Source organism: Bufo bufo, chromosome 1 (genome assembly GCF_905171765.1).
Source record: "Bufo bufo chromosome 1, aBufBuf1.1, whole genome shotgun sequence".
Taxonomy (NCBI): domain Eukaryota; kingdom Metazoa; phylum Chordata; class Amphibia; order Anura; family Bufonidae; genus Bufo; species Bufo bufo.
In genome coordinates, this window is record NC_053389.1 from 723,379,796 (window position 1) to 723,448,650 (window position 68,855).

A 68,855-nucleotide genomic window follows, 5' to 3' on the forward strand; every position below is an offset into this window, starting at 1 on the left:
AAATTGGTAAACTGGTACTCCACTGGGGTTTTTACTAAGACTGGTGTGTGAAACGCTGGTCTTTAGTAAATGACCCCCATCAAGTCAAATGATTTTTGTGTGACTGTTCAGAGCCACAGCTGTTTTGTATGAGAAAGCTGTTACATAGTGACATAAAGTTTCCCCATGGGTATGAGTGGGCTTAAATTTAGTAATACTATTTAGGTTGAGTTAAATTTTAAAACTATTTTGTAAATTTGTTAACTGCAAGATAATGTAAATTTTTTATAATGTTATTGTGTTACCCTTTGTAGGAACATAGACATTTGTCACCATGAGTGATGCCCAGGACCCTTCCTATCTTCTTGTGAAGATTCTAGAAGATTTAGACTCAAAGCAAAATTCTGCTTCTTACCAAGACCTCTGTAAATCTTTATGTTCCCGATATGAACTACCCGAACTTGCAAAGCTGCGCAGTCTCCTTTACTACACTGCCTGTCAAGATCCCAGCTTTCCAGCAAGTCTCTTCCGAGACAAGATGAGAAATGCCGCAGAGAATCAACAATCCAAAAAAATTATAGCAGCTGCTGATATAGTCACAATATTTAATTTGATACAAATGAATGATGGGACTGCCAAAGAAAAGTTGCCCATCCAACAGCAGTCTCAGCAGAAAGAAGGAATGGAGTCCGACACAGATGTTTACAGTGGAAAAGATATAGCCCCACATAAAGAAGCACAGAAACGAGATACCAACCGGAGCTATTCCATCACCAGGTCCTCCAACTGCCACAAAGAAGAGTGTGAGGGACTTCATACATTTCTCCCTGAGCCAAATTTCCTCTTAGGAGTTAAGCAAGACGGAAATGAACGGGCAGCTTCCTTGGAAAGATTGCAAGCTTTGGACTCATACCCTATGGTAACACCGCAATCCTGTGAAATGCAAAGCACCTACTTCCCCAGTCAGCCATTATCTGAGACAGAATCACTGCCACCTACACCCAGTGAAGAGCCGTTCAGACTTCCAGCTTCCAGTGGACAGAGAAGAAATGTTTTTAAGGATGATTTCCATAATGTAGTTAGAATGTCACCTAATGTATCATTGAAAAAGAATGAAGGGAAAATAAGTCCTAAGACAGTTTTTTTCAATCACAGTTTTGAGATGCCATACAGCTCTCACTATCTAAATACAGCATACTCCTCTTCAGAGGACTTTCGAAGGTCAAAGCACGAAAGCCTGGATGATCTTCAGGCTTCCACATATTTTGGTCCAACAACTGGTTCGGGATTGCAAGATCAAAAAAGGTTTATTAATAAGCCCAGACACCTTATAGGAAAACCTGTAAAAAGCTGGAGCTTAAACACTGAAGAGGTACCAGATTTTGAACGGTCATTTTTTAATAGAAAGGAAGAAGCTATGTGCTACCCAAGCACTGGCTTAGCAACAGCAAATTTTGTTTCTGTACCAGAGCGACATCATTCTTATTTACCAGATCTAGCATTGAAAAATAATGGAAAGAAATTTTGTGAGCCTCAAGATGTTGAAAAACAAGAGGCCTTAAGGAGATTCAGAGACAAGGGCACAAAAACTCCATCCTGTCAATTTAGTGTAGAGAAGACCGAAAGTGTTGGTACACAGACAGAACAAACCGATGCAAAAAAAGGAAAGGAATCAAACATCCCATCCAACTGCAGCCGCTATATAGAAGGCAGGGCTCGTAACCAGTCTGAAGCAGACTCTGAAATCATTAGTGATGACATTAGTGACATATTCAGATTCCTAGATGATATGAGTCTTTGTGGATCATCTGGCATCCCTCAATCCTCTTGCTACAATAGTAGTGGTTCCTTATCTCAAATTCCTCGAGCAGACAACGATAGTTCTCCAGAGCATGCATCAAGCAGGGCAAACAGTAAACCAACCAAGGGCCCTCGGGGTGAAACTTTGGAAGAAGAAGAACTAAAAAGTAGTGTCAGAAAGTTAGTCAGAAGAATTGGAGAGATTGAGAAAAAGTTAGAGTCACTTTCTGGTGTACGTGATGAAGTATCTCAAGTCTTGGCCAAGCTGAATAAGCTAGATGAGCGAATACAGCCCCCAGAGAAAGCAAAGTTAGAAGTTGAAAGTCAACCTCATAGTGATGCCATTTCCAGTGCAAGAACTTCACCAAGTCCATTCCAAGATCAAAATACATCCCACAATGGGAATGTGGACAAACCTGACTGCTGTTGTCCAGACATTACAAATGCTACCACTGAAAGTCTCAGAGTTAAAGCCATGAAAAAAAACCTTTTCTCACAAAGGTCTGTCCGATCATTAACTGAAGATATTAATACCAGTGAGTCTAAACCCGGAAACTCCCAGCATGAATCTAGACCTTGGGGATTCCCTAAACAGCCTAGTGTATCTGAGGAAGAAAAGAAGGATAAAGGGGGATCAAGTCGAGACTGGCATCGCAAATCAAAAGAGGTAAAAGAACTAATACATAAGGCTTCTTTTGCATTTGCGGTACAGCCTTTCCGGAAGATTGTTCTAGCACAGAATGCCAGGATTCGGTCAGACAAAAAACGTTGCGTGCCGAATTCCAGCATATTTGCCTGGAGAGGCCAGATCTCCACCCTACCTGGAACAGCCTGCTAGAATGCTGTGCCACAAATGTGAAAGTAGCCTAAGTAATCTTACATTTCTTTAACACAAAGCAGGTGAAATATGTTTATAATGTATCTTTATCTCGTCATTTGTTTCTGGTGGATCTCAAGCATGAAATACCTCATTTGCATAGGATGCCAAAACCAGCTAGAGATTCGTATATGGTAGAACAAGTGTTCAGTCCTCATCCTTATCCGGCATCTTTGAAGTCCCACATGAAAAGCAATCCCATTTACACAGACATGCGCCTAACAGACATGGCAGAGCTTAAACGAACCCAACCGTCATGGACTATAGAAGAATATGCACACAATTCAGGAGAAAAAGGGCGTCTGACAGCACTGGATCTCCAGGTAAATTGTAATATATACATATATATTAAAGGGAACTTGTCACCGAGATTTTGTGTATAGAGCTGAGGACATGGGTTGCTAGATGGCCGCTAGCACATCCGCAATACCCAGTCCCCATAGCTCTGTGTGCTTTTATTGTGTAAAAAAAACGATTTGATCCATATGCAAATTAACCTGAAATGAGTTTTAACGAATGTGAACAGAGCCATAAATGTATCAGTCTGGATTGCCTAGACTGGACACATTGTAGCAAACTCTCAGCTGTGAGAAGTATTACTATTAGGTCAGACCCTTTCACCTTTTTTTATGTTGCAGCCTTGTGATAAAATAAAAAAAGGGGAAGTGAAAACAGAATGTTCAAAATCTCTTATTGAAAAGGAATAACTAAAATCTTGCGTTGACATAAGTATACAGACCCTTTATTCAGTGCTTAGTTAAAGCACCTTTGGCAGTGATTATAGTCTCCAGTCTTCTTGGGTATGATGCCACAAGGTTTGGTGATTTGGAGATTTTCTGCCATTCTTCTCTGCAGATCCTCTCAAGCTCTGTCAGGTTGGATGGGGACCGTTAGTGGTCTCTCCAGAGATGTTCGATTGGATCAGGTCAAGTGGGCAGTGCGTGACTTCCTCCAAACTTGATGCTCTGAATTGAGAAAAATAGAATTTTGGTTTCACCACACCAGAGAATCTTGTTTCTCACAGTCTGAGAGTCCTTTTTTGCCAACTTTCATGCATCTTTTACTGAGCAGAGACTTCTTTCTTGCAGCTCTGCTATAAAGCCCAGATTAGTGGACTGCTGCACTGATAGTTGACCTTCTAGGAGCTTCTCCCATTTGCACGCAGGTTATTTGATGTTCAGCCAGATTGACCATTGGATTCCTGGTCACCTGTATTCTCAAGGTCTTTTACCCCCAGATTAGGGTCCATTCACACTTCCGTAAAATGGGTCCGCATCCGTCACGCAATTTTGGAGAACGGGTGCGGACCAATTCATTTTCAATAGGGCCGCAAAAGATGCGGACAGCACACAGCCGTTCCGCTGCCCCGCAAAAAAAATAGAACATGTCCTATTCTTGTCCGCAGACATGGACAAGAAAAGGCATTTCTATTATAGTGCCAGCCATGAGAGGTCCGCAAAATGTGGAACGCATATGGCCGGTGTCCGTGTTTTGTGGATATGCAATTTGCGGACGTGTGAATGGACCCTTACTTAGTTTAGTGGGCCGGCCAGCTCTAGGAAGAGTCCTGGTTGTTACAGTCATCTTCCATTTAACAATTATGAAGGCCACTGTGCTTTTGGAAACTTTCAGTACAGCAAAAAAAAAAATATATAAAATTTGTACCCTTTTCCCAGATCTGTGCCTCCACAAAATCCTGTATCTGAGCTGTGCAGGTAGTTCTTTCCTCCTCATGGCTTGGGGTTTTGCTCTGATATGCATTGTCAGCTGTGAGACCTTATATAGACAGGGATGTGCCTTCCAAAATCTTGTCCAGTAAACTGAATTCACCACAGATAACTCCAATCAGTGTGCAGAAACATCTCAAAGAAGAGAAAAGGGAGCCCCCAGAGCGAAATTTCAAGTGTCATAGCAAACGGTCTGAATACTTATGTCCATGACAATTTTTAGTTTTTTCTTTTTAAATAAATTTGCAAACATTTCTAAAATTCTCTTACTTTCTTATTAAGGGGGGTTGAATGCAGATTGATGTGGAAAAACAAAAAAAAATTGACTTTATCACAAGGCTGCAACACATCAAAATGTGAAAAAAATTTAAAGAGTCTACAGAGTTTCTAAATGCACTGTATTCACATTCACTCACACATCCAGCAATGCCGGATCCATACAGGTCAGTCAGGCTTTTCTCTGCCGGAAAATCCTTCTGGGACTAATAACATTAGTGGGAAAGAAGCCTAAGTTATGTTATACAGAGACAACATTATAAATGATATGAGGTAATTTAAAAACAGCAAGCTATGATTGTGCCACTGATGTATTATCACACGTAAAAACCTTTGCATTAAAGCTCAAGGATCAACCACACAAATGGAAATGGAAAAACTGCAGTCCCAGAGGTAAGCATGCTGGAAAGGGACACCAAACACAGGGTGTAAGAATGGTAGCAAAGTTTACAGAATGTTCTGTTTAAAGGGTTTGTCCAGGAATAAATACAGTATTTTTGCCTTCTAACACGCACTGGTCCATAAGACGCACCTATGTTTTAGAGGAGGACAATAAGGAAAAAATATTTTTCATTAGACTTCAGGTCAGACCACCAAACAGACCCCAAATGTTCATAAGACCCTAAATGAGACCTCAGATCAGACCCCCAATCAGACCTCAGCTCAGACCCCAATGTGAATGACCCCTAAATCAGACCTCAGATAAGAGTCCCATGTCTCTCATCAGCCCCTATACCTCTCATCAGACCCCATATGCCTCTCATCAGACCCCCATGCCTCTTACCAGCCCCCATTACCTCATATCAGCCACCATGCCTCTTATCAGCCCCCATTGCCTCATATCAGCCCCCATGTCACAGAGCACATAAAATAAAACACTTACCTCTCCTGCTCTGGACACTCCTCAACTTCAGCACTCCTCCTGCCGTCGGCTGTACTGTGACCTGACGTGCGCCCTCACACTGTGCGCAGCCACAGCACAGCTGACAGCCGAGGACCAGGAAGTGGTGAGTACAGAGCCTTCACTGCTTCCTGGTCCTCCGGTACTAATGAGCACTTCTATAATGGGATGCCTGCTGCCTCCGCAATGGAAAGAATCATACTTACCTGCTCCCCATCACTGTGGTCATCAAGGCTGGTTCCCACGTGTCCGCCGTCTCCCTTCTCTCTTCCTGCTCGCTGCTGCTATGTCTATGGAGAGAAGGGAGATGGCACGCGCACACTGCATGTGCCTTCCCTTCATACAGCTGATTGGCGTGGGTGCTGGGTGTCAGACCCCCGCCGATCTGATATTGAAGACCTATCCTGAGGATAGGTCATCAGTATTAAAAGCCCGGAGAACCCCTTTAATACGTTTTTGCTGTATAGAAAAGAGCAGTCAGAGTCTGAAGATTGTTCTTCTATAATTTCTATAGTGTAATGTTTTTTATGTCCTTACAGGCTCAGGAGTCTCTTAACCCAAATAACTTGGAGTTTTGGATGGAAGATATCTACACTCCGGGTTATGACTCTCTGCTGAAGAGAAAGGAAGCAGAGTTCCGGCGAGCCAAGGTCTGCAAGATGGCGGCACTCATCACCGCAGCTGCCTGTACAGTAATCCTAGTGATTGTGGTACCTATTTGCACCATGAAGTCCTAATCTCCAGAAACAGACAGACTGCTCAACTTGCACTCCCCATGTATCCTGTATAGTAACCAGGAGCAGGCAATGAAAGCTACTGATACGCATAAATCCCTGTGACTGTGAAATGAATGAGTAGAAATGGAAAGATACAGAACAATATATATAGGACACTGACATATCTGCACATGACAAGTATGATGCTAGCATTTTCTTTGAACTCAGATTACCGGAGTTGGAATTACACTACGGCATGTACCTCTTGCAGCATATGTAAATGGATTAGAGAGAGTCTAATTCCTCCTCCCTCCAGAGAGATCCTCTTGGATGGTCATCACATATTATAAAACAATCACAAAGTAGACCCATCAAACTGACCCACATGCACAGACCTCAATGATGCGAATTCAGCATTCTTCATCTCCATAAGGGAGAAAAAGAACGAGACATTTAGAGGACACACAGTGAACCACCAAAGAGATGATGCAGCATCGTTTCGACAGCAATACACAATCATTTCATCTTTCGTGCCTTTCTTCGATACATTGACAGCAATTTTTGCTTTTAGCATTACATGTATTTTTTTATTTGAATATTAGGATAATTTGGTTCTTAAAGAGTACTGCCAGAACCGCAAAGAGCCACATTTGGCACCCTCAACAACTGCATATGGATTTATGGATTCAATGTCAAAGGTTGAAAGTAAGTTATGATAAGCATGATTGTTCTTCATTGATGACAGTGGAAGAATGTTTCTTCAAAACTGTAATGACATTTTACAGGGAGAAAATGCTGATTTTCTTCTTCATTAATATAGACTATCTTTAAGTTAGTGACAGGTTCTTAAAGGGGTTGTCCAGGATTAGGGGGGAAAAAAAGGACTGCTCTTTTTCTTCACAGTACCACCCCTGTAAATTGGCAGTATCTGGTATTGCAGTTCAGCATCATTAACTTGAATAGGGATGAAGTGCAATACCAAAATCAGCCAATGGACAGGAATAGCGCAGTTTCTAAAATAAAAAGGAAAAAGGAACCGTTTTTTTCCCTAAAATTTGGTTTTCCAGTTGGTTCTTGTTATGCATATGGTGGGAGAACCCTTTCCCCATAATACACAAATAGCAGCGTAGACTCTTACCTGTATTCAAAGGGCAAGCTATTTTCTTACTCCTAAATGTCTGCAACTAAAAATGTCAGATTATTTACAAGAGCAAAGACACAGAGAAATGTTGACTATATTATATAGCTATATATATTGTATAATGTGAATGTATAAGGAAATGCATCGTACTGAATATTACTATTAGCATGAATTCTTTATTATATATACTGAAGCATAAATATCACTATTAAAGGGCCATGTCCTCTGGTCCAGGCATCTCTGGTGGTCTACATACTGAGTTGGTCTATACAAAAAGAAATTGAAAGACCAATTAAGCGATATTTGTAATCATCAGCAAATTTTAAAAGGACTCTTTATCTTTATTAAGATTAAAATGTATACTCTCGATGGACAGGAAGAATGTATGAAGAGCGGCGTTATTTCATTAAAATATCTGAAATGAACTATTTGTGTCTTGTGTATCTTCATACAAATGCAAAAATCCCTTCCTAGCCTATGTGAAGCACAGACAACAACAAAAAAAACGACAAAGTCCCTATTCTACCCTACCTAAGAGTGGAACTGCCACCCTGACAAGGGCGAGCCCCACAGTCTTCTTTGTTGTCCCTAGAAAACCCTGTGCACACGGGTATCCAGGTAAAGAAGGGGGATTTCTGTACACTACTATACCTATGTACTCATGAAACGGGAAGGCAGGATTTTTATTGTTCTGATGCCTCAGGATATTAGCTATTGACTCAACACATTTCTCCCCAGGGGGTCTTATCCTGGGGTTCATCAGGGGCTCTTACTATAGAGAAACAAATGGGGGATAGTTGGTAAATTGAGACAACCTTAGATTATCACCCCCCACCCTAAGATAAATATCTCAAGGACTAGATGGAGCGAGACACATGCGTGTATGGTTTATACAAACAAAAAACAAGTGCAATATGGAGACCCTAGAAAGGTATATCAGATTGCGTGTGTGATGTGCACATAGATAAAGTAATAATCAATGTTAGATATACATAGCAGTTACAGTACTTATTTGAGTACTTCTCCCAGATCTTTGGACCTACAGAGGGTAGACTTTTCAGGTCTGTGATGCTAGCCTATGTGAAGCAACTTAGAATTTTCATGCCATAGAGGCAGCGGATGCCCCGATAGAGGCTCCCCAGCTCAGTTTCTTTGAAAACCCCATTTTAAGGGAAATGTGTCAGCAAAAATGTTATCTGCCAGTTAAAACCAGATAGCAACACATATCCGGTTATTTTCTGATTGCAGATTTATTTATTCTATTTCTGTAACATGATTATGGCCATTTTTAGAAAGCATTAAGAAAACTGCTTTACAAAAGCCACATAGGCCAATGGCACAAAAGTCTGGACGGGACTGACTTCTATGGGAGAGTTTTCTAGGCATGCTCTATGACCTGTGCAGAGGTAATTTTACAAGTAAGGCTGTGTTCAGACTTCAGTTATTTGTTCAGTGGTTTAGATCAGTTATTGTGAGCCAAAACCAGGTGTGGGTCAAAAACACAGAATACTGTAGGTGCAAATCAAATCATTACGCTTAATCTATGAGTAGGCTTCACTACTGGTATTGGCTCACAATAACTGATGGAAATAACTGGAGCTTTTATTTGTTGTTCCTCTTTCTTCAGAACTGCTAGGGTTAATCTTCTCTCTGACGGCTGCTCCATGGCTGTGTCCAGTTGTTCATTGGTTCCTCCTGTGTATGCCTGGCTGTTTCCTTCAGTCCTTGCCTGTGCAATGATCTTGCTAGGTCTCTCTCTACCTAGCTAGAGCCTGCAAAGGAGCTATTTTCCGTTTGCCTGACCGATTCCTGACCTGTGTCTGCTCACTATTCTGATCCTGTACCACCTTCCCTGACTGCCGATGTCTCTGATCTCCACGGTTCTCCGTAGAAGCCTGGTGGTTCCTTTGCAGCGAAGTCCAGATCCCTATATAGAGATTAAAGGGTGAATACCAGGGGACCATCAGGAGAAGACCTTTTTGTCTAGCAAACTGGTTGGTTGGCATAGTGCTTCCACAATCATGGCCTATACTAGTTCGCACAGGTCATGGATCCTGCTGACTCACCTTAGATTACCTTACCTAAAGTATGCCAGGAGTTGGTTCAACTGCAAGACCAGTATGAGTGACTGCTGGATATTCTACATGACATGTTCACACACCTGAATGCTTTGACCGTTGCCAAAGCGAAAACTTCCCCTCTGCCTGTCCAGTTTACATCTGTCGTTACCCACACATTATGATGGAAATCCCAAACTTTGTTATGGCATCCTCAAACAGTGCGCTATTTATTTTGAACTGCTACCACATTTGTTTTCATCTCACTGGGCCAAGTTGTTTTTTGTGATTTTGCTCCTGTCTGGCGAGGCCCTTGCCTAGGCTAATCTGCTATGGGAGGTTAATAAATTAACCCCTTTGTTTCTACTGTGGTTCCACTGATCACTGGGTCAAGTTGTGTCCCAATCCAGAAGGATTTGTAATAAATTACGTTCAATCTGGTCCGCTGGAAAGGTTATGGTCCTGAGGAGAGGTCATAGGTGTCAGCTAATGAGGTCCATGCTGATCGGATGGGTAAAAACTTTGATGAGCTACACCCTGACAAACCAGCTACTATTGAGGGTCCAGTGGCTCCTCCTGAACGGGAAAGGGGGAGCACTGTCATGCTCCCCCCGGTGGCTGCTGCCTCTGTATGGGGGAACTAGGAATATGGGCCGGTCCTCTCTGACATTTGATCCCCGGGCCAATGAGAAAGTACACTGGGGCTCCTGGACGTCAGCGTGCACGGGTGGCAGCTTCACCCGGTGTGCAGGCATGCCTGTGTGAGCTGCTTTTCTCTCAGTATAAAGGCCGGCACCTGCAGTGTGCAAGTGCCTGTGAATTTCTTGTCCTGTTGCTCCCTCTACCGTTCCCTGTGATTATTGAAGACTCCCCTGGCTTTGGATTTCTGGATTGGATTTTATGACTACATTTTTGATGTCTGGTGTTTGATATCGTATTTGATCTCCTGGTTCTGATTTTTTGGCAGGTTTTAATTATCTTGTTTGCCTCTGGTGTACTTGTACTGAATTGACCACCTGGCTTTTGACCCTTTTTCCATACGACTACTCTCTTTGAGTTTGTTTGTTTGTCTCTGATTGTGTGTCGCCCTTCACATATTGCAGTATAGGGATTGTCAAACAGTTGTTGGACACTTCCCAGAGTGATCGTGCAAGTAGGTAGGGATAGTGGGTCTGGGCAGTTTAGGCCTGCATTATCCCTGTTTTGGTGTGACGGTAGTCGTTATCCTGACACCTGTCTTGTGACTGCTCACTGTACTGATTCTATGACACCTGCCCTGACCTTAGGATTATTTCACTGATTTGCGTGAACTCTGTCAGTTCGGATCTCTGCCTGTTTTCCTCGATGCCATGCACAGGTGTCTCTGATCTCTGTGGGTCAGCAGCCAACCACACTGGTACTATTCCAAGAGGTAGTGGTCTGGTGGTTTCTCTACAGCAAAGTCCAGATCCCTGTATAGGGGTTACAAGGATAATGCCCTTAGGTTTACCCCAAAGTCAAACCGGTTGGCTGGCACAGTGGTTCTACCACCATTGTCGGTAACAGTATGCTCAGCTTTAGATTTTCGAATCTGCAGATGTGAGAAAGCCATTCCAGGACATTTGCCCTTCTATATCAAATCAGATAACTAAGCATCAATTGTCATAAACACTTTAGGCGGAATCCATATTGGACTATTCCCACAATAGAATAATACTCGAGGAAGTACCACTATTTTACATAAAGCAATACGGGATGCAAAAGATAAGAAAGGTGTTTCCAGATCTTAGTTTTTTCCCTCAACCTATAAATTAAAGGAACTACTGTAAATTGAATTCAATATAATCCTTATTTTTGGGAGTCAGAACCTGAATCCAGAGAAGTAATAACTGATTTCTTATAGACCGATTTCTTTGTTAAATGTGAATATCATGTTACTGGGAAAGGTTTTGGTGGGGAGATTGAAGAAAGTGTTAACATGGTTCATAAACAGTGACCAATGCAGCTTTATGTCTAATAAGTCTGTTAGTAAAAATCTTAAAACTCTCTTTCTGAATCTACAAGTGGATCTGCCAATATGAAGCAGCGCTCAGTTATTACCTTAGATACCTCTAAGGTATTTAATTCCATAGAATGGGGTTATTTATGGTAGGTCCTGGAGAAATTTGCAGGTAAGTTTATTGATTAGGTCTGTATAATTCTGTATTTTAACCCCATTGCCAGGATTATTATCAATGTAGTAATATCTAGTCCATTCAATCTCTGTAGAGGAATGTATGAAAGCTGCCCCATCTAATCCTTGTTGCCTGGTTTAGCGATAGAACCATTGGCATTTGTTAATACATGGGACTTTTTAAACATTTTTTTATTCAATTTGTTGGGGAGACAATGTGACCATAACACGACAATTTTGGCCCTGGTGATTATTAAGGTGTCCTTTAATATTTCAAGTTTTTTTTAAATATTTTTAAAACTGTAATGAATTTTTGGTTATGTCCCCTCTTTTGATTGCTTGTATGATCGCTGACCAGAGGCAGGATGTATTAGCAGTTGTGACAGAGCAGGCCTAGTGCCCTTCAGAAGGTTGCTGGCTGCCATACCAAGTACTCAGCGGCCATCTGTCTAACTGCTCAAATGCTGCAGTCACTATTGACTGTGATATGTAAGGAGTTAAATTGCTGGTATCAGAGTTATCTCCAATCCCAACAGTGAGAGCCAGGTGCCTGCTATATAATACAGTCAATGCCTGCAAGAGGTGGCTTGAGCCCAGGGCCTGAGTCCATGCCATCACCATGAAGTACCATTATGGCACTGAGTACCAACGCTCCATGACATAATAATACGTCACTGAGTGTTAGGTTAAATTTCCTTTTTTGTCCTCCTGGGGGAAATGAAGCATGATCTTTTGATCATTTGAATATTTAGTATTCAAAAGCCTTATTGCCTGTCAGAGCCACAGACAGGCAGCTTATGAGGCCACATCTCTGACGAATCGGAGGTCTTTGTGGCGCTGGACTGCCATTGTAACTCACTGGCATCCTGTGATCATGTCATGGGGAGGGCAACAGCCTGACAGAGGAAGCCTTCTCCCCTCGTCAAACACTTTAGATGCCTCGGTCACTGCTGACCATTGCATCTAAGGGGGTTAAATGACAGAGATCTGAGGTTCCTACGGTCTAAAATGAGGCTGCGGATAAAAGTGACACATCAAGAATTACAAAAGATAGATAACCGTACTGCATTATTAGATCCATAACAGGAATAACAAACCAAACAAAAAAGAGAAGCAATGACAAATTCTAGATTTTTATGTATACACTTGGAATAGCCACAAATCAAGACATCATATCCAAACTACATCATAGATAAAAGGGGATGTACAGGATTAGAGTAAGATGGTTGCTTTCTTCCAGAAACAGCACCACACCAGTCACATCTGAACTCCATTGACATAAGACAGTTGCAATATCACAAACAACCGTTGAACAGAGGTGGCACCGTTTTCTGGTTGGACGAAAGCAGCCATGTTTTTTCAATCCTTTTTCTAGTTGGTTCAACAGCCTTGTGTATAGGGACAGGATGACCCAAATCCACAATGAGTAATTCAATGGCCGACTGTACAGTATAACTTATTATGGCTTCAAGGGATTCTGCCTGTGATATTCTAGAGACAAAGCTGCACATGTAGTTACCTCCATGTATATATATATATATTATGCTGCTAGGCATGATACTGCTTCTTAGCAACAAACCACAAGATGTATACAACATAACTTATTAATTTCTTTTCAAGAAATATAGAGTCACTTTAGTAATTAAAAATAATATAGGTTTTCTGTTCAAAAGAAGAATTGTAATTACACCGAAATAATGAATAGGATAATTTATCCCAGCAATGAAACCAGATTGTAGGGAGAGCGGCTATTCTGAAGTTGTTTGGAGCAAATCACAAGGGAATTTAAAATGAGCAATGTTCTAAACTTCAAAGAAAAACATAAAGCGATATGCCCCAGATGCATAAAGAATAGACATGTAGTGCAAAAAATTGGACCAGATTCCTCCTCCACTTAATCCTCTATTAATTTATACATCTGCCTTCCAATTACTGTACTGCGGTGTCTGATGAACCGTGCTGCTCGTTGAGCTGGTAATGATCTAATTCTAATGTAATGGTATGGTGGGGAAGAATTAAAAAACAAATGTGTCATGAATTAACAGCGCCGCTCTTCAAAGCGCTGACTATAGGTGATGACCGCAGAAATCCAAACTCGTAGATGGTAGAATGTCCCAGTTACATGACCAACTGTTATATACCAGAACACTGTGAAAAGCTTTTCAGATTACTTTGAGCTAACAGGAAGCTGTGATATGATCCAGTTTTTGGAGATTTGAAATACAATGATTGCGAAACATGAATCGCTAAACTGTGTGCAACAAATCTAGAATACCTTAGCAGGGGAAGGGGGATTTATCATTGTAGGTTAGGATGAGCGAACCAAGTTCGGTCCGGACTTCGCAATTTTTAAGAAGGCAGATGAACTCAAATTTGTCCAGGTTCGTTTCGGATGAATTCACTAAAATGGCACCATTTTAGTGCACATGTTGGCTATAAAAAAAGCACTAGGGAGGAAGAAGAAGGGTTCTCCCATGACCCTGAGAGGATTTGGGGGAGGGCTTGTCCTGATTGGCTCCAAGACAACTTGGATGAGCCAATCAGTGCTGCGGCAGTCACAGGCTGTGAATGAGGGTGGGTGGGTCTTATAGGAACACGATCTTAGGGAGTCAGGAGGAGTTAGAAATCAATCATTGAAGCTTATTGACAGAGACAGTGAAGGGAAAGGCTAGGATTCCAAAGAAGAATTGTGTGTGTTGGGTACAATAGAGAGAAGCAGGGCAGCTGACAGACAGAGAGGAGACAGGAGCTGTGGCTGAGCCTGCTATCAGAAGGGCAGGTGCACCTCAAAAGCAGCTAGCTGCAAGCAAATACTTTCATTTTGTTTCCCCATTTTCACAGAAATGCTTTTTTGTGGAGTTCAATATAAGGCTGCTTTCACACTCGCGTATTTGGCGGATCTGCAAAAATGGATCCATTACAATAATACAACCGCATGCATCCGTCATGAACGGATCTGTTTGTATTATCTGTAACATAGCCAAGACGGATCCGTCTTGAACACCATTGAAAGTCAATGGGAGACGGATTCGTTTTCTATTGTGCCAGAGAAAACGGATCCGTCCCCATTGACTTACATTGTGTGCCAGGACGGATCCGTTTGGCTCAGTTTCGTCAAGCGGACAGCAAGACGCTGCAGGCAGCATTTTGGTGTCCGCTTCCAGAGCGGAATGGAGACTGATCGGAGGCAAACTGATGCATTCTGAGCGGATCCTTTTCCATTCAGAATGCATTAAGGCAAAACTGATCCATTTTGGACCGCTTGTGAGAGCCCTGAACGGATCTCACAAACGGAAAGCCAAAACGCGAGAAAACGTGAAAGTAGCCTAATTAAACAGTATCTATATATTTGTGGTCCTGGCTACGGCGCGAAGCCTGGTATACGAGACTGAACCTAAACTAACTAGGTGGCTAGTGGTGTGCCCCTAGCCGCGTGACGAGGGTAGGCCAAATAAAGGGGGCATACCCTGAAGGAGATGTATGAAGAAGGGCCGGGAGGGTGGGGCGAGAGAGGACGAGCACCATGTGTGCTTAAGAAGCCCCCTACGCCCCTCCCACAAAAGCAGGCTGAAATTCAGCCTGCTGGATTTGTGGTCCTGGCTACGGCGCGAAGCCTGGTATGCGAGACTGAACCTAAACTAACTAGGTGGCTAGTGGTGTGCCCTTAGCCGCGTGACGAGGGTAGGCCAAATAAAGGGGGCAAAAAAATCGAGTAGGAGATGGTTTATTATACAACCCCTTTTATTGTTGATGGTAGCATTACAGTACCAAGTCGGAGAAAGCTCTGGCGATCTCAGCTTTTGGATGCGGGATGTACTGCGAGAAACAAGATGACTTCCATCGACCCATCTTGCGTATGATGTGAGCCGGGACCCCGTGTTTGGATGCGGCGGAGGCGGCTCCGATCCGGAATGAATGGCCCGAGATGGCCCGGGGGTTGGACCCTAAACCTGATGCGAGGCTGCGCATATGTTTGATGAACTGCGAGGACGAGAGTGGCCGTGAAGGGAAAGGAAGGAGAGGGCTGGCTGGAGCCCGGTCACCCAGGGTAGTTAATAGACTGTTGAGGACGGTCACAGGGCACCAAGGGTTGGTAGTAGGGAAATATTCAATGCATACAGGGGGCCCTATTTGCGAGGTTTTGGAAATGGGTAAGGTGAAGATGAAATGCTTGTGTCGGCGGGTGAGTTGGCTTAGTATGGGGCCTGCATTGTGAGAGGAGGTGCTGGTGAATTCCCTGGGCCGGAGAAAGCCGGAGAAAGCCGTAGAAACTTAAATAGAGGGCAGCTTTGAGAATGCTGCTTCTGAATGGTCCAAAAGGACTGCCGTCTAGGGAGGATGAGATTTTCCTGAACAAGTCCCCTAAGATGGGTTGCCTGGTGGGTTCGGACTTGTTTGAGCTCTTCTGAATGCCCCGCAATGTGGCTTTGATGGCATGGGAGGAAAAAATGGAGTTGCTGTCCGGATGACAGATCATGAGGTGATGCTGGACCCCCGACAAATACAACCTGATGGTACTGTACGAAAGGTGTAGGTCTTTGTGGCAGTATGCCCGGAAAGCCATGATGAACGTGACTTCGCTCGTGTTGCCCCTAGGATGAAGGTGAGAAAAAACCTTAAATGCCTTCCAACCTGACTGGTAGTTCCTGGTGGAGTTCTCAGACAGGGACTTGCGGATGAGAGACTGAGCCACTGATATGTGCGTATCTAGTCCAAGATCAGGGAGCCGAAATCCGGGGGGGTTATCCCGACTCTTTCGGCTTGTGGCATGACCTGGAAGGATACCGGCATGTTGCTCCATTCTTTGTCCCAGACTTGCGTGGCTGCCACGATGGGATATAATTCCAGGAGAGGGGAGGACTGAATGGCCTGAGGGTCCGAGTGGATTTGGGAAGGCCAGGAGTCCGCGAACCATTAGTGGCCGAATAAGGCACCAAACCCGACGGATGCGGCCGCATCGGAATACACGGTCGGACAGGTGGGACTCCAGTGCGGGACGAACAGGGAGATGCCATTCCATTCTGATAGGAAGACCCTCCACATGGCTAGGTCAGCCAGGGCTTCTCGGTCCAACTGAATCAGTGAGTCTTGCGTTGTGGCTGTAGGCAACAATTGGAGGAGTCTTGACGTGAAGGATCGACCCTGTGGCATGATACGGGTGGCGAAAACGAGGGAGCCCAGCAACGACTGTAGGTCGCCCTTTGACATGGTCCTGGATCCTACGTGAGTGGAAATGGACATTTGGAGCCTGACTAATTTGTCCTCTGGGAGTCTGGCCTCCATTCTGCGGGTGTCTAAAGAGATGCCTAAGAAAGTGATGACCGTGGAAGGGCCATCGACCTTCGATGGCGCCACTGGAACCCGTAAAGTGGTGAAAATGCTGAGGAGACTTTCCAACCTGTCGGGCACATGGTTGGAGTTCTCGACCAGTAAGAAGTCGTCCAGGTAATGGATTACTCTGGGACAGTTGCCGTGGTTTACCAGAATCCAATGGAGGGCCTGGTCAAAGAGCCAGGGGCTGCTCTTTGACCCGAACGTGAGGCGGGTGGCGAAATAGTACTGGTCCCTCCATTTGATTCCGTAAAACCTCCAAAGGTGAGGTTGGATTGGCAACAGCTTGAAGGCGTCCGAGATATCCGCCTTTGAAAGCCAAGCGCCCGCCCCCACTTGTAAGATCAGTTGGATGGCTTCATCCAGGGAACAGTAGTGCATCGAATACTCTTCAGACGGGATCAAAGAGTTGAGACTCGGGATACTGGATGCATGAGGCGCTGACAAATCGTAAATCAAACGCTTTTTATTGGTGTTTCTTTTGCTGACCAGACCGATGGGGCTTACCCTATAGACCTGGAAAGGAGGTTGGGAAAAGGGGCCTATGATGAATCCCTTCTGCAACTCGGCCTGCAGAAGAGAATCCACCGAGGCCGGGTCCTCCATGGCTGACCCGAGGTTGGGGGCCTCCCATGAACCCCAGGGCAAAGTGACGAGACCGGTGTGGAAGCCTGCGGAAAACCCGGACTGCAGGAATTTGACGAAGCCGGGGTTGTGGTGGGTTTTGAGGAGGGAAGGGGGACATTGATGTCAGCTAGTCAGCTTTTTGCCGCGCGCTGGGAGCAGGAGGATTGAGGATGGGCCCAAAAGCAGGTGGAACAGATGTGGAGCGCCTTACACTTGTTGTAATTACAGAAGGTAGTGTTGTAATTGTTGCACAATTTATTTTTTCCTAGGAATACAATAGGGCAACCTAATTTATCCAGGAGCGGACCTGGCTTTTGGGGAGCTGAAGTGCTGGGCTGCTGTTTGGGCTGGGAGGTGACGTGCGAGTTTGGGCACCAGTCGGACGCGTGCAGTACTGACTGGCAGTTGGATCAATATGGGGACCTGAGACCAGCAAAATGCCTGCAGAAAAGCTCCATATCTAAGGATGCCCAATTGGTGACATGCTGGAACTGGGCGAGGGCTGCGGCTGCCTTCGCCGAGAATGACCGATGGTAGTCGTAATAGGCGAATCCTCCGTATTTGTACCCGAGCTCCGTGACCCTGTATAGGTATACGTCAAGCTCCTCCCTTCTGGCTGGCTGCGCCGAGCAGATGATGTCCCGATACAGGCTGAACGCAATCACGAACTCTGGGATTGAGAGTTTTCTGTTGAGGCGAGTGTCTTTGGCCTTCAGTACCACAGACACATCGCCGCATGCAATGGTCCGGTTTTCCACGGTGTCATGAGTGGAAATGAGGACCGCCTCCAAATTGACATCCTTGCCTGCAAGTATGTCTCTGCGCAAGTTTTCAGGAACAAAAAAGGAAGGAGCAATCTCGGGGGCCCCGGAAAACCTACCTGGGGAAGAAGGCCGAGAAGTGGAAGGACCTGGGGAGAGACTGGTGGGAGCGGAAGGTGACGCGTCCCTGCTTTCGACTGCCTGGAGTCTGGTATTTATGTCGCAGATGGAACTAGACAGGTTATTGATGGTGGCGTGCAGTTGCGTTAGAGACAACTGGATGGTCGACATGGAGACTTGCTCCATGGACCCCGTGGATGGCTCCGGAAACAAAAGGCGATATAGTTCGGCCTTACGGGCTGTGGCCGAATGGCGGATCCCTCGCTTGTTCACCTGGCGATCATCTTGGTGATTGTCCAAGTCCGGTAGGATGAACGGCTTGCTCGCTCCGATATCGCGGACTCTACGGTTGACAGAGCGTCCTCGAGGTCGGAAACGTGAGACATGTTTTTGAGCTGAAAAACGAAGAGGGACATGACGGAAGCTGGAGGGGGATAATTGTGGAATGGGCGCGGGCGGTGCTGCCGGAGAATGCTCGCAGCGAGGTGGGGGTTTTACATTTGGCCGGCGACAGGCGACGCGTAGTCCCTTTGCTAGGCGTGATTGTCAACTTACCTTAATTCACCGGAGCCGTTTGTGCCGAGATTTAAAGAGACTTCACCTAAAAAGAACGGTATATGTTGCCACGATTGGCTATGCCGGGAGGCCGAAATAACGAATCGTGCCTTCTACTTACCTGGAACAAGACGAAAATAAATTCTAACGGCTACCCACGGGTTAGCTTAGCACCTGAAAGGACAAGACCGTACATAATGACTTCATGAACCGTGACTGGGACTTGACCAGATGTTCATGGGGTATGATAGTACTGGTGCCGGAAACGAAACGTGTGACTGCTGCGGAGGCGGGCACGGCGTGGGCAATGCGCGGAACAGAAAGACTAGCAACAAGGGGTCTGCTGAGTGAAACGTGTACCAGGGCGATCCTGGGGGCCGGAGCCGGAAACATGAGAACAAGGGCAAGAAATGTTCCAGGGCGTACCTGGTGAGGCTGACTGTTTGGAAACGTGGGGCCTGGGCGTACCAGGCCAGGAGGTTGGTGTGAGAATACGTGATCCGGCGCACCAGCGTGAAAAGACATGGGTTGCGTGACCCGAGGAGAAGACAAAGAGGGAGGGATAGGACACAGGAAATGAAACCACAAATGGAAAGAGGGAATGCGGGGCGTACCTGTGGTGAGATGAGGGAAAGACCCCTGACAAATGGGGCGGGGAATGGTACCTGAGCGAGGCAGGCGGGTGGGATTGACGTACGAGAAAGAGAGAGGAAAGTAATGTGAAGAAGGCAGGGCGTTCCTGCGGACAGGAGAGTATGGAAGATGGATGTGTAGAAAATCTAGATTATTTTTTATTTTTTGAGAGGTCTGCTGTGCTAATCGGCAGTGCAGGCCGGACTGGGACCAGAATGTTCATGGCAGGCACCCTGCGCATGAAAATTCCGGAAGGACAGATATGGTGCGGAGCACTTGACAGGACTGCTGCACCAGTTTGGAGACAGGGTGGAACTTATGGCGGCCATGGCGGAACCTTGAGCAGCTAGAGACTACCCCCTGTCACAAAAAGCATGGCGGCCACCACTTGGCCGGAATGAGTGACGGCAGCCATGCGGATGCTTGTCGTGACATCGGATGCCCGGACAAGGATCCAGAGTTGACGGAAGGATGTGAAAACTCTGAACTGGCGCCTGGCAGCGGGGTAAATGGGATGAAATGCAACTGTTTATTAGGGTAGATAGACACGCTGTGTAGCACCCATGACCCTTGCACAACTACCAACCACTGGAACCAATGTCGCACCAAAAGGGGTCCTCACGGACCATGGAAAAACAGGCGCCCCCCTCGAGTAGTGCCCCGCCCGTCCACGGGTCGCATGCGGTGCTGGTGGACCGGCCGCAGGACAGGTGCGAGTTGTGGACCCGCCGGCACCCATGACCCCAGAGAACCCGGCAGATAGGGGACCATGAATGGATGCAGCCGGTGAGTGGAAGACAATGACGGACAGCCCAGGTGAATGGCCTCCTGAAAGGCAACTTTCACGCTGGTGCAGCTAACAGTTTAAGCTGCTGGACATAGCAGAGCTGTGTGTGGAACACCCAGCTCTGCTACATCGGGAAGGGGGGGGGGGGTTCCCACAGCGTCATCACCCCAGGCGCCGAGCCCGCTATGCCTCTGTGTGAGAGTCTCCATCACACAGAAGCCAGAGGAGCATTGTGTGGGGACATGGTTCAGCAAATGTTTATTAAGAAGCTAGATGCGGGGGTCCAGCGTGTGGCGGCTCTGGCGCCGGCGGGAATCACCACAACGATATATCATACGCATCACTATATCATATATACATATCACATCAGATGGGGGATCTATGGGTGACAATGCTGGGGACCCGGGGAAATTGAACTTCCATGGCTCCGAAGTACTGGGAGCACGGCCGGACCGTGCATGCGGCCCCCGCCAACTTCCGTCTCGCCACGCTGCGGTCACGTAATGCGCTCCAAGCTGGAGCGTGTGACGGCAAGGCGGAAGCGGCGGGAGAGGCAATAGACTGGCCGGGTTATGGAGGTAACGGCTGCGGGGTGGACAGTACGGGAGCTGGAGGGGGGTGAAAAGGAAACCGGAAGGGGCAACTTACCTAAGAAGCGGCAGGGACTGGCGCACAGAATCGCCGTACATGCGGGCAGCTTGGCCGGAAGTAAAAAATGACCGGTGCAACTCCTCCTACCAACGAAAGGCGAGAGAGGACGAGCACCACGTGTGCTGGGCGGCGGGGCTTAAGAAGCCCCCTACGCCCCTCCCACAAAAGCAGGCTGAAATTCAGCCTGCTGGATATATTTATATATATATACAGTATATACATGATCACTGCAGCAATACCCACGGAGTGGCAGCAATCTACCTGTGTGTATTAAGTTGAAATTGAGCATCAAGCCTCAGGTTTCCACATGGTCGCAATTTATTTTTATATTTTTTAGGTATACTTTCAATTTAATTAAACAGCATATACACGTGATTACTGCAGCAATACCCCCGGTGTGGCAATACCTACCTGTGTGTACTAAGTTGAAATTGAACATCAAGCCTCAAACGTCCATTTAAGTATTTTCAGTTTCCACACGTTTGGAATTTTTTTTTTTTTGGGATTGTTAAATGTCATTAAACAAGCATATATATGATTACTACAAGATACAAGGTGGAGCAGCAATCTATCTGTGAGTGATAATGAGACATTGTCCATTTCTGTGAATTCTATTTCCTCCATGGTTGGAATTTAAATGTTTTTTGGGACTTGTTCAATTTTATTAAACCAGCATATAGGTGATCAACATCAATACTCAGGCCAGCACAGAAAAGTATCTGTGAGGGATAACGAATTTAGGCCTATATCAGTTTCCCTTAACTTCTGTGTTCACAAACATGTTTCCAATCAATAATTTTTTTTAATGGAGACTTATTGTATATCTCATAACACCGTGAGTGTTTAAACATCATTTGCCCCCGACAATTTTTGGAAGCTTTGGAATATAAAAAAGCATGAGATATGTGTTGGTGCGGTGTCTTTTTAAACACACTGTATGATAACCGTCAAATGTGCGTTTACCCATAGTTACGTATGTCAGGGTCACTCAGAAATCATTTACTATTACTGTGATTGCCCTCCAGAGCTTGGGGAGGGGGGATGTTGGAGGGAAACAAAATTCATAAAAAATAAATGAAAAGAGATAACAAATTTTCCTAAAAATGATGAGTCCCAGGAGGCTAGAGGGTGTTATATACCATCTTTCAGGGCAATTTGAGCAACCTCAGTTTGGCCTGAACCGATTTGGGTCCGAACCAAACTTTTTTAAAAATTCAGCGAACCAGAACCAAAACACATCTCAACTGGTTTGCTCATCTTTAATTGTAGGGAATTTCAAAGTCAGTTTTCTGCAGGAGTCTGTATCATCCGTTGCTCAGTTCTGTGGTCCGCAAAAAAAATATAACCTGTCCTATTCTTGTCCGTTTTGCGGATAAGAATAGGCAGTTATTAGAATGGCTGTACGCACCGTTCCGCAAATTGCGGAACGCACACGGATGCCATCTGTGTTTTGCGGACCGCAAAACACACAACAGTCGTGTGCATGAGGCTTTAGGCTATTTTCACGGATCCGTCATGGGTCTTCAAAAACGCTTCCGTTACAATAATAGAACCACATGCATCCGTCATGAACGGATCCGGTTATATTATGTCTTATGTATTATGTCTTCTATATTATGTCTTCTATTGTGCCAGAGAAAACGGATCCGTCCCCATTGACTTACACTGTGTGCCAGAATGGATTAGTTTGGCTCCGCTTCATCAGGCGGACAGCAAAACGCTGCAGGCAGCGTTTTGGTGTCCGCCTCCAGAGTGGAATGGTGACTGAACGGAGACAAACTGATGCATTCTGAGCGGATCCTTTTCCATTCAGAATGCATTAGGGCAAAAATGATCCGTTTTGGACCGCTTGTGAGAGCCCTGAAGGGATCTCACAAACGGAAAGCCAAAACGCGAGTGTGAAGGTAGCCTTAGATCAGTTTGTCAGGCTAACCACAGTGGTATAAAAAAATGTAAGCAAATAAATCCAAAAAGCTACAAAACCCCTATTGAGATATTCTGAAAGCAGAATTCTGGATTGCAGGGCTCGATCAATTCCCCTTAGTATAATCTTGCACCATACTGTAATAGGTTGCACAGAGCATATGTTTCTAGTCAATGAATGGGAGCTGAGAGCAGAAGCTTTCAATTCTGAGACAATTACTAGTTTCAGTAAAAAGAATGCAGCCCTAAATCAGCAGGGGATCACTGTCTGCTGCAGAAACTCACCTATGTACAGGTAAACAACATGTGGTGTACAGACAACAATATTACATCTCTTTTCTGTACAGAGCCTTAAAACATCAACCCATGATTGATGTAAAAAAAATGAAAATCAGACATCATATAGTACATGACAACCTCTTTCTAACAAAGCTAGAACCAGCCCTGTACCTCACATGGATCCAGAGATTTCCCTATCCATCGCTCCAATTGCTCTGCTACATTCCCCTCAGGCTGGCAGCTCACGGGGGTGTGTCCTTTCTTAGGGTGCATGCAGCGTACTCAAGTTGTGTGTAGAAATGTGTTCCTGGGTGTAGTAGTGCAATAAACACTAACCTGAGACGGCTGACTCTCTGCATAGGCAGGTGATGGTAGGAAAATGTTCGTGACGCCAGTGCCAATTAAACGGTGGCACGCCGTTTGCTGATAGCAGGAATAACTGAGGAACACCGTGATGTTAAAACAGAACTCCAACTTTAGTAGTTTTAAATATAAAGACATTCACGGAAGCGCAGTTCCTTTGCATACAGTTGATTTTTCAATACGGTCGATGCAGGCAATACAGATTAAGCAAGGTGACTTCAGAGTGTGAAACACACAGGACTTGCAGTACAGGAGCTTGCACTCTATCTCTGACTGATCCTGGAACATAGCAAATCTTCTCCAAGGCCCAATACCTTAACTCTGGCGTATATCCTTGGTTTTAGCTTTATAAAGTACCTCCTCTGTTATCTTGAGTACCTCTTGCTTTTCTGCGCTTTTGCCTCTGTCTCTCTCTCTCAGCTTCCTCAGGCTCTAGAAGCTTCTGAGCTCTAGACTAGACTGACTTTTGCTTCCCTGTCTGGGCCTTATATAAACTAGGGTTCTCTAGCTCCCTCTAGTGACTAGAAGCTGGAATGACACCCCTAGCAGGCCTGTACATGCAAGTGTCACAGTAACAGGGAAATACATAACATTACATTACATGACAATTCATAAAGATGACATATACCAACTTCCCCATAATTAAGGGGGGACGACAGCACACCAAGTGACACTTTTGTAGTGACGGGCATTACAGTCCCCGTACACTACATACCCCACTGCTTTAAGCTGAGTACGACCTCGTACTCCATCAGGGCTCGCCCAACTGGAATCTCTACCTGAAACAGAAAAAAGACACATGCAGGCATACACACATGTAATTCATCTGCATTTATATTCACATCAGGTCCAATTGGCAAAGATGAAGGGTGGTGACAAGGGGCGTCGTTCTCTTCTCTCAGGATAGTGAATGGAACTGGGGCGCTGACCTGGCACAGCGTAACATTATAACCAGGATAGTCCATGACAATGAATAAGTCCATAATAGAACAGCAAAATGGATAAAACAGTATAAAAGTTCTTGGAGGCTCAAAGAACAAACATGAGTCCGTACCCAGGTTATTTTCCTATTAAATCACAGAGGCTCTCATGCGGTGGAGTCCATCTCTGGGCACATTTCCTTTAAAAGAGCAAAAATCTCAGAGGCTCAGGTTCTTTTGAGTCTGTCTCCGGGCACGGTTCCTTAGTATCAAGTTGCACAATAAAAGGACAGCAAAGACAAGTGCTGTAATACCCCTGATCAACCTGAAAAGGGGGTGAAGGGTAAAAGGTGCAACTAAGGAACAGGCACAACTTGGCGTGGGGTAGCAAAAGCAGGCAGGAGGTCCTGGACACAACTTGGCTTTGTTAGCTTTATTACTTCAGTGGTCAACACCTACCACTGAGCCGTGGACAAACTGGCAGCCGCAACAAAGGACCAGAAACACGTAGGACTCCTGTCCTGGAAGGGTTAACACCATACTTCTTCGGTGAAATAAATCAAAGGCCTAGCAGGCTGATTCACAGTGGCATATCATAACCACTTGGCTCTGCTGGCAAGTACGGCCTGTAGTAGTCCTCTACAGGAGGATGGGCCCACATAACTGTATTAGAGGGCAGCTGCAAGGTGAAGGGGCCCCTAATAGGTATTGGCCCCATAGGCCTAGGAGTAAACCCTTGGGTGGACCGTACCGGTCCCGGTATGACAATGGTGGGATGGAATGGAGTGGTTACCGCTGCCGCAGGCGGTCCGGTAGGCTCCGTGCAGCTACTCACAGCAACCGGAGGTCTCCTTTGGGGCACTGACGGAGTGGTGGCAGCAGAAGGTGGTCTACGGGTGGTGACAGGCACCCTTACCTTGTCCTTCTTTGGCGGCGTCTGGATACTGGCGGTCGCGATCTTGCGCAGCTCCCGCAACTTCTCCTCCAGCCGGACAATCTGCTCACCGATGCTCCCCGTGTCAGAGTCGCTGTCATCTGCTGGCGCCGCCGGCGCAGGTACAGTCACCGATGGTGCGGACTCGGCCTCTGCAGGTTCTGGCGATGCGTCTGGTCTCCGACCCATCCGGATGTTCTTGAAGGTATTTTGAAGTCCTTTTAAATTCTCCATCTCTTGCATGGTCTTCTCCCGACGAGGCAGCTCGGGGGAAGGATAGGGGCTCACCCATTTCTCCAACACGGTTGGCTGCCAGAAGACGTTAGGCCCAATAAAGGAGCTCCGCTCCTGGAAGGCGTGATGGGCCGGCTCTGGAGAGCATTCAGGTTCCCGCTCGCAGCCAGAGTAGTCTTCTCCTTCTTCTGCCTCCCAGTCCTCAGGTGCTCGCTTGGGACGGGTCACGGCAGTCGCATAAGGGCCTCGTAGGCTCTCGGCAGGGGTGTACTCCACTTCCTCTCCCTCACGGAGGCTGTGATAAGACGGGAGGTAGTCTCTTTTGACAGACCTTCTATTCACGTATAGGTCTCTGCCAGTCAGATAGTCTTGGATAAACCCATAGCCACGGGTTTTGTCAAATGACACCACCACTCCCTTTCTCCTTTCCAGGCGGGGTTGGGTGTGAGTGTGCTTTTCATGAATGGTCTTGGTTAATTCCTCATAAAAGATTTTGGTCTTTGTATTCCGCTTTATGGCGGCCTCCCGGATCTCCGCCATTAGTGAGGACCATTTGAACGAGGGTTGAAAAAAGTCTCTCCACGAGCCATAGTAGGGCTCGGGTTCTTTCTCCCTTGGGCGGCAGGCGGGTTGCTCCGGTCCCGGAGAGTAGGCCGGTGGAGCCTCCTCTGGCTCTACACCAACATCAGACATCTTTGCAATTTCAGGTGCGGACATTGCAGCAACGCTCTGTTCACTTTCCAACATGCTCGATCCTTCTGAGGAGAGCGATAGGGTCGCGTCAATTAAAGCAGCCAGCTCCTCCCATTGCACTGGGAGGCCGCCCCCCAGGTATTCCAGTATATGGAAGGCGGTGTCCATGCTGGCAGACATGTAAATGTCCAGATAAGCAGTGGCGCCTGCCTTGAACTCCTTCCCGCTATTTCCTCAGAAAGGCGCCAATTTTTCCCGCCTTTTCGGGATGAAGATGACGCAGCAGCTATTTCAGCAAGCCCAGCAGCCATCTTTGGGTATAAACGCTGTCTATTCACTGACAGCAAGCAGGAATGTAAAAAGTCCACAAAACCACACTCCAATGTGGCGATTTTCTTCCTCTTGGTAGCGCAACACAGCACAGCGCTTCTTGGAGGTTTTTGAAACACTTTGGGTATGATTTTCAGTCCACAAAGTCCACTTCCAATAAACAGGTTATTTGTCACTTTGGTCACAGGGCAACTGTATAAGGCACAAAGTTCACGCTTCTTGCACTATAAAGCGTGCGTATCCTGTTCGTGACGCCAAAAGAGAGGTGCAGCGTACTCAAGTTGTGTGTAGAAATGTGTTCCTGGGTGTAGTAGTGCAATAAACACTAACCTGAGACGGCTGACTCTCTGCATAGGCAGGTGATGGTAGGAAAATGTTTGTGACGCCAGTGCCAATTAAACGGTGGCATGCCGTTTGCTGATAGCAGGAATAACTGAGGAACACCGTGATGTTAAAACAGAACTCCAACTTTAGTAGTTTTAAATATAGAGACATTCACGGAAGCGCAGTTCCTTTGCATACAGTTGATTTTTCAATACGGTCGATGCAGGCAATACAGATTAAGCAAGGTGACTTCAGAGTGTGAAACACACAGGACTTGCAGTACAGGAGCTTGCACTCTATCTCTGACTGATCCTGGAACATAGCAAATCTTCTCCAAGGCCCAATACCTTAACTCTGGCGTATATCCTTGGTTTTAGCTTTATAAAGTACCTCCTCTGTTATCTTGAGTACCTCTTGCTTTTCTGCGCTTTTGCCTCTGTCTCTCTCTCAGCTTCCTCAGGCTCTAGAAGCTTCTGAGCTCTAGACTAGACTGACTTTTGCTTCCCTGTCTGGGCCTTATATAAACTAGGGTTCTCTAGCTCCCTCTAGTGACTAGAAGCTGGAATGACACCCCTAGCAGGCCTGTACATGCAAGTGTCACAGTAACAGGGAAATACATAACATTACATTACAATTTATAAAGATGACATATACCAACTTCCCCATAATTAAGGGGGGACGACAGCACACCAAGTGACACTTTTGTAGTGACGGGCATTACAGTCCCCGTACACTACATGCATATCCCGTAACTACCACAACTGTGAGCATTATGGATTATTATTTTATGTCAGCAATGTTCCCACACCAGCCATCAGATAGCAGAGGTAGTGAACTCCACAGGGGGGCCCTGCTTCAAAGCCCAGCCAACTGGCAGAGAACCTCTAGCAGGCCACCGTTGTTTACAATTTCTCACCTCCATTTAGCCAGCCAGGAACCCAGCTAATTGAATAGGAAAAACCTCTCTGCAGGGGATCTAGGCCATTCCCCAGTTCAATGAACACTATCAGACATAATGGAACCGGCGATACATCACAGGCATAAACCAGATACATATTTGGGTCCCTGTGGCCACGATGAACAGGCCCGTGGTCATAGTTTGGTGGTGGGATGCCAGGGTGCAGAAATATACATATCTCCCCACAGAAACCAAATAAAGGCACCATGCTTGGACTCTACTGGTAGCCGGAACCCAGGCGGATCCATTGGTCCCAAAACCACCTCCCTGCAACATTCTGGTCTGGAGCCATGAGCCCTAATCGGTTTTGTGGCTCATGTGCTGCCGGCCCAGCAGAGGGGGCGTGGCCCTCTCCCAGAGGCCAGGAGGGGAGGGGCTGGCTACAGGTTAAAAGGCTTGTGCCAGCAAGCGGGTGTGTTTTTCTCTGAAGGGAGGTCACATCGTGCCATGTGTTTAGAGGGACCTGCAACCAGACATCACTGCTTCCCATGTGACCACAGCTAAGAACTCATCACAACCCAAAGGACTCATATACATGGTAAACTAACTTTTGTTCTGCTTAACCCTGTTTGTACCACGCCATCTGTATTTACCACTCAGACCACTATATATATTTTCTGTGTATATTGTTTTATGTCTAGTGAGCCCTTAAGGCAATTAAATATATAATTTAATCTTGTCCTGTTCTGGTATCTCGATCACGAATCCCCACGTCCGTGGTTCGGCATAGTTATACGCTACCGCGGGTTGGTCTCTTACCTTATATAATCCCCTTCTGCTGGGCTGGCAGCACATGAGCCACAAAACCGATTAGGGCTCATGGCTCCAGACCAGAATGTCGCAGGGAGATGGTTCTGGGACCAATGGATCCGCCTGGGTTCCTGGCTGCCTGAATGGAGGTGAGAAGTTCTCTGCCATTTGGCTGGGCCCCCTGTGGAGTTCACTACCTCTGCTATCTGACAGCCGATGGCTGGTGTGGGAACATGGCTGACATAAAATAAGAATCCATATTCCTCACACCTCCCGCTTTTAGAGGGCACCAGATTCCTGTGTTCCCCCGTGCGCCTATCCGCACCCTCTCCTTGCTGGGATAGCCCGTCAGCGTTCCCCTGGTCACGGTCCTTCTTGTGGTGAATGGTCAAGTGATAGTGCTGGAGTGCGAGGCTCCAACGTAGCAGCCTTTCATTTGTCCCTGACACAGTGTTTAACCAGCTCAGGGGGTTGTGGTCCGTCTCCACAGTGAAGTGGCGCTCGTATAAGTACGGCTGGAACCGCTGCAGTGCGCAGACAATGGCCAGGCACTCCTACAACTTTTAACAGTTTGGAACTGAGCATGTGCAACCTCAGAGAGGTGGACAGAGAGATAAGGAAAACAACAAACAGCAGGTGGAGCTATACAAATACATTTTATTGAATAAGTGGCTGTACTACATTTTAATTACATGCAATTACAAAAGTATTCAGATCCAGGTGCTGGCTTGAAAATGTACTATACTTTTTGTGGGACAACCCCTAAAAGGGAAACTGTCCGACGGCATCATAAACTGGTGTCAGAACCTGAGCAAAACACTGGGTGCCTTTTTTGAATCGACCCAGCTTTTTTTTTAATAATCTATATTAAGCAGCTCCAGGGCTAGACAAGCCACGCTGGGGTCCGAGTACGTCACATTTATGAGTCATTCATGTAAAAAACTAACTTTTTCTTGCACTCATAATTAGAAAAGATGAGACAAATAAGATTTCTGACAGTATGAACCAGAGATTTATTTTGATAGCAAAAACAAAAAAAAAATTGAGAGTTTACATGAAGAGGAATGAAGGATCAAATAGTAAGATACTGTCCAGACTCGAAAATTACCAATGTGTGGCTCAGAACGTTTTAATTCATTTTTGAAGCATCTCCAGTTTTCCAGCACAGATGATTTCATCTATCTCAAAATCATTTTCCGTTACAGGGATGGAGTCGCAAATCTGCTCTTGAAAAGCCAAAGCGATGGTATATGGTTTGTCAGAAAGATGATGTCTGCAGCGCTCTAAGAAAGTGTCATAATATCCTTTACCCCTCCCCAAGCGGTGGCCATCCTTGTCAAATCCAAGTCCTGGTACAAGCACAAGATCCAATCCTCCTGTAATAATTTGGTTGTATATAAGTAGTTGCTGCACATCTTAAAGGTTGCAATACAACTTAGATAACTATTCCTGCCTAACCCTCATACACATGCATGCTCACCTCAACCTCCCAGGCATGTGCTCTTAAAAGGGTTGAGCTGAACCCGGACATATCCCCTTCTTCCCCCATTCAGCCCCTCTGACATCAGCATCAAAGCATTTCATGCTCTGATGCTCCCCCTTGCCCTGTGCTGGATCGCGCAAGGCAAGGGCTTTTTTGCTTACATTTTGACACTGCTAGGCGGAGGCTTCTGCCTAGCGGTGTTCCTGGTGACGTCACCAGCTCTGATGGGCAGACTTTAACGCTGCCCTAGCTGTTTTACAGGCTAGGGCAGCACTAAAGCCCCTCAATTAGTGCCGGGCTCCCTGCTTGGTGGAAGACTCCACCTAGCAGTCCCTATGGAGAGCCCAGTACATCACCGGATCTCCAGTAAAAGCCATTGCCATGCGTGATTCAGCGCAGGGGAAGGGAGATGCTCCGATGCACATGTCAGAGGGGCTGAGTGGGGGAAGAAGGGGATATGTCCAGGTTCAGCTCTGAACCCAGACAACCCCTTTAATGGAGAGAGGGGATAATGCTGCAGCCAGACACAGAGCAAACATGCCTAATCTTTATTTCCCCTGACATCTGCTGTCAAGGGAGAGTTGCGGGGCACCTCCTTACACATTAGATGGACTGCTGGTCCCAAATAAATCTGAGGTTGGACATTGTTAATCTAATATTTATGGTCATCTTAAACCTGAGGCTACACTGTAGCTTTTTGATATATATATATTTTGCTTACCATGGACACCTATAAAAAAATATATATATATTTAAAAAAAAATTAAAAATAAAAACAATAAAAAAGGTATTCAGTTGCATCAGCCTGATTACCCAGTGTAACAATACAGCTGTACTAGCCAAAGGGCAATAGATGTCTGTAGACAGAACAACCATAGAGCACTGCAGAGGCCTTAGAAATAATGGAGCATAATTGAAAATATATAGAATGGCAGCAGCAGTGCGTTCATTGGGAAAACAAAACCAAACCTTATTCACCTTTTGAAACATCCTCTGTTCTAGTGCATGTCAATGCCGTGGAGCTGGAACAGCAGGCCTTTCAAATGGTGAGTGAGGGTTTTATTTGATTTTAATACACTGCTGTCTTTCTTTCTTAAACTATGCCAGACGACCCCTTTAAAGCGTACCTAATCTTTAAAAAAACCTCTGCATTAATCAATAGTAGAGTGTGTGTACATGAGGAATATCACTATTTCTGGCCATTATATGACCTGTATCTGGCCTTTTTTAAGCAGTTTTCCATTGTGCATGCTGAATGTCTAGATTGCACTCAGAAGCAGCTCCAAGATCATGGAGAATTAATGACCTGTATGGTTGTGAAGAAGGAACTTAGGAAACGTATATCTCAGCCCATGTAGCTGCAGCAGTCTGTTTGTCTGTGTCTCATTCAGCTCCTGCTCACTCCTCCCCCCTCCCCTCCCCATGGACTTGTATTAAAAAGTGTAACATGATCCTCCTGCAGAGCTGTTCCATTCTGGATGGGTTTAGGCCTCTTTCACACTTGCGTTGTCTGGATCCGTCGTGCACTCCATTTGCCGGAAGTGCCCGCCGGATCCGTAACACCGCAAGTGAACTGAAAGCATTTGAAGACGGATCCGTCTTCAAAATGCATTCAGTGTTACTATGGCAGCCAGGACGCTATTAAAGTCCTGGCTGCCATAGTAGTAGTGGGGAGCGGGGGAGCAGTATACTTACAGTCCGTGCGGCTCCCGAGGCGCTCCAGAATGACATCAGAGCGCCCCATGCGCATGGATGACATGATCCATGTGATCACGTCACCCATGCGCGTGGGGGCGCCCTGACGTCACTCTGAAGCGCCCCGGGAGCCGCACGGACGGTAAGTATACTGCTCCCCGGCTCCCCACTACACTTTACCATGGCAAACAGGACTTTAGTGTCCCGGCAGCCATGGTAACCATTCCGAAAAAGCTAAACGTCGGATCCGGTAATGCGCCGAAACGACGTTTAGCTTAAGGCCGGATCTGGATTAATGCTTTTCAATGGGCATTAATTTCGGATCCGGCCTTGCGGCAAGTGTTCAGGATTTTTGACCGGAGCAAAAAGCGCAGCATGCTGCAGTATTTTCTCCGGCCAAAAAACGTTCCGTTCCGGAACTGAAGACATCCTGATGCATCCTGAACGGATTTCTCTCCATTCAGAATGCATGGGGATAATCCTGATCAGGATTCTTCCGGCATAGAGCCCCGACGACGGAACTCTATGCCGGAAGAAAAGAACGCAAGTGTGAAAGAGCCCTATGGGTTTTCTGGTAATAATTATATTTTATGTAAGGCCCCCAGCCTGTTACCAGTTGCACACCGCTTCAGTCCTCCAGCGGTGATGTGGCCACAAGCAGCATGTCACAGCTGAAGTCAGTCATTAGCTGAAGTGGTGCGTGTGACCATGCCCATGGCCAGCTGGATGTAAACAACATGGGGACCAGAAGATGGAGACTGTGGAGGATTGGAGTTGCATGGAGTAGGTAAGTATAAATCTTCTTTTTCAAGGTGCAGGCATTACATAAAATATAATTATTACCAGAAAACCCCTTTAAGACATTTTTCAAAAGTGAAAAGCAATTAGATGGGGGGAGAGGTAAACAGCTGTTATTAGAGAGGAATGTTTAGTTCTCATGCTAAGACATATTACAAAGTTTCTTGTGGTTGCTTGTACTACTGATTTATGCAAGGTTGCTTGAAAAGTTATTGAACATTTAAGATAAATTGTAGAAATCTAATACACTCATTGACAAAACAAATACACCCAGATAGAAATGTCAGATTGCTACAAAACTTGGCATGCAGTTATATTTCAGCCAGACATGTAAATACTTACAGGTGTGGTCCGATCAGATACTGGGTCTTGACACAAGAGGGCATAAAATCACTTACCATGCTGCTCTATGAAAAGCTCTCAGAGGCTACTTTTGGTTAGTGTACTTCTTGGTGAGATAATGATAAACTGCCAGCTATCTAGTCTATTGTGACCTACTTGTTAGCAGATGTTGGAAGCAAGGGTTACGTGGGGACATGCACACATGGTAAACAGGCTCTGAATGGCCCAGAATGACCACCAGTAGAAAGGATTGTTTGATCCACTGACAAGCATGTGCAGCTTCCACGGTTTCGTTTTCCACCATCCAGACACAGATGCCGCCTTCATTACACACTCTTGTCTCTGCCAAGACCATTACCAAATACTTAACAGAAGGAAATTTGGTGTCCCTGCGCCTATTACATGCCCTGTCATTGACAGTCAATCACCGTCACATTCGTTTGCAATGCATTGTGAACGAGAAACCTAGACTGCAATGGACTGGGACCATATCATCTTTAGCAACGAATCCGGGTTCTGTTTTAAATCCGACATCAGCTGGGTTTGAGTATGGAGGCCTGGTGATGAACGCTTCAATCCTGCCTTTGCTGGTGTGATGATCTGGGGAGCCAATGCATGACAGTTGGTCCCCCCTAGTAGTGACACGAGAGTGTCTAACCGCTCAGCGAAATGTGCAGGACATCCTGCACCACATGTGTTGCCTCTCATGGCAGGGCTTCTCACTGGCATTTTTCAGCAGGATAATGCTCGCCCCCACACAGCAAGGGTTTTTGAGGAATCCCGCTACCAGATTGCAAAGCTTCCTTGGCTGCCCGGTCATTAGATTTATCACCAATCGAGCATTTATGGGACCAGCTGGGATGCCAACTTCAGCAACCTATGACTGTGCAGGATCTACAGGCCGAGCTGCAACATCTGTGGGCAAATGTGCCGCAGGACACCATACAGAACCTGTATGCCTCCATGCCCAACCGTATCTCATGTTGCATTCGGCTAGAGGAGACCCTGCACTGCAGACAGGCTTCTTCTTTAAAGGGGTTTTCTGGGATTTTAATATTGAGGACGTATCCTCAGGATAAGTCATCAATATCAGATCGGCGGGGGTCCGACCCCACCCACCCCTGCCAATCTGCTGGTTGAAGAAAAGGCCGTGCTCTGTGCGAGCGCCGTCTTCCCTTCATAGTTTACCTGCTTGCCGTAACATTGCAGTGGTGAGCAGGTTTAATTACAAGAAGCTGGTCCGACGCCCAGCACCCCCGCCGATCTGATACTGATGACCTACCCCTTTAAGGAAGTGTGCAGGCTGATGGGATACCTTAGGGATGCATTCTAAAAGTATGTTAGTGCTGTATACATGACCTGTGTACCACAAGTCACCCTGCCCATGATGAGCAAACTTTAAAGCTAACCTCTGTCATCTGAATCAGCACTGCCAGAACATTTCCATCACCCTCACGAGAGGGGCGGGCATATTCCTACATTGAAATTTAAAGCAATCCATTCTCCCATCTGCCTTTTTACTTCAAATAAGCTACAAATCCCAATAGATGTAAGAAACACCTTTTCTTTTTAACATTAGGGTCTAATTCTTGTTTCCGTTATGAACTGATGAGAGACTAGATTGCTATGAAACAAACGTGAACGAGCCGAGGCTTTCTCACCGGTGGCCAATGCCTCCTCTCTGCCGTCGTCCTCTTCAGGCTGGCGTATATTCCATGCAGTTACCGGTAATAGGCTGATTTCCTCCAGTGAACTGAGCCTCATCATATCCATACGTGTACTGCGAGGCTGGTAACGTGGAATGAAACACAATTTGCCTTGGTGGAATATATCGCGTATGATGTCTCCAGTCTGAACCTCATCGGACATACTCAGAAATACAGCAATGCGCCGGGCTGTCTGGTAACGGTGGTGAGAGAGAAACTGCAAGAATATTTCATCGTGAGAAATGCTACAGCTTCCAAAGAAAAAGCAGAAAACCCAATGCTGTATTTCAATCTTCACATCATACTTTGGTCATAAACGTAACATAAATAATAAGGGCCGGAGCAATGTTTTTGGTGTGGGCAGCAGGTGAGTGGATCCTGACCTACAGACTGCAAGCTTCTGGGCTGAAACCTCTTGAGCGTTTCTAGGTGGGTTATCCAGGAATTTGATATTGAGGGCCTATCCTCAGCCATCATCTTCAGATCAGCGGGGGTTTGACGAGGCAGTGGCACTCCGTAAGCATTTAGGCCTCTTCCTAGGCCAATGATGTCACCATACATCGGTCACGTGACCTAGGTGCAAGTGAATAGTCTGAGCTGCAATACCAAGCACAGCCACTATCCAATGGGTGGCGCTGTGCTTGGTAAACTGTGAGGAGACTGCAGTGCTCACTGGAGCACTGCAACCTCTTCAAACAGCTGATCGGTGGTGGCACCTGGATCCAGACCACCGTCGATCTGATATCGATGACCTATCCTGATAACAGGCCATCAATATTAAATTCCTGGCGCTTTCACGTCTAGGTTTCTCCTGGAGTTTCTCTGCCCTTTTGCGTTTTTAGTTGCCCCTGTGCTTTTTGCAGCATTTTTTTTTGCGGAAATAACACCAGCTCCAGATGTTAGCTGAAGGTCTATGGGAAATATTAAAAGCAGGACAAGCTCTGTTTTGCTGCTGCTGTTTAATTTTTGTTTTTCTAGCTTCTTTTAAAAAACGTGGTATGCTGTAGCTCTTGGCATGTTTTCAGGTGTTTCGACATCTCCTCTACAGGAATAAACTACGAACATTCTTTGTTTCAGGTGTGTAAAGCGCAAAGACCCTTTGAAATCCTCAGTCTGCACAGAATGTCGTAGTCTACTTTTTAACCCATTCCGGACTGCCCATAGACCTTACACCTCTGGGAGATCTGTGCTCATCTCGACAAGGAGGCAAACAAACAAAAAACTGCCGAACCTGCCAAGACAAGCAGGGGACACTGGAACCACTGGGTGTCCCTGCGGACACAGGAGAACTGCCATCCGCACACCTCCACTCACTGAATGACATCCTGGAAGCTGTGCTACACGCACACCTTCCATACCTTGTGACTTCTCAGCCCCGTGTCCCCTGACGATTCTTGGGGCTATATGAGTAATTGATGAAATGCGTTGGGACACAGCTTCTTTACCTGGTGATCCCCCACGAGACAGGACACCACTCGCCACGGGAACACACAGTATTTTTTAGTTTCTACTCCTATTTCATGTAAGTAGAGATAGGGTGATCTAGGGCCTTGATAATAGGGCAAGGTTCCGGACGGGGCGATGACTCCGTATCAGGAGGTCATTAGGGTGTACTAGCCAATATCAGGGCATACTAGAGACATTTTAGTACCGCTAGCCCCGCCTCTGCATTGGCAACGTATTAGCACGACTGTGGACGCGACACGTGCACACCACACCACTGTACAATAGATGGTAATCCTGTCTATGATATGCCCTCATGGCTGAGCAGCCTGCCAGCAGTATATGGAAGTGACAGGTGGTGAGCGGCCGTTTTAAATCATTGCCAGAGAGCTCCTTTAGGCCCCTTTGAGACGAGCGAGTTCCACGTGAGTATGCGGCAGCTCCTGTCCTGACCTTCCTGCACTGAGGAGGTTGCATAGCATCATAAATCAATATAACGCTATGTAACCCTTACAGGTCTGGAATGTATTGGATAACACTGACAACATTATGTCCAATACATTGCAGATCTCTATGGGTTACATAGCATCACAAATCAATATAACGCTATCCCCCCCCCCGGGAGTCTGATACGTGCAACTATCGTCTGAAAGGGGTCTTAACGACTAGAAATCTCTGTGTGGTACCAAAGGTGTTCTACATTAGCATTTCTCTCATACTGCAGGCACAAATGTAGATGTAAAATTGGCTTCAATAGTAAAATCCAGGTTTCGTGGCTCCGTTTACTTCTAGTGGGAGACTACGTTAACAATATGGCCCCTCACAGAGCTTGTGCACAACATATGCTGCCAAATAAAATATGCCTGATTACCTCAACATAGATTTTTTATATATTTTTTTCATTGTTCCAAAGTATTAAATTAATAGTAAATTTAAAAAAAATGGCCTATTGTTTAGTGTTTACAGCTCCTATACAGGCCTATAGGTGCTGGTACAACAGTCATATCGCCCTCCATTTGTCCCCCGCGTCTTGTTTACCAGCCAGATTTTAGTAAGAAGTAAGGTATGGATGGCAATGACGGCAGGATAAGACTACACAGGGTTTGTTTGTAGTCTGTTACCATGGAAACATAACTGTCTAATTGCAAAGCTATAGGACATTTTTAACCTCTTCCGGACCTCCGCCATACATGTACGGCAGGATTCTGGTCTTTAAAGATGGTGCCCGCTTGTGAGCACCATAACCGTTGGGTTTCTGCTGTTTTCAACAACAGAGGCTAATGTCTGCGGTCAGCGGTAACGCCGATTGCAGCCATTGAACCCCTGGCATGCCGTGGTCAAATGTGCTAAAACCAGGAGCATCATTAAAGCTAGAGTATTGTAAAACTGGAGAAGTTGCCACACGATAACCAATTAGGTTACAGTTGACATTATCCTAAGGGCTTGACACATGAAAGCTGCAACCTGATTGGTTGCCACTGACATCTGTGGTAGTTGTGATAATCTCCCTCACGGTGTTTTTTTCCTTGATAAACTTTATTTGTAAGCACACAGAGAGCACACTAGCCTCGTATCGCCTCTATGTAATTTGTGTTCCCCCCTTATATGATATGTTTGTTTGCCTGTGAGTGACCTGGTCGCCCCACACACCTTCCGAGTCACTGTCTGGGACTGCTGCAGCTTCTCTATGTCGCTTAGGACTGCTAGCCTTTCCTTCAACTGAGCCCTGAGCGCCCGCTTAGCGGCTTGTATCGACGCCATCTTGCCTTGAATGGTAAAAACAAGGAAAAAATTGAGCGCTTGTCAGTTGGCTCCTCCCACAGCTGCCAGTGTGCCCCCCGCTGACTGGGCACTGACCTGTGTGCTCAGGGACATAGCACACTACTGGGGGAGGGCAGCGGGCTGTAAAACTACACTTCCCGACATGCCACCTTCTGGCATTGCATGCCGGGAGTTACAGCTTCACAAACAGCTGATGACCACCGCTGCACAGAACCTTACACCGCGGTGACGTCATGCAGTCACGCGACGTCACGAAGTATACGCCAACCAAAAACGCGAAACACCAAGAGGGGGAGGAGCAGCAAAAATTACCATCACCGGAAGTGGAGAAAAAAACCGGAAGTGGGAAAGAAGGAAGTGACTGACACCGGTAACGCTTCTCACGGTGGCCTGGGCTTGCTGTTTGTGTTACCTGGCGAGAGGCAAACAGTAGGAGCTGACGATCGGCGACACGGAGGCGGGAATCCAGGGCTGCGGGGGTCGCGGCGCTCTCTGCTCTAGGCCTCGCACTGATACAGCTTCCTCCGGGGACTGCTTACCCAGGTGACCCCCCCCGACCTGTGTGTGAGGTGAGTGCCTGGTGTGGCAGGGCCGTGTCATGGGGAGTGGACGTGTGACAGACGGCTCCCCTCAGCTGTCAGACTGAGGCCGGCCTTCAGAGCCCCAGGGGCCGTGACAGGCAGTGAGACAGGCGGAGAAGTCACCCTGCCTTAGGGCTTAGTTCACACTGAGGTTTTTGTCTGCGCCTAGACCACTGCGTATCCTTTGTCAGAAACTGCGGCGGTTTCTGCCTTGGTTTTTTCCATTTTGCGCAGTGGACGCCCGCGCGCAGTATAGCGTAAATGTTGCGCCAGGCTGCCTCTTTGCAATCGCTACGCGCCTCCAAGAAGGTGCGGGTCTGAAAAAACACGTCAAAAATCCGCATTCACTGTGGCGCAACCTCCCTTTGTAAACCGCGCAGATTCAGCCCGATTCCTCCACCTGAACCTACTTTTAGGTGCCGGTTCTTTCTAAATCGTCGGACGCGGCATTAAATCCAGTCGTGGTGACTGTGTGTCCCCCAGGAGGCGGTAGTTACATGATTGTCACCAGGGTGTGACATCACCAGGAAGGAGTTTTAGGCATTTTGCCCTCTGGTTAGGGGGGGACCTAAAAACCTGGCACAGCCCTTTTTAAGGCTCCTTTCACACTGCCGTCTGGTGCCGATCAATCGTACAACCGTCTGCATCCGTTCAGAACGGATCCGTTTATATTATCTGTAACATAGCCAAAAACGGATCCGTCTTGAACACCATTGAAAGTCAATAGGGGACGGATCAGTTTTCTATTGTGTCAGTGAAAACGGATCCGTCCCCATTGACTTACATTGTTTTGGCTCAGTTTCGTCAAACGGACAGCAAAACGCTGCAGGCAGCATTTTGGTGTCCGCCTCCATAACAGAATGGTGACTGATCGGAGGCAAACTGATGCATTCTGAGCGGATCCTTTTCCATTCAGAATGCATTAGGGCAAAACTGATCCGTTTTGGACCGATTGTGAGAGCCCTGAACGGATCTCACAAACGGAAAGCCAAAATGCGAGTGTGAAAGTAACCTAATTATCCCACTTTGCATTTTCATACTTACCTGCTGCCAGCGCGCCGTTCACTTCCTGGATTCTGGCTGGGGACGGGCTTCATCTTGATTGAAGTCTTCACCCGGCCGCGCGCTGGACCGAACGCGCACGCCGCCGCACATGCGCCATGGTGACTTATTCCTGGCCAGTATAGTACAGAGCCGGCATGCGTGTTCGCAGCTCTGTACTATTCTGGCCAGGAAGATGTCACCATCGCGCATGCGCGGCGGCGTGCGTGTTCAGGACAGCGAGCGGCCCAGCCGGGAGAAAAGGAGTCTTCTGCGCAAGCGTTGCCATCGGGATTCCGGAGAAGAGCGGTGGCCGTAACCAGGGGAGACCGAATGACAACAATGAGGTAAGTGGGGATGAATTTTCTCCTAAACGGTGGGAATGGGTTAATCAAATATATTTACAAAAATGATCATTGTCAAATCATTAACAGATTTAACAGTGATGATTGTGATGGGATAACCCCTCTAAGACACTGTTCACACAAAGGATTAAGCTGAGGTGTGTTTTGTGCCGCATAGATGTGAGCCTGACCCTTAGATTTCTGCAGCAGATGGATCTGCAGGAGGATTAGCCCCATTGTTATTTAAAGGGGCCGATCCTTGTAGCTTTGCCTGATATAAGTGACAGGACGCTTACCTCCCCCGACCCCATGGGTAGCCGCCTCTGGCACAGAATATGCTCCGAAATATCTGTGTATTTTAATAGTGACTTTACCTTCATTACTGCACTGTCAACACCGTAAATATCGGGCGTGCATTATTTTTGTTTCTATTTCAAGTTACATCCTGGTAAAAAGAAAACGGTAAAGATTCTTTAGGTCCGGACACACATGGATTTGGCTCTGGTGTTTAGTTATCACAAAAAATGGTATAAACCCCCCCCCTTCCCTTCATAGTGAATGAGATAAAAAAACAAAACGCCACCTAATTATCAAGAATGCCAGGAGCAAAAAAAAAAAAAAAGCGCCCCCATGTTTCAAATTTATAATAGACCTTCAGCTAATATCTGACACTGATGTTTTTACCTCAAAAAAATTAATAAAAATGCAAAACTTCAGAAAAACACCACTAACAAGCTGTGCCAATGCACACAGCAGTGCCGCGCGCCGCAAATGGACAAATTGCAATGGACAGGCACCAACCGTGTGCCCACCACCTGCGGACAGTGGACCCATTCACTTGATTGGGGTCTGCAATTGGTCGGCTTTTGGTCCGTGCCTCCACACCACACTATATCTTCCAGATTGCGGACCTATTTAAGTGAATGGGTTCCCATCCGTGATGCGCTGCGCACACGGTCGGGGGCCTGTATATTGCGACGGACCCGGTGTTTGCGTCTGCAATACGGGCACAGACCCGCTACAGTTGTGTGCGTGAGGCTTTAGTCTGGGTTCACACTGCATTGATTAGCTGCGAAATGACGCAGTGTTTCTGCTTGTAATCGGACTGTTGAAGTGGCGCAGATCTCGCGGTTTGCATTGGACCAGTTTAAAATCCACACGTCAGTTTCTGCTGCGGATAGTTTTCTGCCACGTGTGAACTCGTCCACTTTGCTGGTACTGTACAGCGCTGGAGATTGGGTGCACGAAAATCCGCAGCTAATGAATCACTTGTGACCCCGGCCTTAGGGAGGATTGTAGTCAGTCATAGCCGCTCATACCATAGATTCAACTGTCATCACGTTGGTCATTTCATCAGCATCTTATATGGTTAGTGGTTTCATTAACCCCCTTTGATACAGAGGGAGAGACGTATAAAACGATGTAAAGGAACGAGGTGGTGGTTGCCTCTCGCACCCAATCTAATTGTATGTGTGTATATATTACGCAAACGCGGCTGTTTGTACCTGCGGATGTCGGCAGCTACAGGCATACATACAGCTGGTACACGGTCTGTCTGTTTTGACAGCCAGACTGACCCCATTGAAGACAATGGGGCCTGTTTTTAACAGCCTGTTAGACAGAAGTGCACCCGTCCAACAGCTGTTAAAAACAGTATGAAAAGAATACTCCCCATCCCACAGGCGTCAGCGGGAACACTTTCTCCGCACTGGAGGCAGCAGGACCTGACTCTCCCAAGGTGATTATTATTATTATTATTTATTATTATTATTATTTATTTATTATTAAAGCGCCATTCATTCCATAGCGCTGTACATATGATGAGCGGTGCACATACATAATACAGACAATTGCACTAATCATAAACAAGACAAGTTACAAACTGGTACAGAAGGAGAGAGGGCCCTGCCCGTGAGGGCTTACAATCTACATGGTATGGGAGAAGGACACAGTAGGTGCGAGTTAAGTTGGTCATGGCGGTATAGAGGCAGCGGGGTCACTGGTTGTAGGCTTGTCTGAAGAGGTGGGTTTTCAGGTTTCTTATGAAGGATTCCACTGTAGGTGAGAGTCTGATATGTTGGGGTAGCGAGTTCCAGAGTATGGGGGATACACGGAGAAATCTTGGAGTCGATTGTGGGAAGAGGCAATAAGAGTAAAGGAGAGAAGGAGGTCTTGTGAGGATTGCAGAGTGCGTGTGGGGATGTATCTGGAAAGTAGCTCAGAGATGTAGGGAGTGGACATGTTATGGACGGCCTTGTATGTATTTGTTAGTACTTTGAAGTGAATTCGCTGGGCAATGGGGAGCCAGTGAAGGGATTGGCAAATGGGGAGAGGCAGATGAGTAATAGGGGGAGGGGTGTATTAGTCGGGCAGCAGAGTTGAGGATAGATTGGAGGGGTGCGAGAGTGCTAGATGGAAGGCCACAGAGGAGAATGTTGCAGTAGTCTAGGCGGGAGATAATGAGGGCATGTACAAGAATTTTCACAGATTCAAAGTTAAGGAAAGCACGGATGCGGGAGATGTTTTTGAGTTGGAGGCGGCAGGTGGTGGAAAGGGCTTGGATTTGCGGTCGGAAGGAAAGTGCAGAATCCAAGGTCACTCCAAGGCAGCGGACTTTGTTGACTGGGGAGAGTGTGCAGCCATTGATCATGATAGATGGGTCTGTTGAGGGGGTTGAACAAGATGGGGGAAAGATTATGAATTCTGTCTTATCCATGTTAAGTTTTAGAAAGCGAGAGGAGAAGAAGGATGATATAGCAGATAGACATTGTGGGATTCTTGATAGTAAGGTGGTGATGTCTGGACCAGAGAGGTAGATTTGTGTGTCGTCAGCATAGGAGTGATACTGAAAGCCATGGGACTCTATGAGCTGTCCCAGGCCAAAAGTGTAGATAGAGAAGAGCAGGGGTCCTAGGACAGAGCCTGGCAGCATCAGGTCCTGCTGCCTCCAGTGCAAGCGCAAATGTTCCTGTGTGTGTGTGTGTGTGTGTGTGTGTGTGTGTGTGTGTTTTTTTCCCCAAGATATATACAGAGGGCACTGAGGGGGGAGGGGGGGGGGGGCGCAACATGGGTCCATGATCTACAGGTGAAACTCGAAAAAATTTGAATATCGGGCAAAGTTCATTTATTTCAGTAATGCAACTTAAAAGGTGAAACTAACATATGAGATAGACTCATCACATGCAAAGCGAGATATTTCAAACCTTTTATTTGTTATAATTTGGATGATTATGGCTTACAGCTTATGAAACCCCAAAGGCACAATCTCAGGTGCCCTTTGCTCAGGGGGTATGGATTAATTAGCTGACTAGAGTGTGACACTTTGAGCCTAGAATATTGAACCTTTTCACAAAATTCTAATTTTAAGCTGCATTAATGCAATTCCTTTTTAAGTTGCATTACTGAAATAAATGGACATTTGCACGATATTCTAATTTTTCGAGTTTCACCTGTGTACAGAGGGCACTGAGGGGACATTTTATACCTTCAGAGTTCCCTGGGAGGGTGGCTATATATATTTATTTGGTACCTGTGGGGGGGGGGGGGGGGAAATAATGCATACTGAAGGCACTGCAGGGGTTGGTTATAAAAAAACAAAAACAAATTTATTCCGTTTTTAAAGGTCTATATAAAAACCGATTTTATGAATGGACAGACGGCCAGGAAATGGAAATACACAAAATGGCAAGGAAAGGCAGTAAAGTATGGCAAATGAATAGTTAGCGTTTAGAACACATTTAGAATAATGTGAGGGTTACTTAGCAACAGGCGGCTGTGCAGGTGAGTGACTGCTCTCCCCGCGTTCTCTGCTGATCTGATGGTATTGCTATGACACAGAAGGGAATGTTTGGAGTTTTGTGGCATAGATTGCTGTCTTTTGCATCTGCTGACGGTGGATCTGTATAGTTTAGGTTGGATTAGCTGCCGATATACATAGTCCATAGTGTTTCAGGGCAGGTCTTCCCCCTGTATGGACACGTTTGGTCTGAGCGCCCCTCTCCACTTCTTCAGATCCCATTGTTTGGCATTGTAATCCCCATGATGCCGCTCTCCTGTGTCCTCTCTCATGTCTGGATTGATAGTAAGCATTTGTTTGGTGCTTCCTATGGCAGCTTATTTTCTAGCATTGGTGCTTGTGGGTGTCGGACCCCCGCAGATCTGGTGTTGATGACCTATCCTAAGAATAGGTCATCAGTAAAAATAACTTGGACAACCCCTTAAAAGGCGTTGTCCTGGATTACAAAACCATGGCTGCTTTCTTAAAAAAAAACACAACCCATGGACTGGTGTGGTGATATCTGGTATTGCGTTCGGCTCCATTGGACTCAATAGGGCAGAGCTGCGTTAACGCGAGCAAACTGTGGACAGGGGTAGTGCTGTTTTTGGAAGAAAGAGGCCATGTCTGTCATTCTTGGCAACTCCTTTTAATATATTGCTGCATTTACAAATCCAGTAGCCAGTGTCCAGCCTAGCCAAGTAATGCCATGCACACCTGGATACCCACCGGATCTGGCAGGGATTTGGCCACTTTCCAACATAAATGCCAGGTTTTGGCCGGACAAACACTCTGGCGTGCACAACTTTGTCGTATCCGGTGACCTCCGGCAGGCTTTATGTGAATATACCTTAAGGGCAAGCGTAAACAGAGGGTCCACGATATACAGGCATTGGCCATGTGCGCCATGTCACGGATGCGGACCCATTCACTTGAATGGGTCCGCAATCGGGAAGATATGGAGCGGAAGTCCATGAAAGCACTACAGAGCACTTCCGTGGTATTTGGTTGGTGCCTCTGCACTGCAAAAATAAGCCAAATTTTCTATATATTTTTTTTTTGAAGTGTGGACGGAACACGGACCCATTGAAGTTGTATGGGTCTGCATTGGTCAGCATCGGGGACTGCAATCTGCGGTCCCGAATGCACAGCACGGGCGGCACACGTTCGTGTCCATAAGCCCTAAAGGTGACCACTGAAAGCCGTCATCTGAATGATGGGCCTGATTGTGTCATAGTAAACTTCCCTGAAATGGTAATCCACAGAAATATCTCAGTAATGTAGACGTCATGGTGATTGCAATATCCATTTCCATAATGCTCGGTGACTTGTCACACAGATATGCGGGGAGTGTTCGGCTGCGTGACGGCACAAACTAATCTCTTAGACAGAAGGTGGCTCGGCTTTACTAATGCGTCTGCGCCAGAAATCTGTCTAAGATAAGTGATGCAAATTGGCGCATCTAAGGTTCCTACACTTTATTTTTTAACATGCTTGAAAAGGGAGACTTAGCAGAAAGTGCACAGAGCGTCCTAGGAAAAGGGGTGGGGCCTAGAGTATGCCATCTTGGCGCCGTTCTGCCATAAATCTCTTAAAGTAAGCCAACCAATAGTTGGTATAGAGTCCTAGAAAATCATCGTCCAGCCGGAGCCCCTGTGATAAATCTGGGGCCAGTCTGTGTCCCCGCTGGAGCTGTTTGCCCAGTTACACACAGCTGCTCGTGACCCCTCTGCAAGTAGAGCTGCGTCTTGATGAGACCAAATGTTTTTTTTTTTAGGCATTTAGCAGCTACTAAACAGTGACACCGAGCTGGCAATTGCTGGCATTTTTTTTATTTTTTTTGGCAGACAAAAAAATTCTAACTAAGTCTACACTGTTTGAACCTGGGCTAGGCTATGGTCTCCTAAATGGTCATCAATATCTGATCAGCGGGGGCCCTACACCTGGTGCCCCAATGAGCGCTACTTCCTCTTCATTACACTACTTTTCATCTGTGGTGTAGTGTAATTACAAGTACTTGTCATTACTCTGGACCACGAATGCGGATCCATTCATTTGAATGGGTCTGCAATTCAGGAGATGCGGTGTGGAACAGAAGCACTACCGAGTGCTTCCGTGGGTTTTCTCTCCGTGCCTCCACACCACATAAAAGTGATGCTTGCACTATTTTGCTGTGCGGATCGCGGACCCCATTTAAGCCTCCACTTCAAGTCGAACCCCTGCCGATCAGATATTCATGACCTATCCTTAAGAAAGGTCATCAATATTTACTGGATGCTTAGCCCCTTTTTATGATGGTGCCCAATATTCTGGAATATTTAGGTATGTTTATACATCGCAGAAAATGGATTTGCAAAGTCAAAGATTTTCCAACTCCCAACAGCCCCGCCGATTAGCTGTTTGAAGAGAAAGCAGTGCGAGCTCTGCCTTCTCTTCAGTTTACCTGCTCGACATTGCAGGGGTGAGCAGGGTGATTACCGTACATGCGTCCTATTTCACTTGAATGGAACAGAGTGTAACTACAGCTTCTCTTTACCATTCAAGTGAATTGGACTCAGGAGCTTTAGGGTCCATTCACACATCCGCTATTATGTTCCGCATTTTGCGGAACGGAATTGCGGACCCATTCATTTCTATGGGGCCGCACGATGTGCTGCCCGCATCCAGAAATGCAGACCCGATTATGCATTTTCTATTAAGTGCCAGCGACGTGTGGTCCGCAAAATGCGGAACTCACATTGCCGGTGTCCGTGTTTTGTGGATCCGAAAAACACACACGGACGTGTGAATGGACACTTAATTAGAGCTTCACGCTACCGCAATGTGAACGGTGAAGGATCGCTGCGTTCTCTTCAGAGGGGGTGCTGGGTATCAAACCCCTGCCGACGTACGGGTTATCCCCTATCCAAAGGGTATAGAAATGAATAGTGCAACTGGTCACTCCATTCATCTTAGGAGACTCCAAGGGGTACAGAGCCCCCATTCTTGTGATCAGTGGGGTCTTAGCGATAGTAACCCCGCTGATCTAATAGTTACCTGTCCTCTGCATAGGGAACAACTTTTTATAACCAGAATAAACCTTTATAGAGCATCTATCAGCACGATCAATTCTATTAAACTAGGCATACTGCTTGTTAAGGTTGATCATGCTGAGAGAAACTACCTCTCATAGTCGACATTTGTGGCCCCTTTACAGAAATCTGCAGTTTAGCCCCTCGGGGCACTGCTTCACCACCGCCCTTTCCCCATCAGCCACTACCTTATCCGTTTTGCCGTCTGTGTGTATCCCGCACTTTTTGTGGTCCCCCTTGTAGAAATCTCTCTATGTCTGCAAAACGGACAGGAATAAGACAGGTTCTATAACTTCCCCACCAAAATAATGAAACAACCCCCCCTGCATATAATCAAAAAGTTATATCTTTATTAGTTACCCAGCATAAAACCAAATATATAGGATGGCAGCAAATGGAGCCCCAAGTAAGACTGAGAAGGAAGCTGTAGAGTCATGCGCAGCCATCAAAGGTACAAAAAAATCTAAAGTCAATATAGCCCAAAAAGCCGTTCCACCACACAGGCTTCTTCCAGGGGTGAGGGAGGCTGTGGGTCAGCTTGCGATCATTGGTATGGTTTACTTTTGTGCCCATTGTTTTTCCTGGTTAATAATCTGCCCCTAATTGTTATTTATCCTTTTTGGACTATATTGACTTTAGACTCTTTTTGTACCTTTTTGGCTGCATGGCTCTACAGCTTCCTTCTCAGCCTTACTTTAGGGCTCCATTTGCTGCCATCCTATATATTTGGTTTAATGCTGTATAACTAATAAAGATATAACCTTTTGATTATATGCATGGAGGTTGTTTCCTTATTTTGGTGGGGTTATTATGAGTAGGTGATTTCCTCCGATAAAGATATACTAATAGTCCCTAACATTTTGGTTGCTGTGTATGTTCTATAATTTGCGGCATGGATGCGGACGGACCGCACTCAGGTGACATCCGTGTGCTGTCCGCATTCTTTGCAGCCCCATAGAAATGAATGGGTCTGCATTTACTCCGCATAAAACAAACAAATGCTTATCGGATGCGGACTGAAAACATGGTCGTGTGCATGTAATGGTAGTGGACACAGTCTGAGGAACTCGTACGGGGTTTTATGTAGTAATAGTCTTGAGGTATTGTAAGCCTAATGAAAAGCAGTCAGTCTGGCAAGTGAAGGCTTCCACCACTTCCCATCACTCATATACTAACCGCTTGTGTTCATTTTGCTTTCAGCTGCATGGTGGATGAACATGGCGCAGGAGACAAACCATAACCAGGCTCCTCTACTTTGTTCTAATGGTTGTGGCTTTTATGGTAACCCACGTACCAATGGCCTGTGCTCGGTCTGCTACAAAGAATTCCTCCAGAGACAGAACAGCAGCAATGGCAGAAATAGTCCTCCAGGTAACACTGCGTGAGCTGAAGCTTGTGTGTTCTCTCTACCTAATGTATCATCCTCTTCATTACATGTATATTTGTGTCTTGTTCAGTGGTGTCAGTGGGAAGTGGGGTGGAGGCGTCCACTCCGCAGCATGTAGCTAGTTCAAAGGTGGATGAACCTGCAGAACCTGTGGCCCCCCAGACACAGGCCAGGTAAGTTCCCAATATAGAATGTGTGTGGTTCTTTGTGACCAAGCCAAGAAGTCGTCATACAAAAGCCCCCATCTCCTGAAAAATTCTAGTTCGGGGACTTTGTTCCCTGGATTTCCAGCCTTTAAAGGGATTGTGTCATTAGAAAATGACCTATTTAAATCACATTTTTATGTTAAACAGCAAAGATTTGTATTTTATTTTTTCCTTGTCACCATATAAAAAAAAATAAAAAATCCTGCTTTTTACACTGGCCACTAAGCCTAATCGGCACCACATCATGGTCTGTACAGATCTCCTCTTTACTGTGATCTCCTTATCGTTAGTCAGAATTAGAATAAAATAACCTATACATAGATAACATGGGATCCACTATTTACAATAGTCGGTTGTCAAAAAAGGTCCCTCCTGACCTCAGCACCTGTCACAGAGCCTAAAAGAAGAATTCCTGCACTTACTCTCTGACTGCACCCAGTGACTAGAAGCTGGGCACTTGTTCTGAGGATAGGTCATCAGTAAATAAATAATAAAAAATAGCCCCCAAAGACCCCCCCTTCCCCCCAAAAAAAGAAACTATATTTTATTGGGCATATATTACCTAAACGCCAAAAAAAAAAACTTATTTCCAATCGGTCAAAATAACATAAACAACTGATTTAATAGGTTATTTAGTGAGAAATATATACAAAACAATGACAGAAATTGCCTTTTCTATACTTGCAATGCAATTTTTTAAAATCTAAATTACAAAATAGTTTAGGTTACTTTCACACTAGCGTTTTTTGCAGATCCGTCATGGATCTGCAAAAAATGCTTCCATTACAATAATACAACCGCATGCATCCGTGAACGCATCCGGTTGTATTACCGTATGTCTTCTATAGCCAAGACTGATCCGTTTGTATTATCTGTAACATAGCCTAGACGGATCCGTCTTGAACACCATTGAAAGTCAGTGGAGGACGGATCTGTTTCTATTGTGTCAGAGAAAACTGATCCGTCCCCATTGACTTGCATTGTTTACCAGGACGGCTCAGTTTCATCAGACGGACACCAAAACACTGCAAGCGGCGTTTTGGTATCTGTCTTCAATGCGGAATGGAGACTTATCGGAGGCAAACTGATGCATTCTGAGCGGATCCTTTTCCATTCAGAATGCATTAGGGCAAAACTGATCCGTTTTGGACCGCTTGTGAGAGCCCTGAACGTATCTCACAAACGGAAAGCCAAAACACCAGTGTGAAAGTAGCCTTACATGTACCCTTAAACAGCATTTCTCTCGGGTAAAACTAAGCCGTATGCAGCCTCAGTGAAGGAAATAACTAAGTTCTGCCTGAGGCCATTCTTGAGAGACCACTGTATCTTTGATTTTCCATTTTTGGTATTTCTGGCTCCAGGATGGGTCCAAGTTTTGAGTTTATTCTAGATTTACACAGATCTTTACCCAGACATTATAAAGTAGTCCCTAATAAAAGGAATATGTTACCCAGTTTTTATCTTATTGGTTTTTATGCTTATTGTGCGGTCTCTGTTTGCCAGTTCTCTTCCCCAGTCAGAGTCGACCTCTTTGCAAGAAGAAACCACAGATGACAGAACTGCAGAATCGAAAGAGGCACAAGGTTAGTCCTCTGTTCTTTTTAAGTGACAAATGTGTCCTTTTGTAGGCACAGGTGAATGCTGGGGAACGTGTGGCATATATTGTGTACCAGAGCCAAACATTGCCATAAGTCAGGGGTGGCCAAACCGCGGCTCTTTGCTGCTTCAAGTGCGGCTCTAGCGGTGGAGCTGGGAAGCAGCTGCGCAGCCTAATAGAGAACATGGCACGCGCCGCTATCAGTACGCACCATGTTCTCTTCACTAGCATATATCGTGACATGTCTGCAGCTGCCACCAATGGGGATATAGCAGGGAGGAGAAGGGGAGCGGCTGTGGCCACTGCGCCACCAATGAATGTAATTAACACATTAATTCAAGTATAGGAGGCAGTGGGTGCTGGTGACTGTATCACATACCCGTTATTGAGGCCGGGTATGTGATACCGCCGCTGGCACCCGCTGCCTCCTATACATGAATTAATGTGTTAATTACATTCATTGGTGGCGCAGTGTCTCCCCCCCCCCCCCCTTCCAATAAGTATTAGTATCATTGGTGGCCACAGGGACCCCTCCCCCTCTTCATTCGTGGCAGTTCCGATCGGAGCCCTAGCAGTGTAATTGCTGGGCTTTGATCTGTTACCATGGCAGCCAGGACGCTACTGAAGCCCTGGCTGCCATGGTAAGCTCCCTGCTGCTGTGTGTACTATGCACAGGGCAGCAGGGCCAGTGTGATGAATAGGACAAGGATTCTAGCCCCTAATGGGGGTAATAGTAAATAAGATAAAAAAATGAAAAAAATAAAATAAAAAGGTTAAGCACCGAAATACTAAAAGTTTAAATCACTCCCTTTCCCAATTTTACATATAAAATTTACAAACAATAAAAAATAAACATATTACGTATCGCCATGCCCAAAAGTGTGAACTATTAAAAAATATTTCCTATGCGGTGAACGCCGTAACAGGAAAAAAAATCACAACCGTGCGATTCACCATTTTTAGCCACCTTGTCCCCCCCAAAAAATAGGATAGGACTGCTCTATTATGGGCCGGACGTTCCATAAAATATGGAATGCACACTGCTTTTATTTTTTATTTTTTTCGCATGGTATCGAAATCGAATAAAATTTTTTGGGTATCGTGACATCCCTAGTGGGTGGAGACGCGCAGTATCACCTGACGCTGTGCGCATTAGGTCACAGTGGAAACTGTCGGACCTGCAGAGTAGCAGGTGCCCAATCAGGAGAGGTAGGCTATATATATATTTTTTATTAGTACTGAGCAATGGGGGTCTGATTTGACCATTTTTTCTTTTCTTCTCTGCTAATGAAAAATAAAAAAAACTCAGATCAGATAAACAATATTTTAATTTTTTCTTTTCTTATTTTTCTCCGCTAAAACCTAGGTGCATCTTTTAGGGCAAAAAAATATGGTGACTTGTGTGTAAATGTATAGCTTGTGGCTCCTGGTAGTCATACATTTTTATTTTATTTCCCCCTGGCTCTTTGTGTCTGTAAGGTTGGCCACCCCTGCATTATACCATATCTGTGTAGCCTCCACTTCTGGTTTTGGCTCATAGTCACTGGCGGAAATAGTTGATCAAATTACTGAAGTGTGAACTAAGGCCTATTGCACACGACCGTATGGCTTTTTCAGTGTTTTGCGATCCGTTTTTCACGGATCCGTTGTTCCGTTTTTTGTTTCCGTTGTGTTTCCGTTTCTGTTCCGTTTTCCCGTTCCGTTTTTCCGTATGGCATATACAGTATACAGTAATTACATAGATAAAATTGGGCTGGGCATAACATTTTCAATAGATGGTTCAGCAAAAAACGGAACGGAAACGGAAGACATACGGATGCATTTCCGTATGTGTTCCGTTTTTTTGCGGACCCATTGACTTGAATGGAGCCACGGACTGTGATTTGCGGGCAATAATAGGACATGTTCTATGTTAAAACGGAACGGAAATACGGAAACGGAATGCATACGGAGTACATTCCGTTTTTTTTGCGGAACCATTGAAATGAATGGTTCCGTATACGGAACGCAAAAAACGGCCAGTAAACGGGGAAAAAAAAACGTCCGTGTGCAGGAGGCCTAAGCCTAATGAACTTAAAAAGTACTCGCCCTGCTGAAACTCTTCAGTTCCAGTACCACCTCTCTGTGCGGTATGTGGGCAAGTACTCACTGTAGGGCAGCCATCATGGCTGCAGATGCAGAGAGGAGAGGTGGTGCTGGAGCAGGGGGTTCGAGGCAGTGAGTATTAATATTTTAGCGATTGGTAAGTCTTGTTCGTCTTGCTGTGGACGATCTCGATACGTTCATGTGCATCACTGAAATAAATTTATGCAACTGCGCATGCACGCGACTATTGTGTCGCGTTAACAGTGGCCATCTTTGCACAGCCTCATTGAAGGCAATACACTTTGATGTTTATACATCTAGGTTTGTTGCGATAACATTTTTATTCGATTTCGATACCATAAAAAAGTATTGCGATACTCGATACCACCCGAAAATGTTTTTAATACTGGGGAGGGGGAGCGGGCGCGCTGCGTCACCAATGATAATTAACATTTAATACAGGAGGCTGGTGCCGGCAGCAGATCAGCGGCAGTTAACTCCTCAGGTGCCTGTCAGAGGCAGGGTGCCGGCTATGTGATTCTGCTGCCGACACCTGCCTCCTGTATTAAAGGTTAAAGAGGACCTTTCGTGGGTCCAAACATTGTAAACTAACTATCAGGATATGTAGCGCGGCGCCCAAGGATCTCGCTGCACTTACGTTAGCCTGCTGTGGCCCCCGGTATATTCTCCTGCTCTGTATGCTAATTTCTAGCATCGGAGCAATGGGGAGGAGGCTGCCCTTTTTCTCAATGGGCGTTCCTTCTCTCTGGCTGTGAGCTGTCCAATCGCAGAGCGTCACAGCCAGGGAGAAGTGACGCCCATTGAGAAAAAGAGCAGCCTCCTCCCCATTTCTCCAATGCTAGCAATTAGCATACAGAGCGGGAGAATATACCGGGGGCCACAGCGGGCGAACAGAGCGGCACCCAGGAATAATGGTAAGTGCAGTGAGATCCTTGGGCGCTACGCTACATATCCTGATAGTTTACAATATTTGGAACCATGAAAGGTCCTCTACTATCATTGGTGGCGCAGTGCGCCTGCCACTCCTCCGCCTCTCTCTCTTCTTATTGGCAGCAGCGGCGGCACAGAGGGGAGGGAGAGTGATTCCTTCTCCTCTGTGCTGCTGAGGGAACATGAGTGTGCTGACAGCAGCAGCGCTCCATGTTCTCTGATGCTAGGCTGTGCTGTAGGGCAGCCTAGTATTGATAAATGTCAAATTGATACGATACCGGGACAAAAGTATAGATTGGGTATTGATATTTCGATACCTGCAACAACCCTATATACGTCTCGCGCATGCACTGTTCCATAAATATATTTAATAACAAATCCAAACCCGGGTTAATTAATAATAGTGGCGCACACCACAAATCCTGGTTTGGGTTCGTTATGAAATATACTTGAGCATGTGCTGCTACTCGCAGTAATTAGTGAAGTCTTGCGTCAAAGGGGTTGTCCGGGTTCAGAGCTGAACCTGGACATAACCCCTTCTTTACCCATTCAGCCCCTATGAGTGGAGCATCGGTGCATTTCATGCTGTATAGTGCTGCGCAAGGTTGTTTTCAGTTTTTTTTTCTGATGGGAATGCTATGTGGAGTCTTCTGCCTAGTAGTGAGCCTGGTGACGTCACTAACAGGTGGTCTTAACCGCTGCCCTAGCTGGCAACACTGCTAGGCTGAAGCCTCTGCCTAGCGGTGTGTCAATGTAAACCAAACAGCCCTGATGTTATGCAGGGCAAGGGAGAGCATTGGAGCAAGAAATGCTCTGGTGCTCCACTTGGAGGGGCTGAATGGGTGAAGAAGGGGTTATTTCCGGGTTCAGCTCTGAACCCGTACAGCCCCTTTAATGGTGCCCATCGGAGGCTATACACAGCCACATCGGAGGCTATACATTTTAAGGGTCCATTCACGCGTCTATGTGTTTTGCGGACCACATATTGCCGGCACTCTCATAGAAAATGCCTTTTCTTGTCTGCAATTGCGGACAAGAATAGGACATGTTCTAGTTTTTTGCAGAACGGAAGTGCAGGTCCGGAAATGCGGATGCGGACAGCACATTCCGTTGAAAATGAATGGGTCTGCAAAATTGCGGAACGGATGCGGACCCATTTTGTGGACATGTGAATGGAGCCTAAAGCATATACGGAGATAGTGAAATTCAGTGATGCACATGAATGAATAGAGTTCGTCCACAGCATTTCTTATTATTCTAATCGCGTCCCTGGCATCGGAAAAAAAACATCCGCCAACCTTCTTCGAGTATGTTGTATTTGACAAATGTATAGTTTCATCAATGATTATGTGTAGAGTCAGGAACGGTGGGCACCTCCAAAAACAGAACAATCCTAAGGGCAGTCAGAGGTTCAATGATCCGGAGCGTGGCCAACAGTTTGATTCTGTGAAACCAATCCTTGACTGATGATGACCTTTCAGTCAGTGTTGGAGGTGGGGGAAGGGTTTGTAGAAGTGTGATCTATGAAAATTGAGATGTAGTGTTTGCTAGAAAACTGGGGGATTTACCTAAAACTAGCTATGGAAGGTGTTGCTGTTGGATATTCCAGATTGCAGACTCTCAGAGAAGGGTTTCAGTTTTTCAAGCGTAGAAAAGGGGGGAGTTCAGCACAGTGTGTTGCAAGAAGGCTCGAGAAGGGGGAAGAGAAATCATAATGACACAGAACAGACGTTAGACAGTGCTGATGGTAAGTGATTATTTGCTTTGGCGGGATTTTATCCTTGTACAGGGCAGAGACGCGATGGGGAGTCATTTTGCATAATTACAGTTTACTTTTTCTGTAGCTTCAGCTTCCGATAGTGGGCAGAATTCTACTGAAGAACAAGAGCGCTCCCCACAAAAGGCCAAAGTCAAGAAGACGAACCGTTGCCACATGTGCCACAAGAAAGTTGGGCTCACAGGTCTGTATGTGTGTTGTACGATGTCTGCAGCGACTACTTAAACTAGACCCATGATGAACTTGCTTTAAGCAAGCCGTGGATCCTATTGGCTCATAGTACGTTCTTCAGCTGGACTCCGCTACTTTAACCACCATCAAAATGGACCAGAGTGTAATGTCAGTGGAAACACAGCGTTGGCCATATTTGCTGTGTATTCTGTGCCACAAATGGATGGTATCCTATATGTAGTTGATGAAAGCTGTAAACCTTTTGTTTGCACACCAAGCAAATTAAAGTTTTCCCCTAATTTTATAACTTTTCAGATATGTTTTAGAGACCTTTCCAACATTTACATTGGCACCAGCCTGTAAACCTGGCTCCACATGACTATTCAGATCCCCATGCAGCTTCAGATTTTAGTCCAGCCCTCTACACCCGCAGCCATCGTAGCAAGGATAGCAGTTGGAAGGAATATAAAAGAAAATGGAAGACAGGAGGCCGCGCCTCGTGTGTGTGTGTGGCTGTATAACTGTTAAAGAAGCTCTTACCATTTGTTGTTGTGATAAGCCACAACAACTGTAGATAGCCTTGCTGATATTTGCCTGTCCAGCGTGCGGGATCCTGTACTGCTGCCAAGGTCCTTTTCTCTGTCGCAGATGTGGCAATAGAAATAAAACTTAAAGCAATAAAAAGAGGGGATTTTGAACCTTTTGTAGCGGCGCTGTAAACAGGAGAATACATGCCAGGTGATATTATTAAAAGAAGGATTTTTATTCTATGGTCAACGCGTTTCGAGGTCGTACAGCCCTCTTCATCAGGACAATAGTAGCGTAAGTCAGTTGGAAGGAATGGCACTCTTGTGTTCATTATTGTCACATTGTTTGGGGTAGGCTCAGCATTAAAGGGGTATTTTGGTTAAAACAGAATAGTGGCCAATTATCAGATCGGTTGGGCCCGTAGCTGGTGCAGCCCCCCTGAAATGGATGGAGTGGCTGTGGGCAGGAACTATAACCTGATGTGGCAGTTCTTCATCTCTGCCTCTCTGAAGAGGGGTTTTTGCTGTGAATTCAGAAGGAGGCAGGGCGGGTGGAGGGAAATTGTGCTGTAATAAGAGATTACAATTGATTTGTGGAAAAAAGTGTTACTGTTTGAAAGGGGGGGGGGGGGATGCAAGATTTCAGAATAAGTTCTGCGCATGGTACTTTTATTATTTTATGCAGTACACAGGTAATTATTATTTTTTTTTTTTTATAATGTACTGTTATACCAGGTATACCAATCCTTTATAGTCTATCACTACCAGTGACAGGCACTCTGTTAATAGACATACATTAATGTTAGGTGCCCCGGCTGCTATACACCCATAAACATGGGCCTATTGGAAACAATGTAGATGCATATACCAAACCAGCGACACCAATAAAGAATGCACTGTACATATATAATTGTAAAAATTAAGATACTTTATTATGATGCACCATTAAAAAATATATAAGGCATTGACACACACCACAGATGAGGCACCAAATACATGGTCATAAATGACACAATAATAGCAGCCAGATATATTCAAGTAAAGCAGGACATACATTGTGTTACTTGTGTGTAGTGTAGTTTTGTATATCAATTTGGATGTATGTCCTGCTTTACTTGAATATATCTGGCTGCTATTATTGTGTCATTTATGACCATGTATTTGGTGCCTCATCTGTGGTGTGTGTCAATGCCTTATATTCATTTTTTAATGGTGCATTATAATAAAGTATCTTAATAAAAAAAAAAAAAAAATTATATATATATATATATATATATATATATATATATATATATATATATATATATATATATATATATATATATATTTTCAGTACAGACCAAAAGTTTGGGCACACCTCCTCATTCAAAGAGTTTTCTTTATTTTCATGACTGAAAATTGTAGATTCACACTGAAGGCATCAAAACTATGAATTAACACATGTGGAATTATATACATAACAAACAAGTGTGAAACAACTGAAAATGTCATATTCTAGGTTCTTCAAAGTAGCCACCTTTTGCCTTGATTACTGCTTTGCACACTCTTGGCATTCCCTTGATGAGCTTCAAGAGGTAGTCCCCTGAAATGGTTTTCACTTCACAGGTGTGCCCTGTCAGGTTTAATAAGTGGGATTTCTTGCCTTATAAATGGGGTTGGAACCATCAGTGGCGTTGAGGAGAAGTCAGGTGGATACACAGCTGATAGCTGCTTTTTTCTTGCCAGTCTATTCAGTAGGACTAAGTAAAGAAAAACGAGTGGCCATCATTACTTTAAGAAATGAAGGTCAGTCAGCCGAAAAATTGGGAAAGCTTTGAAAGTAAGGGCTATTTGACCATGAAGCAGAGTGACGGGTGCTGCGCCAGATGACCTGGCCTCCACAGTCACCGGACCTGAACCCAATCGAGATGGTTTGGGGTGAGCTGGACCGCAGAGTGAAGGCAAAAGGGCCAACAAGTGCTAAGCATCTCTGGGAACTCCTTCAAGACTGTTGGAAGACCATTTCAGGGGACTACCTCTTGAAGCTCATCAAGAGAATGCCAAGAGTGTGCAAAGCAGTAATCAAAGCAAAAGGTGGCTACTTTGAAGAACCTAGAATATGACATATTTTCAGTTGTTTCACACTTGTTTGTTATGTATATAATTCCACATGTGTTAATTCATAGTTTTGATGCCTTCATAGTCATGAAAATAAAGAAAACTCTTTGAATGAGAAGGTGAGTCCAAGCTTTTGGTCTGTACTGTGTGTGTGTGTATATAATATATAATTAAAATATATATATATATATATATATATATATATATATATATATATATATGTGTGTGTATACACTCACCTAAAGAATTATTAGGAACACCTGTTCTATTTCTCATTAATGCAATTATCTAGTCAACCAATCACATGGCAGTTGCTTCAATGCATTTAGGGGGGTGGTCCTGGTCAAGACAATCTCCTGAACTCCAAACTGAATGGGAAAGAAAGGTGATTTAAGCAATTTTGATCGTGGCATGGTTGTTGGTGCCAGACGGGCCGGTCTGAGTATTTCACAATCTGCTCAGTTACTGGGATTTTCACGCACAACCATTTCTAGGGTTTACAAAGAATGGTGTGAAAAGGGAAAAACATCCAGTATGCGGCAGTCCTGTGGGCAAAAATGCCTTGTGGATGCTAGAGGTCAGAGGAGAATGGGCCGTCTGATTCAAGCTGATAGAAGAGCAACGTTGACTGAAATAACCACTCGTTACAACCGAGGTATGCAGCAAAGCATTTGTGAAGCCACAACACGCACAACCTTGAGGCGGATGGGCTACAACAGCAGAAGACCCCACCGGGTACCACTCATCTCCACTACAAATAGGAAAAAGAGGCTACAATTTGCACGAGCTCACCAAAATTGGACTGTTGAAGACTGGAAAAATGGTTTCTTGAACATGACAATGAGTTCACTGTACTAAAATGGCCCCCACAGTCACCAGATCTCAACCCAATAGAGCATCTTTGGGATGTGGTGGAACGGGAGCTTCGTGCCCTGGATGTGCATCCCTCAAATCTCCATCAACTGCAAGATGCTCTCCTATCAATATGGGACAACATTTCTAAAGAATGCTATCAGCACCTTGTGGAATCAATGCAACGTAGAATTAAGGCAGTTCTGAAGAGAAAAGGGGGTCCAACACCGTATTAGTATGGTGTTCCTAATAATTCTTTAGGTGAGTGAGTGTGTGTATGTGTATGTATGTATGTATATGTGTATGTGTGTGTGTGTGTGTGTATATATATATATATATATATATATATATATATATATATATATATATATATAATAATTTATTTCAGAAAAGAATTGCACGGCACGTCCAAGGCGTAAAATAAATTTTAGGCTTTATTCACCAGACACGCGACGTTTCGATCCACCTCCTGGGATCTTTTTCAAGCAGCAGGAGGTGGATCGAAACGTCGCGTGTCTGGTGAATAAAGCCTGAATTTATTTTACGCCTTGGAGGTGCCGTGGAATTCTTTTCTGCTACGTATTTGAAGGGGGATCGCCTTCACAGCCGCTGGCACTCCGTCCATACTGTACATACAGCGGTGCTGCCCAATTGCTATATATGTATGTATCTATATGTTCTTTTATCTGTTTCGCCACAGCTGCTATGACAACAAATTAGTCAAATAGTAGAGTTATCCATCTCCATCTATACGACAGATGCTGTGGTTGCTATAGACCACAAAATCTAGGGAGTTAAACGGTTCTTTCCGCTCCCAGCTGTTACAGCAGGATCCCGACTTCAGTCATAGCTGGGACCCCATGGTGATCTGGAACGCATTATCAGCTTAGCCTGTAAGGTCTGTTCAGTTCTTGCACCAGGCGGTGTAGGGGGCAGGGACCAAAAAGACTAGGTGGGCTCAGGTTTTTGCGGCTTCTGGTCCAGGCCCTTCTAGAAATGAAAGTGCCTGTTGGTTTGTTAGAGAGAGATTATACAGTCATTGCCAGCTGATAATATATTCATTTTTTTAAATTTATTTTTTGCCAGGATTTGACTGCCGATGTGGGAATATATTCTGTGGGACACACCGCTACTCTGATGTGCACAGTTGCTCCTATGACTATAAAGCTGATGCAGCTGAAAAGATCAGGAAAGAAAACCCTGTTGTGGTCAGGGAGAAGATCCAGAAAATTTGAAAGTGAGCTTCAGTCTGTGTCCTGGATGCCACCAGCATTGTGGTGTGGACTGTTGTGGGACAATAAAGTCATACAACCCACCTTTACCATCTTGACTCTACATCCAGGGATACGGCTCCTTCTTTATCATCTTGCTCCTTTTTTTTTTTCCCCCTTTTTTTCTTATTACAGCTTTCCAGAATCCTTACCATTGAAACAAGGATAAACCACAAAAACTTTAAAGACTTCGAACTGTCTCCAGGGTTTTCCATACTGTGCACAACTGTTTATGAAGAAGAGAGGATGTGATGGAGTGTAAAGTACTCTGGATGTGGCTTCTTGTTCCATCTCTGGCGTCAGACTCCTGACTCTACTTTATTCCATTCTATTCATCCCAAAACGAAACAGATCAACATTTTATTGGACCAGTTTAATCATGTGTGCTTGAGCTCTGGTGAAGTGCCCTTTTCAACAGAGGAGCATTTATTTTATTTTTTTTCCTTTACTTCTTCTGCATCATATTGTGTGATTGAGTGGGTGATTTACGAAAGGAAATCTTAAATTCTAGAAGAAAAAGCGTATCCATTTTAGTGTTGGAATCTTTTCTTTCCCCAGCGGGTCCTGCATGTGTTTGCTCAGAGGCCAGCTTCCACGGCGGCTTCAGATGATAATGTCACGAATGTGGTGGGCAGTGTGAGTTGTGAACAGGGAAGAGTTCCATTGTGAGTCTGAAAGGCTGGACCCACCAAACTGAGCAGTTATTTCAAAGGCCTTCCGTTTGCTTCTGGCCGTTAAACATTTATAAATTTAAAATATTTTTGTTTCATTTTTATAGTAGATATAATCAAACGCGTGAGTGCTGGCCACATAATGGCCTCTCACCAAAGGTTTTATGTTTATGTCCGTTTGATTTAAATAAAATATAAAAGCCTGTGTCTTGTGTTAGTTCTCCCACACCTCACCCCTGTGAGGTCTCCTCAGATAATTCTTTGTTTTATAACTTGCCCTTTCCTCCTTTTTATCCTGTGTTCTTAAAGTGTAACTGGTGTTTTAGGTGACTTTTCAGAATCGTCCACGGTCTGTACATGAGGAGTAACGCTATAGCTGGTGATTATATGACCTGAACTTATCACCAGTTTTCCGCTGCAGGCCACCATATGTAATTGTCCTTATTCCCTGAGAGAGTGCGTGGAGACTAGCTGCTATGATGTCTCCCATACACTGCACTCAATCTCCCATATACAGTGCAGCAGCATTGAGGACCTTATACAGATGTACCGGGTAGTGTTGTTGTGGATCCAGCTCCAGTAGTGAGATAGTAACATTTAGAACTTGCACCTGTGCCTCTGTCTGCAGCTGCTCCTTTCTCCACCTCCTCTCTAAAGGCTTCTGTGGGCAGCAACTATAACCTAATCTCACAGTGCAAGTCATAATCCATCTTCATCTCTGAAGAGGGGTTTTCTCAGTGAATTCAGTGGCAGGGTGGGAGAGGAGAGAGGCAATTTTTTGGTAGTAAGATATATTACAATTGAGCTAGAATACTAGACACCCCATGGTGAAATGATATGTCCAATCACAGTGGAGAGCGTCACAGCCAGAAAAAAAACAAACTCACCTTCTCCCTGGAGTGGCGGCCAGAATTATTATTTTTTTAAATGCTCTTAGATCCCTGCTCTATGCCCTACTTATTTCATAATGTCTGGACCCATAAGTTACCATTGCAATCCTGAGAATGAAAGCGGCGAGGCCCCTTCCTGTGTCACCCTGCATTGTGTATGTGGCAGTAGGGAAATTTTTAAAAATTATTTTTGCATTGTACTCAGTTTGAGCTAAAGGAATCCTTTTTCTTTTCAATTGGTGTTTATTAAAAATATGGAACCCTTTTCTTCTGTACATAGCTGAGATGCTCTAGTAGCAGCCTCTGGATTTTCTCTCTTCTGTTAGTTGAGGAGCTGACCTCCATTATAGCTCAGTCCTATCTTACTGATAAGAATGTGGCTTAAATAAGTGTTTGACCTCTCAGTAATTTAGAGATAAAGTGCCAGTCACACAGTTAGAAAAAACTGTTAACCCCCTGTGACAGATATGATTTTTCAGCCAAAAATGAGTAAAATGCAAAGATAAAAATTGCCTTTGAAAGTGTACATAGCCTTTAACAGGGGAAGCACTGGTGCAGTTACTTTAATGTCGACATCCGTAAGGGTCTTAGAGGTCGTACCTTTTTGACATTGGTATACTTGTATAATATGACATTGCTAGACCCATTATGCATCAAAACTAGGGATGAGCTAATCTACTTCGGATGAAACATCCAAAGTCAATTCGCATAAAACTTCGTTCTAATACTGTAGGGAGCAGCTTATTAACCTTCGGGGAAATGTTTTTTTTACAGTACAAATTCATTTATGAAGCAATAACTTCGGCTCATCTGAGCCAATACATTCTAATACTGTACGGAGCTCTATACAGTATCGGGGTCTATTCAGACGTCCATAATGTTTTGCAGTCTGCAAAAAAACTGACGCCGCACATCGCCGGCACTTAATACAGGATTCCTATTCTTTTCTGCAGCTGCGGACAAGAACTGGACATGCTCTATTTTTTTCCGGACCGAGAATGCGGATGCGGACTGTGCTGACTGTGCTGTCTGCATCTTTTACGGCCCCATTGAAAATGAATGGGTCCGCATAATTGCAGAACAGATCATTCTACAGACGTCTGAATGGACCCTTAGAACAAAGTTTTATGCGAATTGACTTCAGATGTTTAATCCGAAGTCTATTCGCTCATCCATTTGTAGCTAGTGAGTGGGACAGACATTGGCACTTTATCTTAGCATCTTGATCTGAAATACTACAAAATAAACATAATGGTCTCTAAACATTTAAGGGGAGAGTTATTATTCCCTTTACGCCTAAAAAGTGGTGTTAAAAGTGTTGTCTCACATCGGAAAGTGACATTTATTATATAGAGAGAGTTAATACAAGCCGCTTACTAATGTATTGTGATTGTCCTTATTGTCATTTTTCCATCACATTATACACTGCTCTTTTCCATGGTTACAGACCACCCTGCAAACCATTAGTGGTGGTCGTGCTTGCACACTATAGGAAAGCGTCAGCCTCTCTGGTGGTCGGGACCATTGGAGCGCACATAGGCTGGTACTTTTTCCCATAGTGTGCAAACACGACCACCACTGATGGATTGCAGGGTGGTTGGAACCATGGAAACGAGCAGTGTATAATGTGATGGAAAAATGAATCCAGCCAGTAAAGGAAGTAATATGGACAATCACAATACATTAGTAAGTGGCTTGTATTAGCTTTCTCTATATGATAAACGCCACCTACTGAAGTGAGAAAACCCATTTAAAAAGTCGCATCGCCTCTTTTTTGCTTTTCTAAAAGGGGGTGTGACCAGATGCAGCGATAAATTTTATCTTCATTAACACCAGTTTTCTGGCGTAAATGAAGACAGAAATCCATGGCAGCACTAAGTAGATTTCTGGGTAGACGTACTGACTGCAGGAGGATGCGCCTATTTTGTGACGAAGGGTATGCCTTATCGTACATTAGGCGTGTCCTCTGGCAGTACAGGGGATATCAAGACAAGCGCAGAAAGTGCCAGTCCTGATAAATTTCCCCCTTAGGGCTCATGCAGACTAACTTTTTTTCTTTCCGTGTTTTTTTTTTTGCAGACTGTATGCGGAACCATTCATTTCAATGGGTCCACAAAAAAAGTGGAAGGTACTCCGTGTGCATTCTGTTTCCGTATTTCCATACTGCAAAAAAAATAAAACGATTCCTATTACTGTCCGCATTAAGTACAAGGATAGGACTGGTCTATTAGGGGCCAGCTGTCCGGTCTGCAAAATACGGAATGCACACGGACGTCATCTGTATTTTTTGAGGACCTCAAAATACATACTGTTGTGTGCATAAGCCCTTAGGCTGGGTTCACACGGGCGTCTTGTTTTGGCTCCGGATACTACCCGGGTGCATTGTGGCAAACCCGTGTGAGTAGGTACCCAATTGCAGTCAGTTTTGACTGCGATTGTGTTCCGTTGTTCAGTTTTTATCGTGCGGGTGCAATGCGTTTTGCACGCGCGTGATAAAAAACTGACTGTGATACCCAGACCTGAACTTCTTCACTGAAGTTCAGGTTTAGGTTCGGTGTTGTGTAGATTGTATGGTTAAAAAAAAATCTCCTGTTCTTTCTTCAGGACCTGTCAAAGGACCTGTGGTGACGTCACTGAGCTCATCACATGGTCCATCACCACGATGATGGACCATGTGATGTGACGTCACCACAGGTCCTTTAGCCGGCAGCTCATGATTAAAGAAGTAAGAAGAGATCGGCAACTACGCAATCAAGAGGAGGAGGTGAGTTCATTTATTTATTTTTAACCCTCAATTGACCTTCTACTATGCATTCTGTATTAAGAATACTATTATTTTCCCTTATAACCATGTTATAAGGGAAAATAATACAGTGAATAGACTGTCACCTAGCAACCATGCGTGAAAATCGCACCGCATCCGCACTTGCTTGTGATTTTCACCCAGCCCCATTCACTTCTATGTGGCCTCCGTTGCATGAAAAACGCACAATATAGAGCATGCTGCGTTTTTCATGCAACGCACAAGTGATGTGTGAAAATCACCGCTCATGTGCACAGCCCCATAGAAGTGAATGGGTCTGGATTCAGTGTGGGTGCAATGCGTTCACCTCACGCATTGCACCCGCGTGAACCCAGCCTTAGTGATCCAAAAGCATAGAAGCCGTCTCATCGACACTCACTCCGGTGCGCCCTGCACTCAGCAGTGTGGTGGAGAGTGGCTCCTGCTACACTAAGGCTGGGTTCTCATCACCTTTTTGCCATCCGTTTAAGGCCTCATGCACACGACCGTTGTTTGTTTCCGTGTCTGTTACGCAGATTTTAGCGTTTCTGATGCAGACCCATTCATTTCTGTGGAGCCGTTGAAAATGCGGATAGTCCACCATTTGCCATCCGCGTCCGTGGTTCCAGTCCGTCCAAAAAATATAACCTGTCCTATTCTTGTCCGCGAAAAACGGTTCGCGCGGACCCATTCAAGTCAATGGGACCGTTAAAAAAATGCAGAGGCACATCCGATTGTCGTTCGCGTCCGTTTTATTTCAATCATTTGCCATGGCACAACTGTCTGCCAGAACTTGTGCCAATAAAATAATAAAAAAAAAGAATAACATACAGGAAGTTGAAGGTCACAGGTTATGCTAATTGCTAGGCACTTGTGAAAATCACTAGTGTGGTGTGGCAGTGACTGGCTTGCTAGTATTTTCCCTTGCTATAAAAATGCTGAGCTGGAATGTGGAGAAATTGATTAGTTTGGTGCAGGAGAGGCCCGAACTTTGGGACACCTGGTCCAATCTTTATCAGGACCGAGTTCGTAAGGAGTCGGCTTGGGAGCAAGTGGCCCGTAACATGAGGCGGGCCGAATGGTCCCAAGAAGATGGCCGAGGCCGTGCAGCTTTAGGTAAGTGATGGCAATGTCGTTGTACTGTCCTTGCCCAGTCTGTCCCTAAATGAAGTAGCAATAAATTCCATGAGGTCACAATACTGTATATTTTGTGGGCCAGCTTGATTTTGCATAAACCTGTATATGGTTTGGGGAAGAGTCGTGCACTAAATACCATACCCCATTTTTTTAACATTAAATGGCTGATCTAACCTGTATGTGCACTTTTTATTTCGTGACACGTGTCCCTTTTGTAATTGAGCATCCTATAGTTGTCACCATGTGATAAATAAAGGCTTTTAGTCCAAATGGCTTGCAAGACTGATCTCCTCCTTCCTGAACTTATTGTGCATTAGTATTCCCACACCTGCAGTACTGTGCCATGTGCTGTATCATCCGGCCAATTCATACATTTATCAGAGTTGTCAACTTGATTTAGCTTTTACTTTTCCCTTTACTATTTGTACTGATATATTTATTTATTTTTTGCTGAAATTTTTTAACAGTAATTTGTATATTTCATTTCTTTACAGTCAAACAGACTAAACATGGTGGAACAGCTGCCGGGACCAATTCCGCCGGGATCTGACGAGTAAAGGCCGGAGTGGCGAAGGCAGCCCAAAAAAGAGGCCATATCCTTATACTGCCCAATTGCAGTTTTTGCGCACCGGTCATGGATTTGAGGCCGTAAGTATTTTTGTTGTGTGAAATGTGAAAAACCTTATTTACTGGTTATTACTTGCTCCAAATTTGGGATTTTTAGCCATAGTGCTAAAGAATGTAAGGGCCTGTGTGTCGTACAATTGTTGACCTATCCTTTGTGTCGGTGACCAAAATAATTTTTGTGGGGTAGTAACACCGGCCACCACCGATGATGACACGACACGTGCAGAGCGCACATGCCGCCTCCCGTATCTCTTTTTTCCCTGTGTGGCTCTATTTTCTAGAACAAGTCACATAGATGTCAGCAATCAGAGCAGGAATCGAGAAGGGAGATGGGCCATTCGCACTGCACGCATTGTCTCCTCATACAGTTGATCGTCATGGTGGGCGGCTGTTCTTCCCCTGCCAATATGATCTTGTGTACTTATCCTGTGGATAGGTCAGAAATATGAAAATGTCGGAAAAAGCCTGTTGCCCTTTTGTGGCCCTGAATAGCGCAGCCATTTGGGTATGTTTAGTTATGTTCATAATTTGTGGAACATACACGCTAATTTTATTATGGTGGTTTCAGGATTTGGTACCTGTTCTGTAGTGTAATTATCATTTACATATGTTTAATGTTGGCTTACAAACCTCAACATGGAGTCTTCAAAGTTCAACTATATAAAATGACACCTACAGAATCCGCTTATTATAGAGTATAATGATGCTCCAACACTGTCCGTACAGCTGAATAGTAACTACTACTGCCACCATGGCCTTGTGATGCGTGGTCCATGTTGCTTTTTAGGAAATGAAGTTCTTTTTGGGTTGACATTACATACGGATATGGTAGGATTGTGGAAGCAGGCCAGATACAGAAGAGACGGACAGAATTTCAGGACTGCTTTTGGTCCTTGAATGTGTATACCTCGTTTTGTGCTGGACTGATCCAAACGCCATTCATTTTTTTACAAATAGTTTCACATTTGGTGTTGTGAGCTAATTCCCAATACAAATGTTATATTTTTTTTGGAAACAAATTGGAAAAATCACATTGAAGGTCATAATCCAGAATTATGATAAAATCTGTGATGTATGCATGCTCAACGTATATGTAGTTCACACACAGTTGTTTTTATGTTTCAAACATTAACTACTTCTGAAATGTAGTAGGCAAATGATGTAATATATGTTTTCATGTCATTTTTCTATACAGTACTGTGGACAGTCTGGATGACCCTGAGGACTCAGACGGGCCAAAGTGATACGCCGGCAGTGTTTTCTCCGGCAACTAGTCCTGCCCGCTGAGGAACCGGACCAGCCATCACAGGCCGAGCCCACCTTATCTCCACGGAGCCCATCACCAGTACGGCAGCCGCAGCCCAGGCATCGCCGCAATGTCCCTCACTCTTCCTCTGGGCAACCGGCTGGGGAGATGATAGATGCCCGAGTCATTGAATTCCTTGCCCAGAGGAGGAGTGATGGCATTGAGGAGTTAATGCTGAGGGGCCTGGCTCCATTAATGAAGCAAGTGCCCATTGACAGGCATCAAGAATGTGTGGCTTCAATGGCCCTCGTTCTTAAGATGTATGCCTCCCCTTACCAGGGAGATATACACTCCAAGATAAGTCATCTGCGCATGGAAATTTTGAATATCCCCCCACAGCACCATGGACGCAGCTACCACCAGCCTCAACACTAACCTCAAGGGCCATCTTTTACCCCCCCAAGCAACTTAGCAACGCTCACAAGAATCAACAGCACCTAGTTACTAACCCAGTTTTGCAACTGGGGCCACTGATCCTGGCCATGTGCGGCCACAAGCATCCTATGGTCATGGCTCGTTTACACAAGACCTTTTTGATATATAATGCCAGATGATCAGAAATGTTACATGTTTTTGTACCCTATTGTTTTAATATCATTTCTTTAATTACATGCTTAGTAATGAAAATTTGGAATCCAAAATTAAAAATGGCTTGTGTAATTTCTTTATTTACACCAAACATTTACAGTTCTTCAACACATGTCCTAAACACATATACATGCACACCTGTTTGGAATGAAAGAAAATTTTATTTTTGAGGAACATAATCTGTATTTTGGTAATGTGAACATGAGGTATTAGAAGATTTTTTTGGACCATTACGCTAAATACTAACGATGTTAATGTCGTTGACATTTTGTGGAAAACCTCTTTAGTATTGATATTTACTTTTAACTATGTGATGGCCAAAAAACCTTAGCCCGCAAGCCCACGTCAAGGGCCCTCAATCTCTTGCGAGTCCCTACACTCAACTACCACAATAAATTAACAATCTCTCTGCAAAATAATAAAAAACTAAAGAGCCCAGAAGATTTCCAAAACTGCCACGAATAGCGTCCCTCTGCCATGGCAAGGACCCCTCTGGGCTGTAAAAGTAGTCTGCATAGAGTTCCCGAACTGCAATGCCTGCAGTCCCAGGTCGTCTATGCAGGGTCCTTTCCAAACTCAAACCTGATGACGTAGGAAAATCTTCCATGTCAACAGAAGAGGAAGCCTCGTGAATCCTGGTGAAGTTGTGTAGAACAACACAAGCTTGAATCACCAGGGTAGCATTCTCCGGATCCATCTGTATGGATGACAAAAACACCCTCCACTTGCTAGAGAGTATTCCGAAAGCGCACTCAACATACCAACGGGCACGAGTCAAACGGTAGTTGAAAATACGCCTCCTGACATCCAAGCCACGCTTTGGGAAGGGCCGCATAACATGGGGAGTCAATGCAAACCCTTCATCCGCCACGATGACAAATGGAGCCGGTGGACAAGCAGATCCGTCTTCTGGACTCGGGCAGGGCAAGCTGGTTGGCACGAAGCCGCTCACCCATTCTAGAAGCACTAAAGATGCGAGCATCTGCTGTACTTCCATAGGCCCCAATATCAACCATTATAAACCAGTAGTTACTGTCAGCAACAGCCATAAGCACTACCAAAAAATATTGCTT

The 68,855-nt window shown here is 45.3% G+C and overlaps 3 protein-coding genes across 5 annotated transcripts; 2 read left to right on the forward strand and 1 right to left on the reverse strand.

Annotated features, from left to right (window-relative positions):
* Positions 1-313: 313 nt before the first annotated feature.
* On the forward strand, positions 314-6,297 carry MINAR1 (membrane integral NOTCH2 associated receptor 1). The gene is made up of 3 exons (XM_040414373.1): positions 314-2,445; positions 2,724-2,979; positions 6,100-6,297. Exons 1-3 carry the CDS (start codon positions 314-316, stop codon positions 6,295-6,297), a joined length of 2,586 nt encoding a protein of 861 aa, XP_040270307.1.
* Positions 6,298-29,443: 23,146 nt separating this feature from the next.
* MTHFS (methenyltetrahydrofolate synthetase) lies at positions 29,444-38,269 on the reverse strand. The gene is made up of 3 exons (XM_040414377.1): positions 37,917-38,269; positions 34,779-35,040; positions 29,444-30,175 (listed from the first exon to the last, which is right to left on the reverse strand). The coding sequence occupies exons 1-3, from the start codon at positions 38,025-38,027 to the stop codon at positions 29,934-29,936; spliced, it is 615 nt and encodes a 204-aa protein (XP_040270311.1). The 5' UTR covers positions 38,028-38,269; the 3' UTR covers positions 29,444-29,933.
* Positions 38,270-38,388: 119 nt separating this feature from the next.
* ZFAND6 (zinc finger AN1-type containing 6) lies at positions 38,389-60,648 on the forward strand. 3 transcript variants are annotated; one of them, XM_040414374.1, is made up of 7 exons: positions 38,389-38,617; positions 48,061-48,231; positions 48,318-48,420; positions 49,957-50,036; positions 54,696-54,833; positions 54,931-55,047; positions 59,597-60,648. In XM_040414374.1, the coding sequence occupies exons 2-7, from the start codon at positions 48,072-48,074 to the stop codon at positions 59,743-59,745; spliced, it is 747 nt and encodes a 248-aa protein (XP_040270308.1). In that variant the 5' UTR covers positions 38,389-38,617; positions 48,061-48,071; the 3' UTR covers positions 59,746-60,648. The 3 variants fall into 3 exon arrangements, with proteins under 3 accessions (XP_040270308.1, XP_040270309.1, XP_040270310.1); XM_040414375.1 differs by having other exon boundaries at positions 38,390-38,591; XM_040414376.1 differs by lacking the exon at positions 54,696-54,833 and having other exon boundaries at positions 38,396-38,617.
* The last annotated feature ends 8,207 nt before the right edge of the window (positions 60,649-68,855 follow it).

What these genes read in the sequence shown, in the direction of transcription:
- MTHFS (XM_040414377.1), bottom strand. Translation starts at nt 38,027, where the DNA reads ATGGCGTCGATACAAGCCGCTAAGCGGGCGCTCAGGGCTCAGTTGAAG. An exon ending in CCCAGACAGTGACTCGGAAG is followed by an intron (nt 35,041 to 37,916) that starts GTGTGTGGGGCG and finishes ATATTCTTGCAG; the next exon opens with TTTCTCTCTCACCACCGTTA. An exon ending in AGAGGAGGCATTGGCCACCG is followed by an intron (nt 30,176 to 34,778) that starts GTGAGAAAGCCT and finishes AAATTATTACAG; the next exon opens with GAGGATTGGATCTTGTGCTT.
- ZFAND6 (XM_040414374.1), top strand. Translation starts at nt 48,072, where the DNA reads ATGAACATGGCGCAGGAGACAAACCATAACCAGGCTCCTCTACTTTGT. An exon ending in TGGCAGAAATAGTCCTCCAG is followed by an intron (nt 48,232 to 48,317) that starts GTAACACTGCGT and finishes TGTCTTGTTCAG; the next exon opens with TGGTGTCAGTGGGAAGTGGG. An exon ending in GACGTTAGACAGTGCTGATG is followed by an intron (nt 54,834 to 54,930) that starts GTAAGTGATTAT and finishes CTTTTTCTGTAG; the next exon opens with CTTCAGCTTCCGATAGTGGG.
- MINAR1 (XM_040414373.1), top strand. Translation starts at nt 314, where the DNA reads ATGAGTGATGCCCAGGACCCTTCCTATCTTCTTGTGAAGATTCTAGAA. An exon ending in TGGCATCGCAAATCAAAAGA is followed by an intron (nt 2,446 to 2,723) that starts GGTAAAAGAACT and finishes TCATTTGTTTCT; the next exon opens with GGTGGATCTCAAGCATGAAA. An exon ending in TGACAGCACTGGATCTCCAG is followed by an intron (nt 2,980 to 6,099) that starts GTAAATTGTAAT and finishes ATGTCCTTACAG; the next exon opens with GCTCAGGAGTCTCTTAACCC.